General features: G+C 39.1%; 1 protein-coding gene across 1 annotated transcript; it reads right to left on the bottom strand.

The window, feature by feature from the left end:
• Window positions 1–36,927: 36,927 nt before the first annotated feature.
• LOC121396009 lies at window positions 36,928–41,663 on the bottom strand. Its single transcript, XM_041570606.1, has 3 exons — window positions 40,432–41,663; window positions 37,571–40,060; window positions 36,928–37,014 (listed from the first exon to the last, which is right to left on the bottom strand). The coding sequence occupies exons 1-3, from the start codon at window positions 41,661–41,663 to the stop codon at window positions 37,002–37,004; spliced, it is 3,735 nt and encodes a 1,244-aa protein (XP_041426540.1). The 3' UTR covers window positions 36,928–37,001.
• Window positions 41,664–72,089: the final 30,426 nt, after the last annotated feature.

The raw sequence follows: 72,089 nt of genomic DNA, 5'->3' as shown, positions 1-72,089 counted from the left end.
ATTTTTTGGACAGACATAATATCAAAGGCTATTGTGATACTAAGCTTTATAGTTAGTATAGGTATGGGTATATAGAATTTAATTAAAAGTAGGGATGGGTGTATGTATGGATGCTGGGTTTTCATTTGGAGGGGTTGAACTTGATGGACTTTGTCTTTTTTCAACCCAATTTAACTATGTAACTATGTAACTATGCCAATCGCTGATTTATATGTCATAGTAATACTACAACGTAGAAAAGTGAAGTCATAAGGGAGTCTATGTAGTTTGAGAAGTATGATATGCTGATTTTGGCCAAACTCAAATGTTGGGGGTTTGGATAAAGAGCCAATAAAGATTTATGCTCAAGTAACACACTCCATAGTCAGAATCAATGGTAATGATGAGTGTAGATGTAAAGGTTACAGTATAGGCTTTTTGACATGGACTTAATCTACTCTCAGCTAATTATCAGGATGTAGAAACCTCTATTTGGTAATAATGTTGCTTATCCCCTGCTTCCCCCTTTCTTTTTTCTGTATCCCATTTTCTCTTTATCAAAATGAAAAATAAAGAATTAAAAAAAAAAAAAGATGTAGCTGCCAACAGATGGCTCTGTTTAAAATAGTATAAAATGTGCAAATGCACGTATACTCAGTAGCTTGAGGTAAGGCTAATGTAAGCCTGAAACGTTGCTGTATTTTGTCTGAACAAAGCCCTTCAAATAAAGGCTTTTTAAGAAAATTCTTATCGGGTGCTGTCTATTTTGCAAATTGTTACTGGTAGAAGGCTGCTCAAAGATTGACAGAGAGGTAGCTGGTGAAGGGGTATGCCAGCTGAAAAAAGCAATTGCTAGAAGTCAGGTTCTTCACAACTCATCCCAGTAGGCAACAGAAGATCAAGCAGGGTACGGGTCAATGCAGCTGGAAATCAGCATAGTCAGGATTCAGACAGGGATCAAACCTGAAAATTAATTTGGATCAAATTATTTTCCTAAAACAACTCGAATGTCTGGAAGGCTATTAACAGCTTCAAATGGGTCAACAGACCTCTGCCATTGACTTCTACAGGAACACATGTAACAAAAACTCACCATGGTGGTCTAGAGGGGGGACAGCAGGGACAATTGCCGCTCCCTCGGCGGGGACACCCGCTGCATGTTCCGTGAGTCCCGTCCTCTTTCCTGGCGTCTGTTCCTTAGGTTCCCTGGTGCCAGTTCCTCTCCGTGTCTTAAAGGCGCAGGCACGCTGGCGTCATGACGCCAGCGCACATTGGCGCGAAACCCAGCAGTATTTAAAGGGATTTCTGTGTACTGTTCATTGCCAGTTATAGGTTTATTCCTGGTGCTTGTAAGCTTTGAGCTGAATCTGTATTCTGATCTGATTCCTGTTGTTGACCCCTGCCTGGCTTTTCGATGATTCTGAACTCCTGCATCCTGACCCTTGCCTGAAAACCGACTACCTCTTCTGCTCTAACCCTCTGATTGATATCCTGGTTTTGACCCGTGACTGCCTGACTCCGTTTATTCTCTGCCTGCCTCAACCCGGCCTGATCTGACTACTCTATTGCCTTGTACCATGACCTTCTGCCCAAAGACTTTGCCTTACAGTTGTGCCCCTCTGCCTGTCCAGAACCCCTCGCCTTGCACCTCTCGTTATAAGACCTGGTGGCATCTGAGTAGCTGAGGGCTCCTCCCAAGGCCAAAGGCAGCTGCTACAGGCAGACGCACGAGCCGAGACCAGGACATTACAGCAGGTTTTAGATGTCAACGTATCATATTCAAGTTACTTTGAGTCAAGGTATGATAAATCCTGAATTTGAATTTGAGTTTGGATTTTTCCCAACTTGAATTTGAGTTCTTACAAAAATTCAACTCAAAAATTTGAATTTATCATTCAAACCTTAATAAATCTGCCCCCATGTGTCAATCCAGCAGATTAAAGTCTGTGGGAAAAAAAATGGAATTGAATACGGAGAAAAGTTTTATTTCCCTTGAATTGAATATTGTCTATGACTTTTCAGGTGATATACCATGAGAAAACTCACTCAATTGAATTTGGCCCTTTGTGTCAAATTTTCATCATCACTCACTATGAGCCATAGCACAAAGTGCTATGTGACAACGTGCGCTAATTCACAAAGAGATGTGTGACAGTTAACTTGCTGCCTATGAACTCCTTGACATAGCATGAAATGGCTACACTATCCTTATAAGTTATAATGATTATATTAAAGCCTTAAAGGAACAGTTCAGTCTGAAAATAAAAACTGGGTAAATAGATAGGCTGTGCAAAATAAAAAAAAGTTTCTAATATAGTTAGTTAGCCAAATATGTAATATATAAAGGCTGGAGTGAATAGATGTCTAATAAAACAGCCAGAATCCAACTTCCTGCTTTTCAGCTCTCTAACTCTGAGCTAGTCAGTGACTTGAAGGGGGCCACATGGTACATTTCTGTTTAGTGAGTTTGCAATTGATCCTCAGCATTCAGCTCAGATTCAAAAGCAACAGATATGACCCAGGGAGTCAGTTCAAGAGGATCAGGTGTCACAGGATTGAGAAAATGTTTGCTGAACCCCGAGACTGATCAAAAGGATAGAACCCTGGACTGTAAAAAAAGAAGTGTCTTTCAGTAGGTGTTGTTAAGTGCACTACAACTGCATTCTACCATTAGATAGGTATTACAGGAATGGGTCCCTTATCCAAAAGCCTCTTATCCAAAAGCCCATTATCAGGAATTATGAAAAGGCCATCTCCCATAGAGTTCATGTTAAGCAAATCATTTCACTTCTTTTGAAAAAATATTTATTTTCTATGTAATAATAAATCTTTACCTTGCACTTGATTGTAACTAAGCTGCATACATGTCAAAATAAACCTAATGGGTTTATTAAATGTTTAAATTTATTTTTTAGTAGACCCCTTATCCCAGGTCTGCAGCATTCCACATAATAGGTATATCCTGGTCGAAGGTTAAACCATACACATCGGGGAAATGTTAGAGTGACATTATCATTGCACACTGTTCATCTGATATGCTATAAGGGCTGTGAATTTTTTTTTCTCCACCCTGTGTTTTTCTTCCTTGTGTGCCATTAACTAATACAGGTATGGGACCTGATATCCAGAATGCTTGGGACCTGGGGTTTTCTGGATAAGGGTTCTTTCCTATCATTTGGATTTCCATACCTTAAGTTTACTAACTTTGATTAAACTCAACAGGAGTGTTTTGCCTTCAATAATAATTTATTATATCTTAATTGGGATTAAGTACAATTACAGAGAAAAATAATGATTTTTCAAAAATTTATGAGAATTATTTTTTAAGAATTATTTGCTTAAAATGGGTCTATGGGAGATGGCCTGTGCTAACACACTGTGCTAATAATCTTGATTTTTTCTCAGATTGGTTACCTCAGACTTAGCCAGACAAGTCAGAATTCCCAGCAACTCTGGTAGAGCATGTTTTATATTGGACTCTTTCTCTCAGTGGGCCCTGACTGTACTAATGGTGTAAAGGTTAACTAATAACTACAATGAATTCATTCACACATAACTTGATCTAACAATAACTTGGGCACCAATGGCCTCGTAACAATTGCCACCTCTATATTTGCAACCTACCTCTCACGCGACTACACTTACCAAGGCCTACCTCCATTTGATTCCATATTTACGGTCCATACAGTCCATGTTTACAGACCAAGGGAAACCTGACACTCTTGGCCAACTAAGGAACTACCAGTGTACTCTTTTGACAGAAACAGATCCCTTTCCCAACGGTGAAGGGAAATTTCCATCAGGGATATAGCTGCTGCAGGATATCTAAACTTAAAAAAACAGTAGAAAAATAAGCCATATCAACTAGTGAAAAAATAATAAATTTCTATCATTTGGATTACTTTGGATTTGAGTCTTCTTAAATTACAATCTATAAGTATATGAGAATGCACATTTTTAATACATCTGTGTTGAAATTTGATGTTTTTCAGAGAAAACCTTGGATGGTGAGGATATTACCTGAATACTGCAAATTTAGGTTGCCTCAAAGAATGCTGAAAGATGAAAACATGCTTCATTACAAATGATAGGATTTAGGCCACTATCAGATGTGGCAATGTTGTGGCAAAACATTTTTGTATTTGTTTAATTACAAATTAGAAATAAATAATAAATTAGCCATACCAGCAGATATTTTATGATTTAAAAAATATTTGGTAATGCAAACATGTTTATTTGACATCTATTGCATCAACAACAAAAATGGTTCTGCTTAGTGTAAGAGCTATTTAACTAAAGCAATTTTTGTCTTTATTTAAAAAAAAAAACTGCAATTATTAGATAACAGAAAGTATAAGCAGTTGAATCTATAATAATAAAGGCACATCAGATGAAAACAGTACAGTCTCTACTGCTCAATGATAAGCTAAATGTATAAATGTCATGTTAATTGCTAAAGGTATTAATTTAAAATAATATAGTGATATCCACCATGCCAACGCACTGGAGCAAAGCTGTGGAATATTAACTTCCACATCCCTGAACAGGAATAAACTAGACAATAACTTCAAAAGTGTCACTGCATCCTGTTTTAATAAGATAAAACTAATTAAATACCACTTAGTATATTTTAGAGCCTGTTAGGCTATTATACTTGGTGGTATCATATGGATCAAACTGCTTACCTTAATTATATTTTAGTTGTGGTTTCTCATTAATCCCATATTGTTAAAGACTGTTAATGAATTAGCTTCCATTATAGCCATATATCTTTTGTTTACTGTCTTATTAAAGGAAACTTGATGCAGTAACGCAATTAGAAGAAAAAGGGGACAGAAGACTGAATAAAAGTCATAGAAGAGGAGGACTCATTTATGATGTCAACTCTACTGCAAATGACTAACATTGGCACTAAAGTGCTTGATGCTATGCCAACAGGTGTTTGTGTCCATATGCACACGTATCTTTAGCACACATCATTTAAATTATTTTAATATATGTTTAGATGGAGTGTTGTGTTGAACTTTAACTGGTTGTGTTAAAAATTTATGGGGAATTCAGTTCCCCATATGCTAGAGGAAGGTTGAAATCTAAAGGAGGATCTGAATATAAAGCCTTGGACACAAAGGAGCACAGTAGTAGAAGGAATAATTGCCACCAACTCCCTGGTCAGGATCGATAAGGAGGGAGTGTCTGCAGAGGAGAAATCCCCTAATTAACCAAGTTTTGTTCATAAGAGGGGAATGGGGATGAATCAGTAAACAAAGGGGAAGAGAAGAAATCACACAAAATGAACACACAAAAAGAAAGAATAAGATTGAGTAATATCTTTGATGAAGGTATTAAACAAGGGTCATTATTTTTCACCATTACACCAACCATATGCCTCTGAAGTAATTAAGGATATTAGCCTTTGTTAGGAAGAAGTTTGTTTTCAAGAAATGTTTTGGGCAAATAGACAATAAAGATTCCTATACTTAGTTACCAGGGTTAGCAAAACCGCCACTCCTGGTAACTTTAAGAGTCAAACTTCCGATCTTCAAACCTGCTTTTTTGCATGTTTATGCAATTTCTTTGATATTGTAAATATTTGACATTCAATTGCAAATTATTTTTTAAAACCCAAAAGATGGCTATGGAACAGCATGTGCTTCATCCTATCTCTTCCTTGTTTTTGGGAAGACATGATGATTTTGTGGAGAACATTTGAATGGATATCAGGATAAAATAATAAATTATATCAGGTATATTATTATATATTGGTTAGAGACAATCAAATGTTTTCACCATGTATGGTATTGCATTGAATTTTGTGCTTTGCTACTTGGTGAAAAGTTTCACGAAACAGCTCCAAAAAATTGCCGCATGATGTGCGGTAGTAAACTAAACACCTGTGCATCATATTATCCTCCCCTTTACATCCACATTATGAGAGTTATTTATTATGTGAATTTTTTTTAACTCTAATAAATTTGAATGTACAATTCGAATGGGAAGTTATTTATGAAAAAACTTGAATGTCTAACATTTGATCGAATCAAATTGATCGAATTCAAATTGAATTAGAATCGAGTTTTCCCCTGAAACAAAACTCGAATGTCAGGAAGGCAATCAACATCTGCAAATGGTTCAACTGACCTCTGCCACTGACTTCTACATGAACTCGGCAGGTTTTAGGAGGCAAAGTATCGAATTCGAACTGTTTCCAGGGTCGAGGTAAATCTCCCATTCAAATTCAAATTTGTGTCAGTGGTATTAAATTCGAAATTGTGAGTTTTGACAAAAGAATTGCAAAAGTCTAATTCAAATTTACCATTTGAACCTTAGTAGATCTATCCCTAACTAATGGGATTTGAGCACCCAGATATTATCTGTTGGAAGTCAGATTTATTAGTTTTGCTAGTGTTTGTGAATACAAACTACAGATGGTTCTTTTTGATTAAACAGCAACATAACTAAGGGGGCCTATTTACAAAAATATATTGTGGTTTTCCTATATTTTTACAAGCTCTTAAAATTTTTTAGACTTTTTAAGTTATAAAAAAGCCACTAAAGCTTTCAAGACAAAACTTTGGCAAGTAAAAGTTGTCTAGGGTCTGTAGAAGCGGAACTGATCCTATTGGACAAATTAAAATCAATCTGGACTTTTAGAGGTTTTTGGATTTTTTCTTCACTAGAAATTGTCCAAAAACTCACATTTTAATTAATTGTATTGTATTGTTCAGCACTTTTTTCATTCACACATTTTATATTCAGAATGTTTCCTAAATTCAGTGACAATAGTTTAACATTTGTGAGTTTAGTCGTGGTTTCAAAAACCTCTAATACAACTAAAATTCGACTTTTAATAAATAAGCCTTTTAGTGTCTTAATAGATAATATTACCAGTAGACCACACGTAATGTAAAGAATCACAGAATTTTTTTTAAAAAATTGGCAACATAGGAGTCTTTTTTTTCTCTTGAAAAAGCAGTTGTAGCCTAGTGGATAGCAGATTATCTAACAAAGTAGGACATGTGTGTCCTAATATACTGAAAATGTATGTGATTTGCTTGCATTGACTCCAACACATTTCTGCAAATATTGACACAAAGCGAAACAGATTTGCTCAACGCAGTCAGAAAGACTTGAAAGTGAGGAAAAAATTTTTATTGGAAGCCCAAAAGTGGAAAAAAGGTATGGTGAAAAAATGCCCATAGACAAAGTTAAGACAATAGACTTAATAGTATTTGTCAAACAGTCATGTCAATTTTATTTATTTATTTTATTGCAAACTCAATAAAAATAATTTGAAAAGAAAAGACAATAGTATTTAGTATATGCTAAAGGTGTAGTTATAAGGCAAAGTTTTTCAGTCGGAAAGATAGAAAGTATTTTAACAGGTACAATTAAATTACCGTATATACCCGAGTATAAGCCGAGTTTTTCAGCATCCAAAATGTGCTGAAAAAGTCTACCTCGGCTTATACTCGGGTCAACGGTACCCGACCCGAGATTGCAGTCACTTTTAATCATTCCTATACCAACAGTACACTTGGGGAGAGACTGCAATATCCCACAATGCCCTCTGTTGGTTATATGAAAGAATAACAGTGCGCCCTCTGTTGGTTATCTGAAAGAATAACAGTGACTGCAATATCACACAGCGCCATCTGTTGGTTATATGAAAGAATAACAGTGACTGCAATATTACACAGCGCCATCTGTTGGTTGCATGAAAGTATAACAGTGCGCCCTCTGTTGGTTATATGAAAGATTAACAGTGACTGCAATATCACACAGCGCCATCTGTTGGTTATATGAAAGATTAACAGTGACTGCAATATCACACAGCGCCATCTGTTGGTTATATGAAAGAATAACAGTGACTGCAATATCACACAGCACCCTCTGTTGGTTATATGAAAGAATAACAGTGCGCACTCTGTTGGTTATATGAAAGATTAACAGTGACTGCAATATCACACAGCGCCATCTGTTGGTTATATGAAAGAATAACAGTGACTGCAATATCACACAGCACCCTCTGTTGGTTATATGAAAGAATAACAGTGCGCACTCTGTTGGTTATATGAAAGATTAACAGTGACTGCAATATCACACAGCGCCATCTGTTGGTTATATGAAAGATTAATAGTGACTGCAATATCACACAGCACCCTCTGTTGGTTATATGAAAGAATAACAGTGACTGCAATATCACACAGCGCCATCTGTTGGTTATATGAAAGAATAACAGTGACTGCAATATCACACAGCACCCTCTGTTGGTTATATGAAAGATTAACAGTGAGTGCAATATCACACAGCGCCCTCTGTTGGTTATACAAAGATTAACAGTGATGGCAATATCAAACAGCACCCTCTGCACATGGTAGTGGGACAGTGGGACAATGCACACATTAATCCGTTTGGCAATTCTCTGTCACCATCAACTTTGCAAAGAAGTCCGGTTGATCGCTGGGGGGGTCGCTTTGGCAGAATGTGCGCTGCTGGGAGACAGGGCTGTAGTTGTGTCTAGGCTTATACTAGAGTCAATCGGGCTCATTTATCAACACTAGGCAAATTTGCCCATGGGCAGTTACTTATAGCAACCAATCAGTGATTAGCTTTTTGAAGCCAGCTGCAAGTAGAACAATGTATGCAGCAATTTGATTGGTTGCCATGGGTTACTGGCCATGGGCAAATTTGCCCTGTGTTGATAAATGAGCCGCAATAAGTTTTCCCAGTTTTCGTAGGTAAAATTAGGTACCTCGGCTTATACTCGGGTCGGCTTATACTCGAGTATATACGGTATAAGAAAAGACTCAAAGTTAGGGTTGTTTTCTCTGGCGAAAAGTTGCTTGTGAGGTGACGCAATTACAATACATTAGAGGATATTATAGACAGATTGCAGGGTATATATTTTACATAGAAAAGATCAAGAGGCCATCCCTTTACAATTTAAGAACTGAATTTTCATTTAAAGCAGCAAAAATGTTTCTCCACAGTGAGGGCATTGAGATTGTGGAATACACTGATCGATGATGTAATCATGGCAAATTGTAATAATGTCTTAAAGCTGTATTATCTATTTTTTAAAATACAAAAAAAAAAAATACCCTCCAAATGATATCCACTACTCCCACTGTACATATATGCACATAACATCAACACACTAACATTAAATTTACATAAACATAAAATTTACATACACAAACCTTTACTAAACTCACTGTAGATTTTGAGTCCACTATAGCCTTAAGTATTATGCTTTTCCAAGAAGTAATTTAAGACACTCTTTTCACAACTTCACCCGGCAGGGTATTTCACTGCCCTCACTGTGAAGAATATTTTTTCTGCTTCATGTTTATTTCCTCAAGTCTAAAGGTATGGCCACTTGTTCTGCGATGTTTTCTTTGGAAAAATGATCTTCTTATAATGTTCTCTAATATACTTGAGTAATCATGTCCCATTGCAAGTGCCTGGAACTAGATGAACTTAGTACAGCTGAAATAGACATAGAGCTCAAAAAGACTGAATTCGTCAGGCTTACTGATGGGATCCAGAGGCAAGGAGCAGCAGTCTTTGAAGAGGAGGACCAACAAGCACTTTACACAACACAAAACCCACCTGGAGTGTGGACAGGGGGAGTGGAGAGTAGCCGGTGGGGCTAAACAAAGCAAGGTGGCAAGGGTCAAGCTGAATCATGGTTGGCAGGTTAGAGGTAGGACGCGGTTAGCACAGATTCGACGTCAAGGGTCTCGGCAGGAAGAAGGGAGCGAACTCCATTAAACAGGCAAGGTTACAACAGGAAGTAAATAAAAAAATATAGCTTCAGGGATTAACCAAGATAACCAGACAATTCATCTAGTCCTCAGTGTCCAGGAAAAATTGGCACCAAACTGGAGGAGAGCAAAAGGACGCATCGCTCCATGGGATGAGTAACACGCATATCTAAACATTTTAAAAACCATAAGTCAATAGAAACATTCAAGACACATTTTAAGACGGAGAAAGGCCGCAGCTGTAAAACTTTAATTCATTTTCGGCAATAACATTCCTAAAAAACATATTTCAAACAACGCTGAACAGTTCATACCACGAGAACAGATTAGATATGGAGTTGTCCTTATAGTGGTCATCTGTGTATTTGGTGCGTCTCAACGAACCGCATACCCCATGCCGGAGTGCAAAGATTCGAAGCAAAGGAGAGAATAGCCAGAGAGCACAATTTCTTGTTTTAAAAGGTTTTCATTTTATTTTGCACAAAGTCCTGCACAACATGTTTCGGCTACAACGGCCTTTATCAGGTGCATACCATAGGAACAAATAAAATGTGTTAGCCCCAGCCAGCCTCTGCTCAAGCACCAGCAGGCCAACTCCATTTGTATGCACTTCACCACATCAGCATACCTCCACGCCAACTAAAACCTTAGATTGGTCTTAGCCAACCTCATACTTTGATTGCTTTTTCTATGGCATTCTGAATGCCCATATTGAAGATGTCATTCCCAATGTCTGACAGATGAACTCTGGCATACCAATAAAGGCCTTCTCCACCTGACCCCAACTCAAAATGACGATGAACCAAAATGTTCACGCTCTTATCAAATTTAGCTATGCAAAAATTAAATTTGTTCCTGCAAAGCTCCAATGGCCGTACTGCGGCATACTGAAGCTAAAGTAATCTAGGGATTACTTCTGACCAAATAATAGAACTGTCAGGGAACATGAAACAGAGCTGCGTTGAGTCTCTTTTGATATTCCTGATGAGGTCAATGTACCTAAATGAGGCACTTATCCTAAGTGGATAACAATTATAGCTGGAATGCCCCACCTGGTAGCCATTTGCAAAGCAAATGGTAACATATCATCCCATTTAAGACCCTCAGGCCCATCCATACTATATTTACATTTTTAAGGCCCAGGTTGACACCATAAATGCGTTCTTCAGCTCGATTCTTTGCCCGAAAAAACAAAGTAATGGCCAATAGTCCACACCATGAGCGGTTGCCCTGTGAAAATAAATTTAGTGGATTTTTAAAGTAGTCATCAACCAAACTTGTACGAACATATGAGCGGTATCGCTTAGAAGACCCCCACCTAACTTCATAACGGATTGTTCACTCAAGCCAAAAAGTGCAGAATGTGTATTATAGTCTTTTGGTGCAAGACTCACCACACCAAGTGCGGACTTAATGACTTGTCTGAATTGAAAGGTAGATAAAAAAGAACCATCTGCATGAACAAAGAGTGGGCCCAGTATATTTGGCTGTAAAGCCATACATTTCTAAAAGGTTGCCAAAGGGCACAAACTTTCTACCCTAAAGGAACCCACCCAAATAAGACTGTTTTTTCCCCTTGGATCTGTCTTGGATTTCTTAAAGGGGACCGGTCACCCAAAAAAATTATTCAAAATCCTATTTTATCACATTAGTCAAGCAAAATGAACTTTAATTACACTATATAAATTATTTGAATCTTGTTTCCTTCAGGCTGGGAATTAATAATTAAAGCAAGCAGGCAGGAGCCATTTTGTGGACACTGCTATTAAGGCAAGCCTTGAATCATCTCAGAATCTTGTTTGTGCACAAGAATCGTGTACCCGATGTCCATTTCCATGCCCAGGCTACACAATTAAATGGTAAAGAGAACAGGGGAATGTGTGGAGAGCTGTGACATCTAGAAAGTGCTGAATGGAAAGTGCAAGTATTTGTCTGCCCCACCTCTATGCCATTGGCATAGAGGAGGGGCAGACAACATTTGATTGACAGCTAAGATTTTTAAATGAGCTCACAACAGCTGGAATGACAGGTCCACTTTAAGTACAATCCTTAGTTTATCTTGCACCACCACAACATCAGCAACATGCCACCTGGTCTTTGCTTACTACTAGAAATTGACTCACTAAACCTTAAAGCTGAAAAGAATGAAAACACAAACAATAATCTGAATCGTATTATCTCATATTGTAAAAAACAAACCTCTGGCAGCTTCTGGACTAACTTTGCCAATATCAACAAGGTTATTGGTTTTCTGCTATCAAATGCTTGGCCAACTCCGGCTAAACCTCTTAAAACTTGTTTAACCAAAAAGGCTTTGTAAAACCTTGCAAGTCTTGTAATGTCAAGAAATATGAAATACCCGCCAAATTCTTGCTGATTTTTACATAAGAAAACTGAGCCTCAGAAAGCTTCAGTATGTAGGGCAGGCAGAGTAAGGCACATACAGGGAGCATAGGGCAGGCAGAATACAGCAGGAGAAACAAAAACCTATCAGGACCACTTTAAAATGAATAGTTCATACTTGATACATACAGTGATACAATGCTGGTGACCCTCCAGCAGTTTGTCATGAACAGGTGAAGAGCTTAACAGGTGTGAACAGGGTTTTAGGGGTGTGTGAACAATATTTAAGTTACAGGTGTGAACAATGCAGGAGTTTACTGTCTGAATTTGAGGTTTACATAATCTCAGTGCTGATACCTTTTAAAGCTTACACAAGAGAAGCAGTCAAAGCAGGTAGACTTTTATGTGGGGGGCACTCAAGGTTGGTTGCAGGCTGCTAGTTGGACAGCAGTGTGCTACAGGATGGTTGAATTTTTTGGGGGGGAATAAAGTCTGATTTTGCCCACTCTTCTGAAATTGTTTGTGCGAAAGATTTACTGGGTACTAAGAAGTTTCTGATGATGATTCCCCTGAATTTGTGTGCATCTGTGTCTGCTTGAGTTTCTTAAGCTCCCCATAGACGCGACAATTCTTCTTGCCGAACGACCGATTTTAGTGAAGTCCAACCAATCCTTCGAAATTATTGAGCGGTTAGTGGGATTCGAACAATCGTACATCTTACGATTTTTCGGCCGACATCTGTAAGGAAATTGATCGGCCAGGTTAAAAAATCTTTGTCGGCCCCAGTGCAATATATCTATGTTTGCAGGCAGCTCCCCTTTGTTTTCCTGGCAAATTGGCCTTTTTAATTGATGGTCAATTCGTAAGATCGTTCCGAGAAAATCGTGGTCTCACGATGAGGATCGGATCTTTTAAAAATCTCAACATCTATGGCCAGCTTTACTGTAAAGTGGAAGATAGAGAGAGGCAAATTTGTATTTTCTCTTGGAGCTACCCTTGATTTGGACTTGATCTTCTTATGTGACTGATGAATTAATTTATGTATATAGGGACCCATAGGTTTAATATGTTCTTATGGCTTTAAATCCCTACCCTTCCTTATCTCTTCCTTATCTCCATAGTTGCTGGGGAAATGCCCATTTATCCATCTTAATTACATGCTTCAATCGTTGGCCTACAGGCATTATGACCACTTCCTTCTCTTTGACTTCTGGTTGCTGACCCAGCTGGATCTGTTCCAGGGAGCCTGGGGAAACAAAGGCTTTGCCCTAGAGGATACAGTACCTCTAGAGATAGGTCTGGGAACAGGCACCTGGTGAATAAGGCCAGCCAGAGACAGGTCAGCTTATTTTATAGTACTCTCTATGAGAATGATATAGAAAAATTAAATAGCATGAGCAGTTCTGTTGTCCTGCAAGGATTGTAGTGGGGAGTAGTTCTCCCCTAGGGACTGCAGTTTGATAGTGAATCCTAGAGATGTACCTTCAATTACCATATTACTTTCACATAGTGCCACATCTTGCTGTCTCTGCCTAACTGTCCTGGAATACAGGGGTGCTTCGCCAATGAGGCAAGTTGAGGCTGCCGCCTCAGGCGGCAGCGCCCCACTAGGTACAAGGGGCAGCAAAAATGCTGCTCCTGGAACTTTAAGAGCGAATTTATGGGGGAGGGGGGGGCAGCAGCAAGTGCTGCGGAGGCAGCGGAGGGGCCAGGATCGTCCCTGCTGGCATATTCACATCTGAAATACTTTTCCTCTGTGGATGTTTTTATTAACCCTGTGAATCTATAGTTTTGGACAATAAAAGTTATTTTGTTTGTTTGCTGCAAGAATCTCCTGGCATCCTTATTTTACTTTTAAGCACAGTAGTCTATGGAAGTCCTTCATTTCTTCCATTTAGTGAAAGCCCAGCCTGAGTGTTAGAATCAAATGTAACCCATTCAGATATTCATTCTGTTATGGTTACATAAGAAATTGTTGTTTTTTTAAATATAGTACCGTATATACTCGAGTATAAGCCGAGTTTTTCATCATCCAAAATGTGCTGAAAAAGTTTACCTCGGCTTATACTCGGGTCAGCGGGCAGTAGCCGAGATTGCAGTCACTTTTAATCATTCCTATACCAACAGTACACTTGGGGAGAGACTGCAATATCCCACAATGCCCTCTGTTGGTTTTATGAAAGAATAACAGTGCGCCCTCTGTTGGTTATATCAAAGAATAACAGTGACTGCAATATCACACAGCGCCATCTGTTGGTTGTATCAAAGAATAACAGTGACTGCAATATCACACAGCGCCATCTGTTGGTTATATCAAAGAATAACAGTAACTGCAATATCACACAGCGCCATCTGTTGGTTGTATCAAAGAATAACAGTGACTGCAATATCACACAGTGCCATCTGTTGGTTATATCAAAGAATAACAGTGACTGCAATATCACACAGCGCCATCTGTTGGTTGTATCAAAGAATAACAGTGACTGCAATATCACACAGCGCCATCTGTTGGTTGTATCAAAGAATAACAGTGACTGCAATATCACACAGCGCCATCTGTTGGTTATATCAAAGAATAACAGTGACTGCAATATCACACAGTGCCATCTGTTGGTTATATCAAAGAATAACAGTAACTGCAATATCACACAGCACCATCTGTTGGTTGTATCAAAGAATAACAGTGACTGCAATATCACACAGCGCCATCTGTTGGTTATATCAAAGAAGAACAGTAACTGCAATATCACACAGCGCCATCTGTTGGTTGTATAAAGGATTAACAGTGATGGCAATATCACACAGCGCCATCTGTTGGTTATACGAAAGATCAGGTTTTATGACACACAGCACTCTCTGCACAATTCTCTGTCACCATCAACTTTGCAAAGAAGTCCGGTCGATCGCTGGGGGAGTCTCTTTGGCGGAAGGTGCGCTGCTGGGAGACAGGGCTGTAGTTGTGTCTAGGCTTATACTAGAGTCAATAAGTTTTCCCAGTTTTCGTAGGTAAAATTAGGTACCTCGGCTTATACTCGGATCGGCTTATACTCGAGTATATACGGTAATATAAATTCTCTTATCAATCAATATAATATTTAAGTAATAGTTCCATGAAACAGAATGCTAACCGTGATATTATGGATGTAGAGCTTAATGGGACAACATCACTAAAAGTAGACTCCTGATCTAGAGACTTCCTCTTTGGGCTAGGAGCAACAAGCAGGCAGACAGAACAGGTGGGAGTTTTTTGTAAAATTAACATGGTAATTAGGGGGTATGCATTGCCACACTGGAAGTGACACCATCCTCACACCTAACTTTCACAAAATGATTTTAAAAATGTACACAAGCATATTTGTGTAATGTGCATATTTGCAATGATCACATAGTTGCATTTTTGCTGGAATTCTGGGGAGGAACAATGTGGGTAAAAAAATGGTGATTTCCTTTTTTACAAAAATTGTACTTTGTACCATGCATCAGTGGGCAGAAACTTGGCAGAGATTGGAACAGCTTTAAAAACAACTTTCAGAGGAAAATCAACTTAATCTCTTATACTGCGAATTTTTTTTCTTGCATGGTGAAGAAAGACTGGCATCAAGCTACTTAGTTGTCCTGCTATTCAAAAAGGGATCCTGTTCTCGGCCTCAAAACTATAGGTAGGTTAGTCTGACATCAGTGGAAAGCTTTTTGAAGGGGTATTAAGGGATGAGATGCTGGCAGTGGCGGAACTACCAGGGGAGCAGGGGGTGCCCCCTCAGGGCCCCCCGGCAGTGCCGCACGCCACTGAAATCCCTACTAAAATTTGGGCGTACGGAGGGGGTGGGGCCTGGCTGCGAGTCACGCACCAGTGCCCGCCCCCCTCTAGGAACGCTACTGGATGCTGGACTTCATTGCAAATCATAATACTATGAGATTATGCCAGCATGGTTTTATCGTAATAGATCTTGCCACACTAATTTATTTCCTTTGATGAGAAGGTGATTAGGGACCTCAATTCTGGGAAGGCAGTGGATGTTATCTACTTAGACTTTGATAAAGCATTTGATACAGTGCCAGGGCCGGAACTAGGGGTAGGCAGAAGAGGCACCTGCCTAGGGTGCAATGAAAAGGGTGCGCGCTGGGCAGGTACCTGTCTTCTGTCTATGCCTAGTCCATGTTCATTGCTCTCCCCTCCCTTCCACTGCTCTCTTCCCTTCCCTCGTTCTCTGTCTTCCCTTCCCCTCCTGCTCTCTTTTCCCTCGCTTCCGATGCACTCTCCCCGCCCCTCCTGCTCTCTCTCCCCTCCCTTCCAAAGCTCCCTCCGGCACTCCCTCATGTGCTCTGTGCATTTGTGGGCACCTCTCCACAGCCTCAGTAAATACCCGGCAGACGTGGACCTGCTGGCTGCTGCTCTACAGTAGTGTGCTGCAGAGTGTACTGCAGCTGTCTGTGCTAACTGAGCTGATGCGGGCGGCAGAGACAGGAGACTGAGAGGCTCTGTTGATCCAGCTTCCACTGTGAACGGCAGCGACAGCAGCAGCAGAGAAGGGAGAGGAGTGAGAGGGGCGGAGCCACAATGGGAGCTAGGATGGAGGAGTGGTCCTAGAGCTCCCCAGATGCATTGAAAGGTACAGTAGTTTCTAATTAGTATTATCTCTCAGGAGTGGCCCACTTAAGCAAAATATAGAGCGGCCCTTCGTGCAATTGACAGACCAGACAGATTGCCAGTACAGGCCTGACTCCATGTCATATTTACCGGTATAGCCTGCCCCAGTGCTCCCATCAGAAGGACCCTCCCGAAAGCTTTAAAAGCCCAAACCCATCCTTCAATCCTCTGTCTAGTAATAAGTTACTACAACCTACCGAAAAAGGGATGGGACATTACGACATGGAGTTTTCCAGGAAAGGAAAATCACAGTTAGTATGGTACAATTTTCCTTTTTCCCTGGCCAACTCCATGTCATACTTACCACAACCTAGCAAGCTAATATCCCCAATGGGAGGGTAATTTTTCCACATAAGGAAACCTGGATGTTATCTATTCAAGATGAAACTCAAAAGAATGAAACCTCGGATTGCCAGTGAAAGAAAAATAAATAGGACTCTTTAGAGGCATAGCCCACACCAAAGTAATGACACTGAGTGGGAAGCTAGCATGACACTTCCACCTGAATGGAGAGAACTAGCTCCTCTTAAAGAGAAGTGGATAGTAACCGAGAGTAACACTTCTCCAGAGCCTTACTCCCACTTCTTACCAACACAGCTGTGCCAACTGTGTACCAATCACAAGAGCACTCTTGGAAATAGCTAAAAAACAAGGCACCTGCAAAAGATGACTTAGTAGGGGAAAGAAACATCCCATCACTAGTATACTACATGCCCCAGATATGTACAGTATTACTCTACAGATACATAGAATCACCTAGTGTACCTCCAAGTCTCTTCAATACTAAAATCTACAGAGCACATAAGAAATCTGTATTTGTCCTTGACCATAACCCATGCACCCTATCAATGAAAGACCCATAGAGTGACTCATAGAGACTGACTGCCGCCACTGCAGGCATACCTTACCTGCCCTGTGAGGTATCTAAAAGCATACAGCAGCCTAGGTGAATCTTCCTGTGCAGGATGAAGTTGTTCTTATTATCATATACACCCCATTGCCATCGGACGCTTTTCAGATATGCCTGGTTAGGAACACAGATGGGGGTGGCATAGCACTTGCCATGGGACAGGTTACAAGCAGGCACATGGATCAAGAACAAGCCAGTGATATTAGCCACAGTACTGCTGTGTCTACCTGATCCAGATGTTGAAACACTGAAGACTCCATAAATTAGATAATGTGTTTAGGCTGGAAAAAGATCTCAAGGACCCTAATGCTTTCCAATGCTAAAAAGAAATAATTGTTTTCAACAGGAAATAAAAAAAATAAACTGAAGCAGAAGAACAAAAATACACCAGATCGGGGGGTGGGCTTTTAAAGCTTTGGGAAGGGTCCTTCTGATGGGAGTACTTTTTTTCTGCAAGAGAGTGCTGTATTTGCTTTAGTATCCACAGAATGACACTGCCTGTAATAAGACAACCTGTTATCTACAAAAATCCCTAAGATCCCTCTCAGTTAAGGAAACTCCCAACACACTGCCATTTAGTGTATAACTTGCATTTAAATAATTTTTGCCAAAGTACATAACCTTGCATTTATCAACATTGAACCTCATTTTCCAGTTGCTGTCCAGTTTTCCAATTTTGTCAAATCACTCTGCAAAGTGGCAACATCCTGCATGGAACCTATAGTTCTGTGCAAGTTTGTATCATCAGCAAAAATAGAAACAGTACTTTCTATGGCCACCACCAGGTCATTAATAAACAAGTTGAAACACAAATGACCAAGTACAGAGCCCTGTGGTACTCTACTAACAATATTGGTCCAATTAGAAATGTCCCACCACTCTTTTAGCCAGTTTTCTATCCAGGTACAAATACTATGTTGCAGGCCATCATTCCTTCATTTAGCCAGTAACAACCTTCTGTGTGGCACTGTATCAAATGCTTTAGCAAAGTCTAAGTAGATCATATCCACTGCCATCGCAGAATCCAGGTCCCTGCTCGCCTTCTCATAAAAAGTAATAAAATTAGTCTGGCAAGATCTATTAGGCACAGAACCATGCTGGCGCAAACTTATAGTATTATGATTGGTTACAATCCATGAACTGATGGATAGCCATGTTTCAGCAGCGGCAGAGTAGGATAGACTTTCTGCTCTTATCCCGTGTAGTTTTTCCAAATGAAAATGGCAGGGATAGAACAATATAAATTCATTTTGTGTGGAATAGTAATATATGATGAGTTCAGACTTTTTGGTTCCTGAATTTTCAACAGCCTACAATTAATTGATTTACTTAGGGGGTTATTACTCATATTAAACATTTTCAGATTTTTTAAATAAAAAAAGTCAGAAAAAGCATAAATTCCTTATTTATCAATAAAAAAACACAAAAAAATGCGGAAAAAAAAACAGGAAAAACTTTTAATAAAAAACACCACTAGTTTTACCACTACTACCACTAATTTTCAGGTTTTTCAGCGTCAAAACGGACGCTGAAAAAAAATCTCATGTTCATTAATAACCCCCGTGTGCACATGCCCTAAAACAAACATTTTGTGTGCTTAGGAGTGTGTGGTTTTTTTGGATTCTAAGCTTTATTGAGGCAGTGACTGATGTGAATGATGTATATCCTCTGTAAAGTGCTGCAGAATATTTTGGCACTGTATAAATAAAGAATAATAGCAGTATGCTAATGGAAAAAACACAATTTTGTGTAAAACAATTCTCTAATTGGGGTACAATTCTAGTACCAGAGTCTTTATGAAAGCTTTTTAGCTTGAGTCCAAATTCCCAAATACTGTTGTTCCCAGTAACATTCAAATGACAGGAGTATTAAAGACCAGTACAGGTTTTTACTTATCCTTGAGCTAAAGCATGGTCCTATTAGCCTCGCCGAGCCACATTTAACAGCTTTTTATTCTATGTAGAAAAAAAGACAGTAATAAGCTATAGACTGAATAAAACAGTATCCACATAATTAAGTCTGGAGAAAACCAAAAAGCATTCACATATTTGTAGGAGAGTGATTCACCTTGGACCTGTGTACTTTAAAAGATTATTCACACATTTCTTTTCATTAAATCTGCATGTGTATATTCCATGGAATTACAACAGGGTAAAACCTGTGGTAGATGAAAAACAATTAGGGGGTTGCTAAAATCTGAATATTCTCATTTTTTTATTAAAACAACTTCAATCAAACTCCTATACAGAATTATAACTTATTTATCAATAAAATAATTGGAAAAATTTGGTGCGGGAAAAGACTCTATAAACTCTCAATAATATTATGAAAACATTTGAAACATACAATTTTTGCAGATTTGAAGCCCAAAAACTAAAAATTTTTCACATTAATGCCTGAAAACCACAAATTATTTGAATCATACGAAACCGAGACCAGGTCACATTATCTTCAGATTGTAAAAGGGACATCTGCCATTGACTTCTACATGACCTCTGTAGGTTTGAGATGCAGATTTTTTTTTATTTGGACTTTAATCAGCCTTGGCAGGGCTGGAACTAGGGGAAGGCAGGATAGGCACGTGCCAAGAGCGCAAAGATGGAGGGGGCACCAGGCACTCACCTTTTCTGCTTGCTACTCCTAGTCCAGTCCCCTCTAGGTGCTGTGGCCAGCACTCGTGTCCTTTTTGTGCAGGTTTTTTTTAGTGTGAGTGTGTTTTTCGCACAAACATGCCTATTGGCTGCTGCCATCAGCCTGGCCTGGCGCTGTGCCTTGGGGTACAATAAATCTTGTAAAGTTAGAGGTTTTTTTCCCACAAAAAAACTGTTTTCCCCATAAAAACTGCAACTTGAAAAATTTGGACTTTAGCTAATAACCCCCTCAGTGTGTCTCTTAAGTTTTGTTTATCTACATGTATTTCAGACCTAAATTAGAGTAAGAAAAAGTATCTTTGTAGTCAAGGTTTATAATACAAGTATGTTATCTATTGTCCAGCAATCCATTATCCAGACAGCCCCCAATTTCTGGAAGATCATCCTGCAGGCAAAATAATCCTATTGGATTTAAATAATGTTTACATGGTTTTTAGTAGTGGTTATAACATGGTTGGTAATTCAAATTATGGAAAGATCCTTTATTCAGAATACCACAGGTCCCTAGAATTCTCAATTAGGTCCCATACCTGTACTCTAATAATTAAACATATTCATTATATCATAATACAAATGGGTACAAACCCTATGTTATTTTCACAAAAATAATGAACAGTAGAGCTAAAATGATTTCTTCTAATCGTCTTAACCACTACCAAAGTACAATCTATCCTCAAACCCAAACCACCAATACCACTCGTGGTGGAGCAGTTCATGTGTAATGAAAATTATCAGGGAATCAGAGACAACTGTGTGTAAGTGTGTTTTTTAATTGAATCCGGTGATCCGGTGAAGGAGGGGGAACAACCTTGCAGGAGATGTGAGACATCATTGTGAAGGTGATTTGGGCCAGCCCAGATTGCAATGCAGAAAGGCATATGGAATATTAGGATGGGAAGAACACTGAACAAGACTGAGATGGTGTAAGGAATTTGACACATCTTTTGACAGAGAAGATATCAGACAGAAGAAATTCAGTTTTCAGAAGGACTTACAAAGCCTGGACATGATTTCAATGAATATAAATTAAAATTTGCCATAGGATATAGTGGGCCAGATTCAATTCAGTAAGAAAAAGTTATCTCATGGTTTATCATGTGAAAACCCATGGACAAGATTCAATTTGAGGAGAAAACCCTTTTCTCCTAATTCAGTTCCAGATTTTTTTCCCATAGACTTCAAAAGAGTTTTCATGTGGTAACCTGTGAGATTTTTTTTTTCATTTAATTGCAGCTCAAATTGAATCTTATTCGTGAGTTTTCACATGATAAACTTTTTCTTTCGGAACTGAATCTGGGCTAATTTCAGGGGTTAATTATTAAATAATACCAATACCATTTTTTTGGAGGAAAATAAAAATCGAATGTTTCGTGATTTATTAAACTCCGATTCTGCCAAAAGTCTGAATAAAAAAGTACTCAATCTCAAACCTGCTGAGATCATGAGAAGTCTGCCGTTTACAATTGAAAGGTTTCATGATCTTCATTTGGTTTTGTACAATAATCGGAAGAATTTGTGGTTTTCGGGTTATAATCTGAAAAAAATCTTACAAAAAATAATTTGATTCGGATTTTTTCATGATTTTATCGAGTATTTTCCAGCACCAGATTTGATGTGAGTTATTGATAAATATGTGTCACGGTCAGCACCCAACACCAGAACAAATGCCAAGCACCCTGGTCTCGGCTCGTGCTTCACCTGTAGTGTGACCGCCTTTGGCCTAGGGAGGAGCGCTCAGCTACTTGGATGCCACCAGGACTTAAATGAGAGGTGGATAAGCAGAGGGGCACGACTGTTAGCGAGAGTCTTTGAGCTGAAGGTCATAGTACAAGGCGTTAGGCAATAGAGTAGTCAGATCAGGCCAGGTCGGGGCAGGCAGAGAGTAAACGTAGTCAGGCAGGCAATTGCCTCCTGAGACAATCAGCCCTAATATCACCAACAGGGACCCAAAAGTTTTCCTCAGGACTGTAGCCCTTCCATTTCACAAGGTATTGCAACTTACCCTGCACTAAGTGAGAATCAAGGAGTTCCTGGACAATGAATTCAGGCTGACCCTCAACCAATACTGGGTGTGGGAAGGATAGTTGGCGTACCTGTGTGGCAGGATCAGGAGGGAAACATGGAAAAATTAGAAATTTTGAAATTATCATGGAGTTTGATGAGAACAGATGAGGGGTTAATTATTTAAGTGATGGGCCCCAACTTGAGAGAAGGAACCTTTAACTTAATATTTTTCGTAGACAACCATACAGAGTCTCCTACCTGATATTTGGGTGCCTCTCTACGAGACCTATCGGCTGCTTTTTTCTGAGCTGCAGAAGCTGCAGAAAGAGAGTCGTGCACCCCAGACCAAATCTTTGCAAACTGTTTAATCGAAGAATTAACAGAAGGTACAGGAGACAATGAAACAGAAAATAAAAATGCTTTGGGATGTAAACCATTAACAATAAAGAATGGGGATTCACCAGTTGAAGAATGAGTAGCATTATTGTAAGCAAATTCGGCCCAGGGTAATAGTTCGGCCCATGAGGATTGGTTGTCAGACACGTAACACCTCAAAAAGAAAACTGTACCCCTCTATCGGAAACAATATTGACCGGTAAAACCATATAACTTAAAAATATTAGAAATTAATAACTCAGCTAAAGTTTTGGCAGAAGGGAGGTGTGGGAGGTAAAATGAAGTGGCTCATTTTGCTGAACCTATCCACCACCACCCAAATCACAGTTTTCCCTTGAGAAGGGGGAAGATCGACAATGAAATCCATCAAAAGATGGGACCAGGGTTTATCAGGGATAGGCAGTGGCCTCAACAAACCTCACAAATTCCTAGAGGATTTAGACCTTTGACAGACAGGGCATGAATTGACAAAATTTTTAACATCCTGCTTAAAGGAAGGCCACCAAACATTGCGAGACAAAAGAGACACTGTTTTAAAAATGCCTGGATGTCCTGTCATTTTGGAATTGTTGGCTTCACCCAAAACCTGTTCCCTGAGATCCTCAGGTACAAATAACCTCACAGAGGGAGTTTCTTCAGGGGCAGAAGCATGAGCTGAGGATAATAATGTGGCAAGGTCTGATCCCAGAGCTGCCACAATTAATTCATTAGGGATGATGGGAATGCACTCACTAGAGTCAGACGAGTTGGATTCAAAACTCCGGGAGAGTGCGTCTGCCTTAGTGTTCTTGGAACCTGGCCTATAAATAAGGAAAAAGTTAAAGTGTGTAAAAAAAAAAATTAGGCTCTTGATAAATTCTTAGTGAAATATGCATATGCCATAAGATGAAATGGGAGAGAAAGGGGCGACTAAGTATAAACCTTGATTGATGGGAGGAATGAAAAAATTAAAAAACAAATCTAATGAAATCTATAAGAAAAAAACTTATTACTAATCTTATACTGTTCAAGATAATCAGATGTACAGTATACAAAACAAAAATCCATCTGGTCTAAGAAATCAAGGAAAAAGATTGTATTCATATTATGCTAAATACAGTTTTCAAGTAACAGGACATTGCTTGGAAAAGCAAGTAGTGAGTACAACTAATGTAAAGAAAGGTAAAATGGCCTCAAGTCTAGTCAAATTGTGTTTGCTTAAAACACTTATAACTTGCTTCAAAGCCAGGAATTAATAAACAAGCTCCTGCTTTGAGGACACTGAGAGCAACATCCAAGGGGTTGGAGAGCAACAAGTTGCTCACAAGCTACTGGTTGGGGATCACTGCTTTTTATACATACTGTATATTATATCCTGTATACAGGTATGGGACCTGTAACCCGGGCTTATCCAGATAAGGATATTTCCATAATTTGGATCTTCGTACCTTAAGCCTACTATAAAATCATGTAAACATTAAATAAACCCAATAGGCTGATTTTGCTTCCAATATGGGTTAATTATATCTTAATTAGGATCAAGTACAAGGTAATGTTTTATTATTACAGAGAAAAAGGAAATATTTTTTTAAAAATTTGGATTTGGATAAAATGGAGTATATGGATACAGGCTATCTGTAATTCAGAGCTTTCTGGATAACGGGTTTCAGATAACGGGTTTTCGGATAACAGATTTTATACATATATATATATATATATATATATATATATATATATATATATATATATATATATATATATATATATATATATATACAAAATACAAAATACATTTTGCATAAGCAGCTGGCATGTACCTTATTACATACAGCATCCAAGTTAACCCCTACCTCTATAGAGCCAATAAAATATATTTGACCATATATATACACACCCACTGCCTACCTTCACTGCTGGAAGTGCTGGATTTATGCCCCTGAGGAAGCCATTGTTACAGCGAAACGCATCGGGTTGGCATAGGTGGACTGTGGGATACCTAGCTCCCACCAAGTCCCAACGTAGACAGGCAGAATTGTTCCGAGGGAACATTTGGAAGGGTGGGAGCGGGGATGGTGTACCGTATGACTTAAACAAATCCTTTACTACTAAGAGCTATGGGCGGATGAATGGAATCTGCTTTCTGACACCACGCGTCCACCATGTGTAGTTTTTGATTTTTGATTTTTTATGGACACAGTCCAGCACTGCCAGCAGTGAAGGTAGGCAGTGGGTGTGTATGTTTATGAGCATTTTATTGGTTGATCCAAATAAAAGTTATATTTTAAAATAATTACTTTCACATTTGCTATGCTGCTGACCAAACTGGTTTGCTTTTAAGAGACTAAAGGATATATTTCTTTCCTGTCTCCTGCTCTCAGTCTCGTTACCTTATCTTTCTTATGAAAAAAACAGACATTGAGTTAAAAAAAACTGAAAATTGCATGTGTGCATATCTGTGTGTGTGTGCATACTTGGCAAACTGTGTTTTGTGTGTATGTACACATGTGCAAGTATGTGTGAGTGATGTGAATGTGTGAAAGACCCCTGATCACCCCAAAATATATGTGTATGTGTCTAAAGATAAGAGTGTGTTAGTGTAAAAAGTGTGTCTGTGTTGTTGTGAGTGTGTAGTGTCACTTACTTGTGCAATCAGGCAGGCAGATGGATGCAGGAGGGTCCCTGGTGCTGGGAAGTGCACCATCCCTGATGATCCAGTGGAGGGCGCAGTCCTGGAGAGCACAGTTAGGGTAGGCCGCAGCAGACATATATTTTTCATGTGTCTGCTTCTCTTTAGGGGCCCCTGGGTAATTGTACCTCAGGGGCCACTGGATGTCCACTTCCACTCATAGCCTAGGGGCTTCTGAACATGTGGGATGGATAGGGTGGCTTTAAAAGGTGCTCCTCCACTCCCTAATCTGAAAGTGCTGAAGATCATAGAGTCTACTTTCTGTTTAATTATATGCATTTTTATTCACTAGTCAATAAAATGTCCCCATAGTAAAGGAAAACTTAAAAGGAAACAATAACAAAATGAATTTATATTGTGGGGAAAAATTACCCGTCCTACATTACCTAGTATGAAACTTTAAAATGCTTATACACTACATCACGTTCACACTAATGATAAGAGATTAAATACCTGCAGATGAGAAGGAAATAAAATAACAACATTTGCTAATACTTAGTCAAACATATTTCAAAAGAGAATTTTCAGGATGATTCTTGAGAGTGAATTCTGTGGAAAGCATGAAACAGTATTGGATCCAAAGACACTAAGCAAATGTGTTGCCAGCTGTTAAAGCTGCTTATATCCCTTGATAACTGCTTGTTTTTATTAAATTGTTTAAATTTCTCAAGCTTTCCTTATAGGTAAGAAATGATTAATTGACTGGTAATCCATTTCAAGTATGTTTATGTTTCAATAGAAGAAGGTCCCAAAACTGTTTCAACAGAAATAAATCCCTGTTGCAGCATTTTATTTACAGCTCTAGGCAGGAATATAATAGCAAACCACTTTCATATTGGTGTCACATTGATATTTAACTTTTGTATTTTGAAATAGACATGTTTAATGGACCCTTTTCAATTGAATAAAAGTACTGAAAAGGTTTTATTACATTAAAATCTAACTATAGAAACGTTTTTGTGCATATTTTCTGCTGCACATTGGTTTATATTCCATCATTAAAAGAGGAGTCAGTGGTCTCAACTACAGCAACTCCCCAACCATTGTTCCCTTCTGAGAATCTGTGACCATGGGGTCTGCTTACTCTATTGTTATGCCACTGCAGGGGACAATAAGGGAACATTTACCATACCATATGAATTTTTCAAAGTTGACCAAAAGGCTGCAATTGGCCACTTTTGATATTTTGAGTACTGTGTGGGACATTGGTCAAATATGTTTCAATGCTTTGGGGTGCAGAAACACACAGACTGTGCCATAAAACCACTTATGGCTGTGGCAATGAGCAATTAGGTTTGAAGTATTGCACTTGCAGCCCCTTGGGGTCAAAAATGGCCCATTGGCACCAGGGACAATAACATCTGGGAAGAACTTTTAACATCTAAGTGCATTTGCTCTAACATATTTATAGTGTGTTTGAACACTTTCAAATGTGGCACCACAATAACATCTCATGGCACCCTCCCCAATAATATTTGGGAAGTACATTTAACATCTAAGTGCATTTGTTCTAACATCTTTATTGTGCATTTGCCTAATTACAAATGTGGCCATGCCTGTGTGTTGGCCTACTTAAACAAACACACTGGAGAAGCAAATGTTACATTCATATTTAAAACATACAAACTTCTCTTTCTTCGTGGAAAAGTGAAATATCTTTCTGTATATGCTGTGAATGTTATATGCCTGCAGTGGTGACACTAATATTGTGCTGTGCTGAAACACAATTTCTAAACTGCAATTTGCTTATCAAATATATCCCTATTGTATAAAGTACACTTAATTTGTTAAATGACACATTGTGTTTTACTGACATACCAAAGAAACATGACTCCTTGTCACTCATTGTTCTATAGACTTTAACTCCTTATCCTCTGCTTTACAATGTAAAGTGCAGACAAAATAAATATCTGCTTTGAAATGCCATATGTTTATCGTTGCTATTAGTGATGAGCGAATTTATTCGTCAGCCATGGATTAGTGGCAAAATGCCAAATTTTGCCGTGTGAATTTTTTGCAAAAATGCTGCAAAAATTTGCTGCAGGTAATTTCCCTGAGAAAAAACGCCCATAAGAAAAAAGCTAATTGACTATAATGCATTAGGACAAAAAAGTCACCATAAGAAAAAATGGCCATTGACTAATGCATTAGGACAAAAAATGTTGCCATAAGAAGAAATGCAGAATGACTTTAATGCGTTAAGACAAAAAAAATTGCCATTAGAAAAAACACCCATTGACTTTATCGTGCTTTGTGAAATTTTGCAGTTTCCACAGTTTCAAAAATTTTCAGCTAAGTGAAATGGGAGAGATTCGCTCATCACTAATTACTATGCACTTTAGTCAAAGTATGCTTGGCAAAGTATGGCATATGGTACCAATGGCCAGCCTTCATAACATCACCTTCTCCTGTGATTTCCAAATGCAAGTTCAAGCCTTAAAGGGCAACTGAATGTTGTATTAATATGCACTAACAAATAATGCTACTCTAAGTCTGCAGCCCAGCAATAAGCATAAGGCCAGCTGTGTAACATCACCTATTCCTCTTCCTGGTGATGTTATATTTTTCATTGGGCAGCTCCATAACCACCTCCTTCTCCTTTGTTTTCCAAAATCCAAGTCCAAGGCCTTAATAACTAAATGTTGTACTACAAGTAAGCAGCCTCACACTGAGTTCATGTATTAGTGGCTGTTTAGAAAAATGGCAACAAATATCCTTACAAATTGTATCCTTAATTGTATTGATTGTTTTATTATTTTTACATAATATCTATATTCAGACTGAGCTGAGCTTGTTATCCTCATCTGGCTGTAGGGGCACATCAAGTCTCATGAAATAAGTGCTTGGCAGCAACTGATTAACTCTTTCTAGCTGTGTCTTCAAGCAGTTAAGGGGGGCTGTTAAACAATGTAAAGAATGCTTACACTGGGCTTATGATGTGCCCTAGGCCTAGGGTAGCCATTTCTATTACTTGTGGAAATGCATGTTTTATCAAAATATTATACATTTGTCATCAATACATCTTGGATGTTTAAAGTATTGTTTAGTATGTACTAATACACGTATTTCATAAAAAAAAATTACACTTTTTTTTTAAATATAAGGGTTGAAGATGATCAGTTTTTAAATCAAGTACCTTGTGAAAGGTGAGAAGGTGTAAAAGATATTGGTAAATGATATTGCTCCAGTCAGTAAGTGGCCATTGATTTGAGGGAATACAGGCAATGGGATTTCACATGTGCTGAGCAAGAGTCAGAGTTTGAGCAATAAACACCAGTCTCAGTAGTGTGCAGTCCTCTTCCACTATGGGCAAGGCTGATAAGGGAAATCTCCTAAAACTTTAAAAATAAATTCAGTTTATATTTTGCTTAAAACCCCACAAAACCTGTCCAAAGCTAAATACAGCCACTACCCAGAAATTCCTGCCCAAGTTATCCCAAATATTGGGATTATCGTACGAATCCTAGCATAGACAATAATATCTTTAATTTGCAAATAGGACCTCTACCATTGATTTCTACAGGACCTAGGCAGGTTAAAGAGTATTTTTGCAGCCTCCGGGTATAATAAACCTAGAAAAAGAATTTTTCCCCACTAAAAATTCAGATTTTATAGTGAAAAAACTAAAATTTTTCAAGTGTTTAGCATTTGGACTTTAATAAATAACCCCCTAAATGTATGCAGCATTACAGTATGTCAATGTCTGTCAGGAGCGCCCGATGGCACTCCCGTCTCCATCGGCACTGCTCCCAAAATGGCGGCGCCCATGGCCACCAGTGGGTAGTGGCGCCGGCGTTTTGGTGCCGGCGCCATGACGTCACCCGTCCAGTGCGAATATTTGAAAAGACGCTGACGTCTCTGGTTCAATGCCCGATAATTGGATTTCCTGTTTGGTTCCTGGGTGCATTTATATTTCATGCTGATTAATTCCTGAACCTTTTTGACCCTACCTGAACTTGGATTTTGCTACACTTCTGCCTGCCTATTGAACCTTTGCCTGGAATTGATGACAATTACTTCTGATCCCTTTTGATACTGCAAACTTGGATTTTAACCCTAAGCTTCCTCCTTGGCCCAGACTACTCCCACTGGGATCCGATAGGCCCCCTGACATTATTATCGGGCAATGGACCCCACTGAGGAAGCTGCACCAGATGTCAGAAGTGACCTCCAGGGGCTTGCGCCCCACATGGAATCTTATGAGGCACAGCAAGTCCGCATTAGGCAAGTACTTGACACACTTCTTTCTCGTATGCCTCCCACTTCTCCGGTCGCTGGCAATCCTCCCGCTCCTGTTGCTCCTTCGATTGTGGTTTCTTCGTCTGGTGAGCCACCTCCACCTCGCTATAATTGGGACCCGCAAGCCTGCAGATAGTTCATTACCCAGTGTCTTATTATATGCCTGTCCACTCAACTGAAAGACAATCTCATCTCCAGAGAACTTCCCGAGTTGCTGGAAGATTTAATTGCTCTCGCCATCAAGAGAGCATCAACTTGCCAAGGAGTGCAGTAAGAAGTTCCACCCAATACTGGCTCCACGCTTCCAATGACCCCTTTTGCCTGCTCCATCCCAGCAACCCCCAGTCAGTCCTCCAGAGGAACCTATGCAGATCGGAAGGGCACATCTCTCCGAGTTCGGCTGGCCTGTGTCTTTACTGTGGTGGCCAGGCTCACTTTGCCAATTCATGCCCATTGAAGAAAGGAGCTTCCTCTCACCAAGGTAAAACTGGGGTGTCTTGTGTGGGCAGTATTGCACCTGTTCCCCAAGGAAATTCTCACAGGTTTCTCCTACCTCTGCAGATTCATCTGACCATGAAGACTAATGACTGTGCTGCTTTCCTTGATTCCAGGGCTGGAGGGAATTTCATGGACACATCCTTTGCCCAATACACATGTACCCTTCTACCCCTTGTCTATTCCCTTGTGGGTTACTGGCTCTGCGATTATCGACGGGAGAATTACCTGTGCAGGTTGGGACTTTGCATGAGGAAAGACTTTCATTCCTGATTATCACCTGCCCATCCACTCCTGTGGTGTTGGGGTCACCCTGGCTACGTCTGCACAATCCCTCCATTGACTGGTCTGCTAACCAGATTTCCCATTGGAGTCCTTTTTGTCAGAACTGTTTGCCGGCTAAGCCCATCCACTGAAAGAAATCGTCAGCGCTCGGTCTAACTCACGCTGTGGCATTGACCAGCTGCCGTAGACAACATTGTCCCCGCGCTCGGACTAACCCACATTCTGAAGTTGACCAGCTGCCAAAAACTATAAAAAGCCAATATTTGTACACAAAGAGAAAGAGAAAATTTGCCAGCGCTCGATTTGCCTTTAAAAAATAATTACAAAAAATTAGGTGTTAGTACCACACTTTGGCCAAAATATGTAAGCTCACGTGCCACGTCAAGGCCCCTCATTGTACGTGAGTCCTACACTATTTGTGAGCATTATAAGTTTGTAGTGCATTTAAAATCAAGTCCCCCAGTAAGACCATTGTGCACTTACCCTTAGCTCTGGAGCTCTAGTGAGAAAGCTTGGAGCATTTAAGCCCCAGCCATCCACTTTTTGCCAAGTTGGAGAAGTGTATCTTCAAGGTGCCCAAAATTCCATTCCTGGGCTACATTATCTCTTGTGAGGGGTTCAAGATGGACCCTTCCAAGGTTTTGGCAATTCAAGACTGGCCTCTCCCCACTAGTACCAAGGCCATTCAAAGATTTGTCGGTTTTGCTAACTACAACCGACAATTTATCAAGGGGTTCTCCTCCCGTATTGCTCCTGTCTTGGCCCTCATCCGGAAGGGAGGAAAACCTAATGCCTGGCCCCCTCATGCTCTGCAAGCCTTCCAGTCCTTGAAAGATTAGTTTGCTTCGGCTCCAGTCTTTCGACATCCTGACCTTTTGCAACCCTTCTTCATTGAAGTAGATGCTTCCGATGTCAGGGCTGGTGCCATCCTCTCTCAGAGGCAAGTTGCCAATGGGAAACTTCAACCTTTTGCTTATTTCTCTAAAAGGTTCTCTCCTGCAGAGCAAAATTACGATGTGGGGAATCGTGAGCATCTGGCAGTGAAACTTGCACTCGAGGAGTGGCAACATTTCCCGGAGGGAGCCCCTCACCCTGTGACCATTTACACCGATCACAAAAACTCACAAAAAGTCATCCATACTCTCAAAAGCCTGTATACCCGTCAGGCTCGATGGGCACTCTTCTTCACTTGATTTAATTTTATCCCTGAGGGGCGCATCAGTGAAGTCATCTGCTCCAGCTGATTCCCCCATTGGTATGGTTTACATGCCACCTGAATTCCGCATATCCATTCCTCAGCAAAGCTATTGTTCCAAGCAAGCTGAACATCCAGGTAATCAAAAGACTTTGGAGCTTGTCAGTCAACTCTTCTGGTGGCCTTCCCTACGGAAGGATGTGAAAGACTTTTGTGGTGGCCTGTGTCATCTGTGCCTCATCTAAGTCTAGCCACTCTCACCCTAGTGGGCTATTACAACCTCTGGCCATTCCTTCTCATCTTTGGACTCATTTGGCTATTGACGAAATTACCACCTTCCAAAAGGGAATACCGTGGTTATTGACCACTTCAGCAAGATGGCGCACTTTATCCCTCTTCGCAAGCTTCCCTCTGCCATTGAACTCTCAAAGAGCTTTCCAGTGGAGATAGTATCGGACAGACGTTCCCAGTTCATGTCCAAGTTCTGGAGCTCTTTGTGTAAAAACTTGGGTATTGCTCTTCAATTCTCCTCTGCCTATCACCCTCAATCCAATGGGGCAGCTGAGAGAGTAAACCAAGCGCTGGAACAATTCCTGAGAAGTCATATATCCCTCTGTCAGGATGATTGGGCTGATGTACTTACCTGGGCGGAATTCACTCACACAACGCTTGCCATGCCTCCACTGGAAGATCGGCCTTCTTTACCGTGTATGGACAACATACTCAAGCTTTCCCCCAGGACTTCCTCTTGTCTAATGTTCCAGCAGCTGATTATCATGCAACTCACATATTGGCCATTTGGTCGGCTACCAAAACCAACTTAGAGAAAAGTTCCTTATCTCACAAAAAGTATGCTGATCAAGGACGGAATTCTTCTCCCTTATATAGTGTTGTGGACATAGTGTGGCTCTCTACAAGGAACATTCGTCTAAAGATTCCTTCTCCAAAATTTGTTTGGCCATATTCCATTGTAGAGATTGTTAATCCCGTGGCTGTCAGATTTCAGCTTCCCCCTGAGATGCGAATCACTAATGTGTTCCATATGTCTCTGGTGAAACCAGCCATCGCTAATCACTTCTCTTTGGAGCAGACACCTCCTTATGGTTTTAAATATTTTATTTGGTTTTCACAATAAACCATAAAAATCAATATGATAACAAATAGTATGCAGAATAAAAAGATTAATACAATGACATACTGTATTATACAGAATGTATAATTTACAATGAAGTAATATGTAAAATAAAATAGAAACTAACAAGAACTAACTATCACTAACTAAGCCAGTGGACGCATGGACATTCTTAAAAGAAAAAGAAGAAATAAAAAGCCCATTGTCTTGGGAATGTCAGATAACCCCCCCCATGAACATTTTGAAGAAACTGAGATATTTGACTTCTGGTATTGGAGTCACAGAAGTCAAAGTAAGGAGACCATATAAGTCTAAATGATTCTTTGGAATTATTTCCTTTAGTTTTTACTAATAAAGCTTCCTGCCAAATAAGCTGGTTCATATAAGCAATTGTGTCTGTCAATGAGGGAGACTCATTTTGTAGCCAACAGTTAAATAAAGCCTTTCTGAAGGCAGCCAAAAATAAAATTGTCAAGACACCTCCTTCTTCTGTCACAGTGGATGGCCAACAGGAATACGAGGTAGAGAAGATCTTGGACTCAAGAATCTACAGAGGGTCCCTTCAGTTCTTGATCCAGTAGAAAGGTTTTGCAAACTGATGTCCACAATACCGGTTTGGTAGGGGATTTCTTCAAGCATTTTCTGAAGAAACCAATATGTGGTGGTCCAGTGCCCCCCCCCTAGGGGAGGGGGTACTGTCAGGAGCGCCCTTTGTCACTCTCGTCTCCGTCGGCACTGCTCCCAAAATGGCAGCGCCCATGGCCACCACGTTGGGAGTGGCGCCGTTGTTTCGGCGCTGGTGCAATGATATTACAAGTCCGGCGCAAAGAATTTAAATAAAAAGACGCTGAGGTCAGGGGTTCAATGCCCGATAATAGGATTTCCTATTTGGTTCCTGGGTGCATCCTGGGTGCATCTATATTTATTGCTGATTAATTCCTGAACCTTTTTGAACCTGCCTGAACCCTAAGCTTCCTTCTTGGTCCAGACTACTCCCACTGGGAGCCAGTAGGCCCCCTAACAATTGCTGCAAATGCATATGGTATGAATGTCTCCTGCTGTTGCAAGATCAGCCGTGGGCTGCTGAATCTGCCACAGCTTAACTCACCAAGTTTTCCATATCACTTTAGGCCACACTTGAGACACCCGCCAATCCATAAAGCTGTGACAACAAAATAAACATTTCAATACAATTATAATAATGCATTAGCTTTATACAGCTCACAGAAGTAGCTATAACTTGCTATTCTTACAGTATATCACATCCTTGAAGCCCAAAATGTATATACTGTTGTTATATTTGTACCTCTATGACCTCGTACGTAAAGCAAAATCACGAAATAGTGCAAGTTCAAATACAATGAGGTAGTTTATTGTGTCCAAAATATAAGACAATAGATTTTGCCTGGGGAAGCGGTCGTGTGTCACCTGGGTGGTACCCGAATGCTTTCCAAAGATACTCCCACATAACATAAGTTTATATACCCATCTTGATGTCATAGATGGGGGTGATAACAAATGGGGGTATGCCAATACCATACATGGTCTGACTCCTCCTTGTACGATTAATGTCTAGATAATTTGCTTAGTCTTACAAGTATTTCAGACAATATTGCAACATATTGTTCTTAGCTCCAACGGTCCACAGTCTCGCAATCAGCTATTGGCTAAACATAGCCATTGTGGTTATTCCAGTAAGTTTGAGCAACACTTATGCAAAAGGCAAGCTGGCATTGTGCTGACACTCTGGAATTTAAGTAACAGAGTGGTGATCTTTTATTTGTCTGGCCTAGTATAAGCTATATTAGTGACCATTGTCCACAGTAGACCATTTAGCCCTTTTTAGTCCATCCTGCCTTAGGCCATATAGCATTATGGCGTCATAGAGGGCGGGGGTGACAACTATCAACCCTCTGACACTAGCCATTCGTCCGTCTTAGGATTTGGACCGTTCCAGACATCAAATTTCACTGTCATTCCTCTCTTGAAACATTGAATATGTTTCACATTAGTAATTACAGGCACAGTAAGAGTGCTGAGAGGACCCCCAGGAACAAGGGAGGTCTATTATAAATGGGACAGTGGTGTATGCTGTTGTGAGTTACAGTTCAACTATTGTGGCAGCACCAATACAGAAGTGTAGCTGAAAAGCTGAAGTGAGTGAAAGCAACGAAAACAGGAAGCTAGGGAGCTAGAGATATTTCCTGTTTTTTAGGAACTAGCTTGACTAGTGACCGCTGGAACCGCACAATGAAGCAAGAGCTGTCTGAATATAACATGTAGCCTAGGATTTAAGCAAAGATATGATTATAGTGAACTTAGGTTTCAAAATAAAGCAAAATAAAGCATTACATAGAGATAATAAAACATCATTACATCGAGATAACAAGACATAGTAATAATCATCCTGAGTAAGATAATACTGATATTGTAACATAATACTGATTTCATTAAGGTAAAAATTCAAGTAAGATTCAAAAAAAAATACCCTGAGGTTATTCAAAAATACCCTGAGATTAAGATAAAAATGGAAATGAAAATCAAAATGAAAACTTTAAAATATTCAAAAGTTTTAAGATAAAAGTTAAAATTTTAAAAATGTAAGATAAAAGATAAAATCAAAAATGAAGATTAGTAAAAAATGTTTAAAAAATGTAAAAATGAAGATTAGTCAAAATGAAAAATACTAAAATGAAGTACTAAAAATGCTAAATTCAAACTTTTTTTTTTTTTTTTTTTTTTTGTTTGATCCAATCAATCCTCCCCTATAAGGCTGATAAAAGTTATATCATATAAATGTAAATCAAAGTAGAGCAGAAGCTGGGGAGGAGGTACAGCGGCTTATGGCACATATCATTACTTTAACAATAAGGTACAGACCAAGGGCCAAAGCTAAAATAACTAGGATGGGTTTAAAGAAACTTCCAAGGAAATCATTTAACCATCCACCAATATTACCTAACCATGTAAAGGGATTAAAACCATTTTTAGAAATATCCCTGGCTTGTTTTTGCAATTCGAAAACCTTGGCCATATGAGATTCAACAAGCGATTCAGAATCATTAATGTAAGTGCAACATTCTTCTCCTATTAAAACACAGACTCCACCTTGTTCTGCTAACAAGTAATCTAGGGCCATTCTATTCTGAAGGGCTACTTTACGAATCTGAGCTAGTTCTACATTAATTGCAAGGACCGATATTACAGTGTTGTTAATCATGCGGTCAAGAAGGGAAGCATATTCATTAAGGCGAGCCATCATTTCTATTCCCCAACCTGTCCAGGCAGGGAAGAATGCCCAAGCCTTATCTTTATCATTAAAGAGTTCCCTTTTCTGTATCTTAAGATTTAAAACAGCAGATGAGTGTGTATCAATAAGTGAGGTAGCAGATAATTCTGTTCTAGTTCTAACAGCTGGGACTACATTTCCTATAGTACATCTACCTTCGGCTCCCATGGGCAACCAAGCATAGGCTTTCTTACCACAGATGTAATAAGTCCCTGAAGGAAGCACCATGGGGCGGTGAAAACCCTGATTTCTAATCTGAAGTATTAAAAATTTTATGTTATAGTGAGCAGGACCATCTATATAATCTAAATCCCATTCTAAACTCTTATTGGCCCAAGAAAGGCAGGGCTCAATAGTAGAAGATACTTTTGTTTCATCAACACAATGTGCATATGTGGTGGCTGCTTCATAATGTGTGGGGACCTGAGTAATATTTAAATCAGTTGAATTACATGTAGTTTCTCCTATAAGGATTTTAGGAATCCTTATTTGTTTACCATTAATGGTCACCCGTGTTTTTCTACTAAAAACAGTGAAACATACTGAAGGATGGCGAACTATTCCTGCCAAAATAAGAGCTGGGGGTGCTTTCATTATTTCATCACCTTTACCAGAAATTTCCCTATATTTAGACAATTCTGGATCAAGAGTTGAAAAGTCCATCACATATCTGTCTTCAAAATCAGTCCATGTAAAGGGGACCCCAAGGATAGGGGTACCGAGGCTGTGAGTAGGAATATGTGAGCAAACCCAACAATCAGTCTTATTTTCAATAGCGGCAGCAGTACTGTGCAGTTTTAAAAGTTCATTGTCAGTCCATAATGCTGTTATGGGGGTGGAGAGGAAGTAGGAAACACAGAAGGACAAGGCAAGCAGTCTCGAAGATGAATCCATGTCCCGTGGTTTTCAAGTAATACGGCAGTGGGGGAGAGCTGTTGTATTTTAAAAGGACCGGAATAGATAGGTTGGTCCCAACGGCTACGAGTAAAGTTTCTCTTGTAGACTAGATCTCCGACCTGGAAAAGAAAAGAAGGAGTGACAACAACAGGTGCCTTGGAAATATTCACTTCAGACATTTGGTGTGCTAACTGGAGACACCGTATCAGATTGTATGGGCTGTCAGCATTAGGAAGTGGACGTGTACTGATGGTGTGGATAAGAGACATACGTCTACCGGTAGTGATTTCAAATGGGGTAAGTCCACAACGCCTAATAGGATGGTTGCAGAGTATGAACAATGCAGCTGGGAGACATTCCAGCCACGAGCCATTTGTGGCGGCTGTCAATTTTCTGAGTTGTGTCTTTAAGAGACCATTAGCTCTTTCCACAATGCCATTGGAGGTTGGTTTGTACACAGACACGTACCTCCACTTGATATCAGTACAATTTGCAAATGTCTCACAAAGTTGATTTTTTGAAATGGCTTCCATTGTCAGAAACAATGGACTTGGGAATTCCATGTCTGGGAAAGATTCATTGTATAGATTATCAAATACAGCCAGAGCTGTTTCCTTCCTACATGGAAAAACTTCTAACCATTGAGAGTACGGGTCAATCATGACCAAAAGATACCTGTATCCTTTGCAAGGAGTTACCATGTCCGTGAAATCGATATGCCATTCTCTGAAGGGGCCAGCAGGCCTTGGAATCGCTCCAGGAGGAATCCTTGGAGTTTGATGACTGGTGTTGGTAAAACAAACATTACAAGTATTGACCACAGCTTTACAAATATCTTTTAAATCTGGGCACCAGTACATTCCCCTTATAGTATTGATCAAGTCATTTGTTGGCATATGTGACCCGTAGTGTAACTGGTGGGCCAATAGGTGGCACTCACCTATGGGCAATGCTGGTACACCTGAAGGGTGCATCCAAATATATGGAGGCTCATTATTGTGATAGTAATGAGAGCACTCATTAGCCACCCATTTGTCTGTTTCTGCACTAGTGGCGCTTTCTTGCATTACTCTGATGGGTGCAAAAGGGTTAGAAGTGGAAAGATATTTCTTAGCTCGTGTTTGTACAAAAATGGTTAGTGGGTTTGTGGTTTGTTTTGCTAGTTCGTCAACTATCTGATTGCCGTATGCGACAATATCTGTGACATTATGTTGGTGTGCTTTTACCCATTCACAGGATGTTTTTAAATCTTTCTTGTGTCTTTCCTGTAGTACTTCCATTATAGCAAGAATCGTGTCATGATGTTGTAGTGGGGTCCCTTTTCCTGTAACGAAACCTCTCTTGTGCCATTTAGATGCATTTGTATGTATGGTGGTAGTGACGTAAGCTGAGTCTGTATACAGAACTCCGTTGTTGTCATTCATGAGCCGGAAACCTTCTAAGGCGGCGGCTATCTCTGCTAATTGGGCTGATGTATCTGGTGGTAATGCATATTGTTTTTTCTGTATAATTTCTTTGGTGTCCGGATCTATCTGACACACGGCAAAGCCCGTATGTGTTTCTGTCTGTGAACCGTCAGAGAAAATTACAACATGTGACGGTGGTAAATCTGTTACTGGGACAATACCCATAAAGGGACGTTCCTCTGGAATTTCCTCAGAAGTACAATCATGGTTCTCAGCCGAGAACAACAATAAGTCTTTAAGATTATTGAAAGGATTAGTTGGAGGCATTCCTTTGAAAGAAATGTGACTTCGTAGGAGCACAGCCGTGCATTGTCCTACGCGTGCAGGCACAAAGTGTAATGTATTACTTTTGAGTAGTGCTGGCACGTCATGTGAGGTGTATATGATGACACTGGGAACAATTACATGTGAATAGAGTTTTTCTACAGATGCTGCGCAAGCGCATATGTTACGTTCACAGGAAGTGAAAGCTTGTTCTATGGGTGTAAAAATTCCTGAAAAGTGTCCTATAATACATCCCTCTTGTTGGGTGGCTACAGCCGCCCAACAGATTGCATTCGCAAAAACGTACATGTAGATGGGCTCACAGCTGTTCGGCAAATGGAGTTGTGGGGCCTGCAAAATATCAGACATTAGACATTCAAGAGCAGTAGAGTCAGATTGAGACAGAGAGACAGAAGCATAGCCAGGAGGGTTGCCTTTGAGGTATTTTCTGAAAGGAAGTATGCGAGAACTGTAAGCAGGAATCCATAAGCGACAAAAGTTAAACAAACCCAAAACACTGCGTAATTCTTTGACTGAGGTAGGTAGATGCATACGTTGGACATCAGTGAGCACCTGGGGGCCCATGAGTTTGGCTCCCTTGCTGAGTGTCATGCCTAGAAAAGTAACTGAGGTTTGACAAAATTGCAGCTTTGAACGATTGACCTTGTAACCACATGTATGCAAATGCAGAAGTAAGGCACAAGTGTAGTGTTGGCACAGTTCAGCAGTGTCTGCAGAAAGCAAAAGGTCGTCAACATACTGGAGTAGGAAAGCAGAAGTAGGTAAAAGGTCAGTGAAAATTTGCAGATCAGTCGCGAGTACGCGGCTGAAGATTGAGGGACTGTCAACTCCGCCCATTACGAGGCGGGTCCATTGGTAACGGTTATTGTTGTATGTGAATGCAAAAAGTGGTCTGGATTGCTGAGATAAAGGAATGCAATAAAATGCTTGGGATAAATCCAAAACTGAATTATATTCCTTTAAGGGGTTGTCTTGTAAGAGAGTGGCAGGGTTGGCAACAACGGGGAACTCTGCTGCGACTACTTCATTTAGCTTCCGTAAGTCATGGACTATACGGTAGGAGCCATTTGGCTTCTGTACTGGGTACAAAGGAGTGTTATAAGGAGAGTCGCTTGGTTCAATTATGCCGTGTTGCAAAAGTAGATTAATTTCATCTGCCACACCCTGAATGGATTGGGCTTTGAGTGGGTACTGTGGTACCTTGGGGCCATCACACCCTGGACGTAAATTAATTTGCACCTCTTCAACTGAAACGGCCTTACCAAAAGGTGCCTCGGGTGTGGCCCAGACTGCTTTAGGTATATCGACAAATGGATCAACTGAATCTGCAGAAGAAGTGACAGTAGTTGCAAACAGTATAGTTGGACGTGAGACAGCAAAATCAAGAATGATGCTTTGGTTAACAAGTCTCTGCCTAGCAAATTGACAGGACATGCAGGTGCATAGACAAAAGCATGTAGACAGGTGATTGTCCCAATTGTCACTGAAACTTCAGAGGTTAATTGGTTTAGCTGAGGCTTACCATCAAATCCTGTAGTGGAGACTGTTTGGGAAGAAAGGGTTAAACCAGCAGGAAGTGCAGAGAGAACAGATACTGTAGCGCCTGAGTCAAGCAAAAAACATGTAGGCATTTCTGCTATAGAAACAGTGAGAAAAGGTTCTTCAGTGGACATGGGAACCCGTAAAAGCATAGACAGTCATTGCGATTGGTTCCTGGGTGGAGACCAATTAGGAAAAGATTGAACATTGGAATTGTTGCGAGATTGAAAGTTAGGAGAGTTGTACTGATTGCCGAAACGTTTTGGACTACGGCATGCACGGGCATAATGTCCTGGCTTGTGACAGTTGAAACAGACACCTTTGATTATCCCTTCCACATCGGCAAAGTTCCAAGGGACATATTTAAGTCCTTTGGTAGTATGCATAAGAGGATACATCTGTTTGGGTGAGGGTGAGACTATGTTAGCAAGTGCGCTCAGATTTTCATATTTCTCCCAAATGCTAAGACCATTAATCATGTATTGTCTGTCCCAATTTGGATCTCCCATGCCACCTCTGATACAGAGGCGTGCTGTATTCAAGTTACGGGTGTCCAGAGCTCCCTCTCTAGGGAATGGGGTAACATTAGGTTTTAAAGATTCTGACCAGCCGGCCAGATTGTCAACCCAAGGATCTACAAAAGTGCTATCCCCCCCTTCTCCTCGGATTACTATATCCTTTGGGGAGAAAGAATTTTGTTTTGGAGTGTTGTTTTTTGGTCTTGTAACAATAGTTGCCAAGACTCTAGATGTTGGGATTTCTGCATCTTCTAATATGGGCATTTCATCCTCTTCCTCATCAAAAGATATGTTAGAGAGAGGTGTATTTGCCCTGACTTCAGGGTGATTTCCCATAGGGGTCTGAAAACCTTGACTAGGAGGTGCTCTGTTAACAGGGGTTTGGTGTGCAGCATCCTCATTAGGACGAAAAGGGTTGGTTTTGCTAAGTTTAAGACGCCCTGAGACGTCTGCCCAGTATGAGTCCTCATTACTGGCATGTGGCACTGTCTGCAAGTTTGTTGGTGGGGGAAATGCCGGGGCAGTATAGCCCTGTGCTACCCTAGGATTGCCAATAGGCGTGTTTAGGGCAGTCTGTAATTGCTCCTGTGCGTCCATGTTAAGGACGGGATATAATTTGGCTGAACTCGGAGCAGTGTCTATGTGGGCTGGTTCAGCTGGGGCATATGCAGGTGGTTTTTCTGGGTATTGCTGAGCATATGCTTGCCAGATGTCATGGCATGCGGTATGTGCTTTTAGTTCTTTGCCCTTACATTTATCATTGATCTGTTCTAACAGGCTAGCTAGATCTGTAGGGAGAATGCTGCAGTTTTCTGGCCAGGAAAACGTGGCATCCTTACTTGTACCCCACTTAACCCATGCTTTGTGACATGTTACAAGAGCCTTACGACATAAGGGGTTTTGGTCACACACCTTAACCAGAAGTTCTGGGGGAGGTTTAGGTTTAAGCATTTTGAACATATCGCCTCAAATAGTAAATAAGAAGAACAAAATTTAACAAGGCGAAAAAAAAATAAGATTGCTTCCAACGCTAAGTTGTACTTGGAAGAATTACTATCTTCTTCTGTTGAAGGCATAAGAAATCTCCCTAACAAAGAAAGTGGGAGTGTGTCTGTAGTGTTTTTACAATGTGGTACTTACAAACTGAGTGTAAGGGGAGAAAATAGATTTGAAGCTGCAGATGTTTGACACCTAGATGCTTCTAGGGCTCTCTTTTGACATATGCAGATTCAAACAGACAGGAAAGTGATTCACACACCATACGCTAAAGAATTCCCTTCAGAAAACCTAGTTTTCCGTTCTCTGGTCCGTTAGGTCGCCCTATAAACAGAAACCGCAGAGAAAACACCTAAACCGCAAGCAGACTCTGAAATAGAGTCACGGATTCCCTTATGGACACTATCACACAGTTTACAATTAAGCTAAAATTATTCACGCACTCGGTTGATTCTGGAGGGTGTGGGTTCCAGTTTCAACCACAATCATTCAATCACAACAGTCAGGGATCCTTTGTCATTCATACATCAACATGCATGTGTAATTGCTATGACAGAATTTTTTCTACTTAGTGTAACTGCTCATGATGAGGAACTAGGTACGTACAAATTACAAAAACAGTAAGGAAAAGGCGTATTCCTATCATGAACGGCAGAATATCAGAACTGGTTAGTACAACACTTAACACAATAATAAGCAGTAGATATAGACTAGAAAAGTACATTTATACTCACCTTATCAGAGCCTTCCACGTGGGTATTACTCATCCATAAAAGTAAAGCTTTTACGGGAAATCCGTCCTGGAGCAAAAGAAAAATCTCCACGGGTAGTCTCCTGTCACCTGTAGAAGCAGGAGCTCTCTTCTCAACTTGCCTGAAGATCCGACTGAAAAACTTGGGCGTCCAGCGTCCGATATCACAGTCGGCGGGTCACCAAATGTTGTTATATTTGTACCTCTATGACCTCGTACGTAAAGCAAAATCACGAAATAGTGCAAGTTCAAATACAATGAGGTAGTTTATTGTGTCCAAAATATAAGACAATAGATTTTGCCTGGGGAAGCGGTCGTGTGTCACCTGGGTGGTACCCGAATGCTTTCCAAAGATACTCCCACATAACATAAGTTTATATACCCATCTTGATGTCATAGATGGGGGTGATAACAAATGGGGGTATGCCAATACCATACATGGTCTGACTCCTCCTTGTACGATTAATGTCTAGATAATTTGCTTAGTCTTACAAGTATTTCAGACAATATTGCAACATATTGTTCTTAGCTCCAACGGTCCACAGTCTCGCAATCAGCTATTGGCTAAACATAGCCATTGTGGTTATTCCAGTAAGTTTGAGCAACACTTATGCAAAAGGCAAGCTGGCATTGTGCTGACACTCTGGAATTTAAGTAACAGAGTGGTGATCTTTTATTTGTCTGGCCTAGTATAAGCTATATTAGTGACCATTGTCCACAGTAGACCATTTAGCCCTTTTTAGTCCATCCTGCCTTAGGCCATATAGCATTATGGCGTCATAGAGGGCGGGGGTGACAACTATCAACCCTCTGACACTAGCCATTCGTCCGTCTTAGGATTTGGACCGTTCCAGACATCAAATTTCACTGTCAATACATGAGTAAAGTAAAGTATATTAGAAAACAAAAATAGAAAATATTTGGTTTTACAATCTCTCTGTATCTTTTCATATCCTCCTATCCCTTAACTAATTAGGGCATTAGAAGAGGGCTACTTTATACGGCGTTATATGGCACACAGCACATATCCTCAGCTGTCATTTCCAAGGAGTAGAGAAGAGCTCTAATCCTGCCAAGGAGCCTGACATTAGTTTTAATGGAAATCAACAGTGACAGGCACATTTAGGCCAGAAACTGTTCAAGTATGTGTTTTATGGCCACAGGCAGTTTCCATTAATACTAATCACAGGGTCCTCTACCTGGATACATTTAGTGTGCCATTAACTTAGAAGTCAATTTTATTATTTTTAACTGTTTTCCTGTTTAGTCTCACTGAAATGGCAAAGCATTGGCACAAAAATCAAAAAACACGCACCTAAAAGGATTATTTAACCCTTCCAAAACAAGACAGTTGTGATCATTTGTAAATGCTGGTTGCTGAGCACATTTTGCCACATCAGAGGCATCTGTTTGTGCCAATAATTATTTTGTCATGGGTGATGAACAAACTTGAAACATTTAACTTTTCTGAACATTTTGCTTCTCCGTTAAGGTTCTCCATCCATCTCTTCATACCTTATTATTATTTTTTTTGGTGTCTGTTAATTCAGAAGTCCTAAAGTTATCACATTAAACCTTAGGCATATTGAGAATAGCCTCAGACTGGTACTGAACTTGTTATAGCTAGTTCAGCTCTGTATGTACAGGCTTTTTTGGTCCCATAAGCCCCAAAATAAGGAAAAATCCTGTTCCAGTATTAATTTATGCATAGGGAATTTTACCACCCCCACCTCTTGACAGATAGTACTTTAGGGCTTTTCAATCATAACCATTGCAGTGGGATATTCCCTAACATCCCCATGTATATAAAATAGCCTAATGTAGCATCCTTTTAGTTAAACACACCTTGTACATGGACAATCTTATTAACTCAGCCACATTCGAAACTCTGTTTTCAGTTTAACATAGTCTATGGCATCTTGTTCACTTATGTTATAATAAATCTTTTAAAGTTTTCCAATTATATTGGTGCAACTATTTACAATTGGTGGTTTCTTATCTGCAATTTGTTTAAACATATGTTTGATGCCTCCATATCATTTGCAGGTATCATCTTCTATAGAGAATTCAAACCGCTTTGTAAGCAGTTCTTGGTGCCAAGACCAGGGCAAAACGCTGTAGTTTTCTAGCCATGGCCTGGATTTCTTATTGTAAATGCGAGTTGCTTTTTCAAAGCAACTTTTGCTAGTTTGTTGTCCTCCATGACTGCTGAGATGCCTCTAAAACTGGCATCTGGCAAGATTTTACACAAATGGCATGTGTTAATACCTTCTCCAAAATGAAAGATAGCAACTCCCAGGATAACTGTATCACATATTGGACCAGATTCAATTTGATGTGAAAAAAACTCATGTGATTCAATTCTAGATTTTCCATAAACTTTCATGGAGTTTTCAGGTGATAAAACATTAGATAAACCGGGCTGTCCGGGCAGGTCGCAAAACTAGGTATAAAAATAGTTAGCAGACATAAGCAAAGCCAGCATTTCAGTCCTGTTTTTGGAATCAAAACATTAGTAAGATGATCTATTCTATCAATATATATTGAAGCAGCTTATTAATTAGGGCCTCACTGGGCCCTTTATACTCTCCGCCTCCCATAAGCAGGATCTACTTCATCTGTAGCTACACTCCTGAAGCTACCACCTGGGAAAAGGGGAGAAGCTAAGGGGTGAGCTTGTTTGTGCAGTTTTGGAGAAAGCTGAGGATACAGTTCTGTTGGATAACCGTGGGTTTTGTGGAATAATTTGCCATGATTATGGGTGAAGGAGCATGTTTAAGATGAATGCAGATTGCCAGTGGGCCAATCTTTTCTGGTTTGAGAGGAATTCATTTTTGTTTTATTGCATATTTTGGGCCAGATTAATCAGCAATCACCTTGTCATAACCATGTTCACAACATCACAGACACACACACCCCACACTACCACCCACATCCACCCGCATCACCAGGAACATCCGATACCCAGCCCACCTCGGTAGAATATGGCAAACCTATTTATACTGTATATGAGTATGTGACTACTTATACTATGTAGCATAAAGAAAATATATATATACTGCATATGTATATTCATCACTAAACATACAGGCCCTGCAAATAAAACTCACTGGGGTCATTAAATCCATGCCAGACAATTTTTGTTTTCTTCTTTCATTTGTCTACCTGCACCTACCTGAAATATTTAATAACTGATTGGCTACTTTGGGTTACTGCCCAGGTGCACATTTGCTCCGTGTTGTTAATGAGTTGTTTTTGCCAAAGCCCCTAAAAGTAAGGTAACCCCATAAAACCATGTATTTTTAGAAAGCACAGTTTCCAATGGATATAGAGTAAGTATCTATGTATTATTTAAAGAATCTCAAAATATAAATAGTTTCATGACTGAAACTTAGCTCATAACAGTAAGATAATCTATGAAATGGTTCATATTTTGAAAGTAAATATTAAAAAATGGATAAGTATGTTTTTCTAATAACTACTAGCAAGTCTTAAATTTCTGCTTAATTAAATGGTTTTTCACAGTACCTGACAAGCAAATCAGCCATTGCGCTGGTGAATCTTGCCTTTTCATCTGCTTTCTCTGGTGTGTGGGTGTATTAAGTCTCGTGGCTATTTATGTTAAACCAGTCATGGCTGAATCATTCTTTTATAAGGTCTGCCTAAGCAGTGTAGCTTGGGCACTATAGCTTGTGCCTTGTTCATGTTATTTCTGGCTCCTGCTACTCATAGGTTTTGTTTTCATGCTCCATTGTCTATTTTCCTGCCCTGCCTAGATTCCTTCTTTTTTGCCTAATCTGTTTTTAGTGCTTGATTTACCTAGTGTAATATGTAGTTTAGTTCAGCATTGTGCAGTTTACTTTCTAGATTTACACCTACTACATCTTGTTCCTTTTTCCAGTGCTTACAGCTACAAAGAGATAAAACATGAGTAGTTAATGGTAAAATGCTTATCATAATAAATTATTCTCCTAAGCATAGTTTGGGTAAAAACATTTATGAAAACATTTTGTAGGGGATAAAAAAATATTATTCCTATCCCTACCTAAACCAAAAGGTAACCCAGGAACAAGAAAAAGGTAAATACGTCTTTATAAAACTTCTTGCCAAGTTCACAAATTCCTCATTTTGCACACAGTATGTGTCATACATTGTGGTTGTTCCAGTAAAACAGCTCGGAAGAAAAGATTATAACTAAAAATGTGTATATGTCTATAAAGGCCAGTTGTAAAGCATAGTGCAGTTCTGACACATAAAGAGTTCATTTTATCCACTATCTAAATGTTATATTCCATAATGGGTTAAAAGTGAAATCCCCCTTTACTTTTGAAGTAATGTCATGAGGGAAGGCACATTATGCTGTTAATAGAATTGTGCATCTTATATGTTAAAGATATTGTGCCTGCAGTGTATAGCATCCATTTTAATTCCCTTTTTAATTAGGTAAATTGTTCAAATTTTAAACCATATAAGTGATAAGCAGCTTAATAAGGAAATGTATATGAAATACAGTGTTCTTTCTGTTATCTACAAGAACCATGGGAACCCACGCTTTTGCAACCAGCTATTTCAATTAGTACAAATGAACCAGCTGCCATTTATCTATTCTATAGCAGATCTTCATAAGACCTTGGATTAATAGAAAAGATTTTTTTAAAGAATTTTTACCAGGGTTAAATGACTGTTCTGCAATTTAGCTGCAATCTCATCTTCAGCCAAAACCAGTAGTAAATTGAGTTCATTGTAGTTTTTATTCCGAACAGCTGATGTACTGAATTTTAAAAACCTGTACTGTGATACGTTTAAAAGCATCAAAACACAAAATACATATTGTATGTGAGAAGTCTGTGCTTGAAAAGGAAACAGAATAGATGATATAGGTCTCTGTATCAAATGTGACATAAACTGACATGGGTTGTTTTATTTTAGTCACTGCAAAAACAACATATCTTGTATCTTACATTTCTCCTTTTATGTAAAAATTCAATAGCTTACTGCTGTTACTAAGTCAAAATCAACCCCTACTCAACTGGAGTTACTTTTTAACAAGAACATTACATATGGTGTAAAAGAGTATTTAGGCAAAACATAGGAGTAAGCACCCACCCAACACGAGTGCCAAAAAGGCGATATACGATAATTCTTTCCCAGTGAAATAATTATATCAGTTAATCATGGAAGTATAGAAGAATCTATGATAAACTAAATGTAAGAAATACTATAGCTTCTATAATATGCCAGAAAAGGAAAGATACATTTAACCAAACCAAACCAAGGAATGCAACTCACAAATTATCTATATCTTGCACAAACAGTGAGAAGTTTATACCTTCATGAGGAAATTTAGACCTTCAATTTCAACAGTCTGCACAACTATTGTATCCTAAACTCAGAACAGACTGCAAGGACCCGGTCAAGGCTCACCCTTCCACCTATAACAGCCACCTTTGGCTTTGGGACAAGCCCTCCGCTACTTGGATGCTGGCAGGTCTTGATGTGAGAGGCCCAAGGAAAGAGTTCTGAGGGAGCAAGTGAACCAAGAGTGAAGTGGTAGAATGGGAAACAAGAAGCGTAGTTGAAAGCCAGGCCAGGTCAGTAACAGTCAGACAATGCAGTACAAATCCAAGAGACAGAGAGAAATAGTTGGGTCACAGGCCAGGTCAATCATCCAAGACAATAGTCAAAACAAGGCAAGGGGACAGGCAGCCAACTTAAAGAGGTCAAGGACAGGAAGGGTCAACCACAGATCAGGAACACATACACACCGAGGAACTATGAAATAGACCTTACACTGGGCAGAGAATATGTAACATACTCGTCAATCAGGAACCTTGAAGGCAATAGGTACACTCAGATGAGAAGGGAAACCCTGCGGTGGAACCAATAAGGAATTGGTGCGTTTGATAGTAATAAGTTGTAAAGAGGTACTGGCAAGAACTAGGCAAGGCGTAATCACAAAACAGGCAAAAGGGACAAGGCAGGCGGCAAGAATCAAAGTCAAAACAGGCAGAAGTCAAAAAACAGGAAATTCCAACAGTAAATAATGCTTCAGCAGGGTCTGTAAACAGAAGCCAGCTTGGGCCCTGTTGGGAGCAGACCTTTTTAAAGGAGAATTGGGGGCAAAAATTTGTATCTCGCACCAAAAAAATGTCGTAATGACTTTCGGCGTCAAACCCAGAAGCCATGGAGTGACACACCGGGGGTAAGAGAATGGAGAAATCTCTCTGCGTGTTTTACAGAATATTTGCCCGGGGGCCCCTTTAAATATGCAAACTTCGCTCTGATCGTGATGATGTCAGACGCAAACACGTGTCCAAAACCCAGAATGGCGGCGATTGTGCGACAGCACACAAAGAATCGGAATGCACCTGGCGTCCTCGCATCGCTCCTAGAGGTAATCTCTTAACAACTATAAATGGAAAACGATACTGTAGCTACACAGCAATCACATGTCAACTATGGGTAAGTATCAGCAAATGAAGTTCAAAATATTACATAGATCACACTTAACCTCAGTTAGGTATCACATGAAGACCTTAGTGGAAATATATAAATGAGGTGTAGGGCTGGAGGTTTTTGCTGTTCTGTGGGCTTGTCCTATAAAATATTTGAGGAGAAATTAGGTGATACTTGAAATGGACAATGGACTTGAAATGGTCAGCACTATTTAGGGATCCTAGAAGAAAGACTACCAGTAGCAGCATATAAGGTGTTCTTGTTAACTACATTAAATTCCTTTCAGAAATAGTAAGAAGAAAACTTCTTACTTCACTACTGTATTTTATATGGATTGGTTGGAGGCAGCATTAAATGAAAGAGGGGGAAAATAATCCTTCCTGACTCCAAAATGGCAATCGGACTAGTCCCTGGACCAGCTTGTACTATGAGCTATCTTCCATAACCCTGTATTCCTTCACTTGCTAAAAAGTCATTCAACCCCTTTTTAAAGCTATCCTATGTATCAGCCTGTACGACTGATTCAGGGAGAGAATTCCACATCTTCACAGTCGGTATGGGTAACCTTGCATCAGCTGGAAAGACCTACAGGTAAATAAAGCATTAGAGAGATTATTATATGATCCCCTTATATATTTATACATAGTTATCATATCCCCCCCTAACTGCCCAGATTGCAAGATCCTGTTAAAAGGATGCCGCATCTTGGATGGAATTAATTGTGCTGGATAGTTTTGTGTCATCTGAAAACAATGATACATAACTAACAATACCCTACCCTAAGCCATTTATGAACAAGTTAAATAAAATTGGACCCAATACCGAACCCTGAGGGACCCCACTAAGAACCTTACTCCACGTAGAAAATGTACAATTAACAACCACCCTCTGTAACTGATCCTGTAGCCAGTTTCCTATCCATGTGCAAATTACGCCAGTAAGCCCAACAGATTTTAGTTTAGAAAGAAGTCGTTTGTGGGGCACGGTATCAAATGTTTCGGCAAAATCTAAATACTGAATCTAAATGCAATATCACATCTACTGCTCCCCCATTGTCTAGCATGTTACTTACCTCATCATAAAAAACAATCAGCTTTGTCTGAAATGACCTATCCTTTATAAAGCCATGCTGATTGCTGCTCATAATGTCATTCACTAGGACAAAATTTTTAATGTGATCCCTTAACAAGCCGTCAAATAATTTGCCCACCACAGATGCCAAATTTACAGGCCTATAATTTCCAGGCTGAGATCGTAGTCCCTTTTTAAATATAGGAATGACATCAGCTTTTCTTCAATCCACTGGTACCATACCAGATGAAAGCAAATCTAAGAAAATCAGAAATAGGGGCCAGTCTAAGACTGAACTAAACTCTCTTAGAACCGGAGGGTGTATGTCATCTGGCCCTGGACCCTTGTTTACAAACATTTTTGTAAAGCTTTATGAAACAACCACTTTATGAGTCAACCACTGACTAGATTGAGCTAAGCAAATAAAAAATAAATAACAGTAAACCATCTACAACAAAAGAAACACTAGACGGTAAACAACTTCAAATGCACCTCAAGGCAGAACATTGAATGTCTGCTGTGTATTGAATAGTTATTTATTTATTAAATATTTATTTGTAATTTTTTTAACACATATAAGAAGCATGTTTTTTAACAGACATTACCTTTTCCACTGTGTTTTAACAGTTACAGTTTTAATTAGATACTCAACTATAGTTTATATAAACAAGCTGCTGTGTAGTCATGATGGCATTATGGTTTTCCTATGAGCGGCCTGATAGGATGCTGTCACTATGAGCTGCCTGGTAGGATGTTTTTTCTATGAGCTGCCTAGTAATATGGTGTTCCTATGAGCTGCCTTGTGGGATGGCACCATTTCTATGTGCTGCCTTGTAGTATTATGTTCCTATGATCTGCCTGGTCATCTTTATATGCTGCCTGGTAGGATGGTGTTTCTATGCGCTACCTGGTAGGATGGTATTCCAATAAACTGCATGGTGGGATAGTGTTCCTATTAGCTGCCTGGTAGGGTGGTATTGTAATAAGATGCCTGGTGGGATGAGCTGCCTGGAAGGATGGCATTCCTATGAATGCTTGGTGGGATAGTGTTATCCCTACGAGCTGCCTTATGAGATGTGTCATCCCTATGTGCTGCCTTGGGGGATGATGTTATCTATTTGTGCTTCATATTAGGATGGCATCCCCATGAGCTGCCTAGTATGGTGGTGTTCTTCTGAGCTACCTGTTTGGATAGCATTCAAATTAGCTACCTGGTGGGATGTTATCATTCCTATGTGCTGTCTAGTAGGATGGTATTCCTATGACTTGTCAGATGGTGTAATCTCTATGTGCTGCCTGATGGGATGGTGGCATCCCCATCTGCTGCCTGGTAGGATGGTGTTCCAATGAACTGTCTGGTAGAATGTTGTAGTCCCTAGTAGGTCCATTAGAATGATATGGTTGTTTATGTGCTGCCTGGTAGAAAGGTGTATTTTTATGTCAGTAAGCTATTCTGACATACTTTTTGGACATAAATGACACATGAGATGAATGGCAGATAAATGGTGTATTGTCAGATGAGGAACTGATATTATAAAGGAACTTAAACCCTGTATTATTAACTGATAGTCCTCAGTGCACTGTCCATGCTGCAATCATATCAGTAATCACTGAACACTGCACCAGGACAATAAGTAGGCCTTCATTGTTTATGCTCCGACTTTATTATTAATAAATAAATTATTACATAGACCTTGGGGCCAAAGTAATGCAGCTAAATGTGGCAGTTTCCAAATCCATATGTAGATAAACAAAAGTTGGAGCAAGGCACTCTAGAAGGTCACACATAGATCAGACTAATAATAAGTAAAAGTTATAAAAAAAATTTTTAAATAAACATCTCATGCCTAACCCGCTTCGTGTCACTAGGACACTTAGTCATACACCTCTGTAGTGTGGCACCAGGTACAGGGAAAACATTGACTTTTTTAAAAAGTGGTTGATTGTCTTCTTGTATGTAATCTGTATATTCAATGTGTACACATATTGTTTATTATACAGTGCTGTGTAATATGTTGGTGCTTTATAAATTCAGTACTAATAAATCACTTTTAACTTTTTATAACTACTGCCATATATGAATGAGGTCTTATTTGTGAAGCTACATCTTTACATTGGCTTGTTTATCAGCTTAGTGCTATAGTGCTCCAGCACAGCGTGACTGACAGAATCAAACAGGATCCTAAATGCTGTTAGAGTTTCATTTGTAAAAAGAAAAAAGTTTTTATATTGTTTGAAAAACTTCCTAGCATTTCAGGGTCAATAAAATACAAAATTATCCTCCAGTGGGAATCCTGACTGAACTGTAGAAATCTAGCTATATGTTCTTTGTTTCTGTGACTGGAGCTAGAAGCTTTAGGGCTATGACACACTCTGAGACTAGTTGCCTGCAATGAATCTCTACTTTTCGACTCGCCCTACCCTGTGCTAACCCAACATCTTATTACCAGTATGAAATATCATTGCTATTTATAGTCTCATGCACATCTGCCCCTTCTGATGAGATCAGAGATAGTCAGGTTGGCACAGGCATATAAATAAGCATGATGGGCCATGCTTGGGATGGGTTAGGGTGAGTTAGGTTTAGCAGGACATTAGGGCTTACTTAGGAGAGAGTAAACTCCTACTTTTTCCCATTAGTAAATATGCTCCCCAACCCCCATACAAATAAATAGCAGCAGACTTTCACTCTGGGTAACTGTGGCAAGCTCCAGATCCACTCTATGATACATATTACCCAAAATTAGAATCTATATGTAATACTTTCTGAAAAAGTGATTAATGCTTATATCTACAGTACTCAACTAACAACACTGGTCCAATTGGAAAATGTTCCATTTACCACTACAAAGAGTGGTGGTAAATGGAACATTTTCTAATTGGACCAGTGTTGTTAGTGGAGTACCACAGGGCTCTGTACTAGGTCCCTTGCTTTTCAACTTGTTTATTAATGACCTGGAGGTGGGCATTGAAAGTACTGTTTCTATTTTTGCAGATGATACTAAATTGTGCAGAACTATAGGTTCCGTCCAGGATGCTGCCACTTTGCAGAGTGATTTGTCTAAACTGGAAAACTGGGCAGCAAACTGGAAAATGAGGTTCAATGTTGATAAATGCAAGGTTATGCACTTTGGCAAAAATAATATAAATGCAAGTTATACACTAAATGGCAGTGTGTTGGGAGTTTCCTTAAATGAGAAGGATCTAGGGGTCTTTGTAGATAACACGTTGTCTAATTATGGACAGTGTCATTCTGTGGCTACTAAAGCAGATAAAGTTCTGTTAAAAAAAAGGGCATTAACTCAAGGGATGAAAACATAATTATGCCTCTTTATAGGTCCCTGGTAAGGCCTCATTTGGAGTATGCAGTGTAATTTTGGACTCCAGTCCTTAAAAGGGAGATAAATGAGTTGGAGAGAGTGCAAAAACATGCAACTAAACTGGTTAGATGGATGGAAGACTTAAATTATGAGGGTAGACTGTCAAGGTTGGGGTTGTTTTCTCTGGAAAAATGGCGCTTGCGAGGGGACATGATTAAACTTTACAAGTACATTAGAGGACATTATAGACAAATAGCAGGGGACCTTTTTACCCATAAAGAGGATCACTGTACCAGAGGCCATCCCTTCAGACTAGAATAAAAGAACGTTCATTTGAAGCAACGTAGGGGGTTCTTCACAGTCAGGACAGTGAGGTTGTGGAATGCACTGCCAGGTGATATTGTGATGGCTGATTCAGTTAATGCCTTTAAGATTGGCTTGGATGATTTTTTGGACAGACAGAATATCAAAGGCTATTGTGATACTAAACTCTATAGTTAGTATAGGTATGAGTATATATTGAGTATATATAATTTGTGTGAAAGTAGGGAGGGGTGTGTGTATGGATGCTGGGTTTTCATTTGGAGGGGTTGGATTTAATGGACTTTGTCTTTTTTCAACCCGATTTAACTATGTAACTATGTACAGCCCTTAAAGTGATCTGCTTTTGTAGCTGGAGCTTTACACGTCAGCCTGCAGCCAACCCGGATGGGTTACACTAGTAACATTGTACTACATTCAGCACTTGGTAGACACTTTTTTTTAGCAAAACTGAATTAGAATCTTGACACAGAATTTTTAAGGGATAAGATAAAAGAAGGAATGAATATAAAAAAAGAAAAATTGCTACAAACCCCATTTTCTTTCCTGATCAGAATTTTATATTTTACTTTGTATAGAAATGCAGGTGGAGAAAAGGTCCATATAAGAAGTTTTATGCCTATCCTGACAGGAATCAGCATGTGTGCAGACACATGGAGTGGATTTGAGCATGGAACACAACAGTATACATGTGTGTACACACAAGCCAACTCCCTGCCTGACTGTGCACTTCACTTACAGTGATCAGTGACAGCTTGGATCAATTTTTTTCTCAGCCTTGCAGTTGGGAAACCAGCCTAGTATGATATTAGCTTAGAGGAGTTGCCATTAAAAAAAAAAAAACAAAAGAGAGTCAACTGATGCAAATTATAATTTTTATGAAAAAAGTTTTGACCATGTATTGCATAATAAAATATGAGGGGAGGCCAAACACACCATCTCCTATGATGGGGGTGTCCACTTTGCAGTACTTTTGGAGTTGTGACAAGATTCCTTATTTTATCATTTAAAAGGCACCGATTACATATAAAGTCTGCACTCTGGATTGAGGAAATTATTGTATTTCTTAAGAAAATCACATTTGTGAGTGCCGCAGGTTTCTCATTGTGCATATACAGTAAGTGCAGAAAAAAATACTGTTTATTAGGGACATAAGTATTGTTTACCTCATCCTCGCCTAGTCTGCACCTCTGGTGAGGGGAAATGTTATGTATTAGGTTCCATTTAACCTGTCTAATATTCATTTACAGCTCTAAAGTTACTGTAAAGCTACCCCTCAAGTCTGCAAAGATGTTTATGGGAAAAAATGTAAAATTTTACTTAAAATTTGTACACTGCACTTGAGCTCAATAAACCCTTTAGGGCAATAGCACATAGGACATTTTTGCCTGTGGTAAATATATGCTACTTGAGGTGACACAGTGTCCCTAGTTTCCTTTCCACCCTCAGTAATGCGAACCACAATTGGGAAAACATGTACATTACTTCCAATTTCCAAACTAGTCCGAAATTTCCTCATGAGGCTTCTTTCCAATGAGTGTTTTCTGGCCAGTGATTCAAAGTACTACCAGTCAGACGTCAACCAAGATTTGTTGCATTAAGAAAGCAAAGATTTACTTAAAGGGGTGGTTCTCCTTTTAGTTAACTTTTTATAAAATGGATAATTCCAAGCAAATTTTCAATTGGTCTTCATTATTTATTTTGTATAGTTTTTAAATGATTTGCCTTTTCCTTCTGACTCTTTACAGCTTTCAGATAGGTTTCACTGACCGATGTCTAAAAACGAATGCTCTGTAAGGTTATAGCTTTATTGTTATCGCTACTTTTAATTATTTATCTTTCTATTCAGGCCTCTCCTATTCATATTCCAGTCTCTTATTCAAATCAATGCATGGTTGGTAGGGTAACTTCGACCCTAGCAACCAGATTGCCGAACTAGCAGACTGGCGAACTGCACTAAATAACTCAAACCACACATAATAAAAAATGTATACCAACTGCACATTGTCTCAGAATATCACACTTTACATCATACTAAAAATTAACTCAAAGGTGAAGGAAAGGGGAAGAACAAATATAGGGGAGTGGAGGGAAGATCAGAAGATAAGTGGTTGAGGGTAAGGGTAAGGGCAGACGAGGAGATTCGGGGAGATTTTGTCGCCTGGCGACTTATCGCCACGTCTTTTGCGCGACTATCTCCTTTAGAGGCAACTTTGGGCGACTATTGAAAATGCATCGCCGCGTGTGCATTAGCGCAGGCGATTTTGTGCTGTAGCTTATGGGGAAAAGACGCTGAGGCAGTTCGGGGGGATAGTCGCGCAAAAGACGTGGCGATAAGTCACCAGTCTCCCCGAATCTCCTCGTCTGGCCTTACCCTAAAAGTGGACAGCTTAACAGAAGTGGAATGGGAGGCAAAAGGGACTCAGAGAGGAGGATATACAGTAGAAGCAGAATGGGAAGTAGTACTAGAATGATAACAATGGAATTGGTTAAGAAAAAACAACTTATAGAGAACACCATGCATTAGGATGACACCCTCATGTCAGGCAGCGCATAGAGACAATGCCATCCTACAGGCAGAACATAGCTGGGATCATCCTGGGAGGCAGAGAGCACTTGGTTACAACAATACAATCACTTGTACATCACATTTATTGCACAAATATACAAAAAAGGGTTGTTGGGAAGCAATTATGTTTTGAACTAGAAATACAATTTGCAGCTCTCTACCCTCAGAGCCTCCATGTTACATTAAGATGTTGATGTAATTCACTAAAAAACACAGCCTATACACACACACAGATTCCCTACCTGTATGTGACTTTCTCTAGAGTTCTGTGCAGTCTCCTACATAAAAATTCTCTCTGAAATTCTGCTTCTCTGCTGGAATCCTCTCTCTTTTCAAATCACTTTCCCTCCAGACTTCAGCAGCCATGATACAGGAGGAGCAGATCACACAGCACATCATCAAAGGGAGGGCAGATGACATCACACATTCCATATCTGGCAACTTTACTGAAAGCAATGCTAGAGTGTACTGACCAATAAGATGGGGGAGGTGTGTTTAGCCAAGGAGGAGGGAGTGGCTGAATTGTTATCTGCCTGGTATATAAAGCTGCCTGGAAGGTATCATTCTTTCCCTATTTTACTCCACTGTGCTTTTTACAGTCAAGAGGGGAAGTATGTAATGGAAGTGTAGGAGGGCTGGTCCACAGCTAGTCCAAAGTAACAGATTCACCATCTTGGCTGAAGATGCTGGGGATGACAGGACTCTGAACTGGCACATATGGAGCAGGTTGACTCTCAGAGCACCCTGGGAGGCAGTATCTCTAATACAGGCAGTGGGCAAAGTGCATAGAAGTATTGGCAGGCTTTAGTATATTTAGATTTATATATTAGAAAGGTGTATAGAGTAATCAGCCATAAGGATCCTTCATGCCGAACAATGTGCTACTTGCCTGGTGATAGGGTTCGGCATTTGGTGGAATGAGTGGATAGGTTATTGGGAGGGACTGGGGAAGACCCTGTGGTCTTGGTACACATAGGTACCAATGACAAAGTTAGAGGAGGTGGTGAAGTCCTATATAGTTTAAAAAACTAGGTATAAAGTTAAGGGCAAGGACTTCCAAGGTCATTTTCTCTGTGCCACAGGTATCTCTTTCCATACTGCTTTATGCCATGCTATACTAAATAACAGTACACACTAGCAACCATTGTTTATCCAGGGCCTTCATTATATACATTTATGTCTATTTATATATTTCATTGAATTTCTAGATTATTATTTATTCTTATGAATACAGCATAATCACAATGTGTTAGGCCCTTGTATTATATATATGCATTAACATAATTGCTATAAGCGATAGTAGTGACTGTGTTTTTAAGTATCTTTTTATGTAGCTTTTAATTATATAACTCCTCCCTATGAGCATACTACTGGCCATTTAACATCAGTTCCTTAACTGAACAGTAGGGGGGAAGCTACATATATATGGGCTTTGGCAGAAGGCGCATTGGCTTCTTGAGGAAGTGACCAGTTTTGAGTCACGAAACGCGTCAAGCCATGCTCTCACCCTGCCTGCAATTTACATTTGTGTGCTATATGTTTTTATGCCACAATTTTTGAATAAAGTTTGACTTTTTATTATCCTGGCCTATGGATTCCCTGTCTACGGCAGTCGATGTGCCTTTTCGCTGTGTTCCCACAAGACAATGAGAGCTTAGGATAATACGTGGCTGAGATATTGGTGTAGGGAGGAGGATTTTTGGTTTTTCAAGAACTGGGCTGATTTCTCAATCAGCTGCAGATTCTTTGCCAGGGATGGGCTGCACCGCAATGATGATGGTGCATCTGCTTTAGGGGAGAGGATGGCTAGAGGGTTGGAGAAGATTTTAAACTAAGCGTGGAAGACAGGTTAAATAGAGGTAGTGGGCAAAGGAAGGGTAAATGGGAGAGGAGATTTAGTCGGGGGTGCTGTTAAGGACAGAGAGAACCACATGTTATATGTTCATTTTGGTACCAGTATTAAATATATGTTTGCAAATGCAAAGTCTGACTGGTAAAATGGGAGAGCTGGAGGTGCTGGAGCTGGAGGGAAAATATGATGTGATTGGTGTGGCCAAAATTGTGGCTGAATGAGTTGCGCGTTAATATCAGTTAATATCAGCGACTATACAGAGTCAATAGAAAAGGAGGAGGGGTATGTCTGTTTGTTAGGCATAATTTAAAAGCTAAAATAAAGGAGGAGGTGATGTTAGAAAATGAGGGAGCTGAAGTCTTATGGTTGGAGCTCTTCAATGATTATAAAGAGTCTAGGAGTATGCTAAACACCCCTTAATATAAGTGAAGAGTCTAAGATCCTGATGCAAATATCAAAGGTTGCTAGTTTGGGGAATGTAATGATAATGGGTGATTTTAATTGACCAGATACTGACTGAAGCAAGAGTACTGCCAGGAGGGTTAATGAGAACAAGTTTATAAACTTGTTAAATGACAATTTTATGGCACAAGTTGTTGAGGAGCCAACCAGAAACAATGCTATTCTGGATCTAGTGATCTCTAATTACCAAGAATGTATAGCCAATGGTCAAGTAATTGAACCACTTGGTAAATAGTAATTTACGGTAATGTGTGGTGCCCTTCAGAGCATAGATTGGGACATTTTGTTTTCAGCTACAAACACAGAACAGAAATGGTTGTCATTTAAAATGATATTAAATTGTTACTGTTCTCAATTTATTCCCTTAAGAAGTAAATGTAGAAAAACCAAGAAGCACTATATGTGGCTTAATATAGATATAAAGAAGTTAATAGGATAGAAGAGAATGGCTTTATGGATAGGTCATTTAGGATAGGTCATGTCAGATGATTGCTTTTTATGATGAGGTAAATAAGATGCTGGGCAGTGGGGGAGCATTCAATGTGATATTGTCAGGATGCAAACCCAATATGATAAGAGTCAGCAGGGCAATAATGAATTCTGCGGAAAGCTGAAGTGGAAGTGGAAGCTGTGCTTTAAGGAGAAGCTGTGAGGTGATAGTCAGAAACGGGCCAGAAGTCGGAGGCAGGCAGAGTTCATTTGTGGTAAAACAGGCAGAGGTTAAAGGCAGGCAGAGGTCAAAGGCAGGCAGCGGTCAAGCAGAGAAGGTCTAGGAACAAGCTGAGTCGTAATCAGAAGTCAATCAGAAAAATCGAGCACAGGATAAGGAGCAAGGAAATATAACCAAGCACAGTTAGTTTCTTTTGGCGTCTATTTAAGGGGAAGAGTTTGGCGCCAAACATACAATGTAATTGTGTCAGACACAGAACACAGGCACGCATGATCAGGATATCAACAGGAAATCTGCCATTGACTTCAATATGAACTCGGCAGGTCTGAGTTGGAGTACAATTTATTTTGGACTTTTAATACCATCAGGGATTAATAAAATCGGACTTTAATAAATAACCTCTTTACCTATAGGTCATATTAATTGTTTTTCTCTAATAGAGCTGCTTTTGTAAGTAACTGTTACGTGAAGTTCCTAAACCTGACTGTATTGGCCAAATACTTTTATGGCAAAATTATAAATAGTATGGAGACACAATGTTATAATAGATGTAAAATAAAACTTTGATTTATGGGGTCAGTATCTCTTTAACATGCAACTTGACCATGAGAGAAGCATGTCAGCATAAGGTTGATGAAGAATAAATGCTTTTGTTTCAGGTGTTTTATAATTTACTTTAGCTTCAATATTTCATAGAATCTATTACATCTCATACTTGTTTTGAAATAATTGATACCATTTACTTAGCACACTGAAGTGGGGTAAGTTCAGTTTTAAACATAGTCTGCATATTAGTTTGCTGCACTGCATCAATTTTTCCCATACTTCCAGTCTAATTGTGGTCAATAGGTCTGAGATGCAACTAATGCAATAGTGGGAAATGCATTAAATAGAAGCAACTGTTCTTACACTTCAATTTGACTTGGAAATTGCACTGTATTGCAGAGGTGGACTGGGACTTACTGATCGCCCAGTGGTTCTAACGAGACAGCGCAGCAATCGTCGCTAGTCAACCTGCACACCTTAAATTAATTTATGGCAATCTTCTCTTGGTAACAGCAATCATTTGTAAACAGATCCGCGCACACACGGGATTATGCAGTTGGGGAGTTGACCCGTTTTATTATGCCACCAGATACAAATTTATGAGATCACTTAAGTTAAAGATGTTGTTCACAGAAAAAAGTAAAACAGTAATCTCCAATATTGTGCACAATCGATGTGAAAGACTTGTTCACCTCCATTAAACATGATGAAGGTATTGAGTACTGCAGAGAATATCCGAAAAATTACCTGTGCATGAAATGAATTTCCTTTGTGAATGCTTGGATTTCATTTTGAAATGGAATTATATTCTGTTTGATTATAATTATTATTTGCAAATACAGGGCACAAGTATGGGGGTGAATATGGCACAGGCATGTGCCAATATGTTCATGCACCACTTTGAACACTCATACATATTAGAACATCCAACATTTAAACAACATATTGCCATGTGGCAGCGCTACATGGACGGTATGATTCTAATATGGACAGGGAGCAGGGAACAATTTATCTGACTTCTTCACATACTAAAATGGTATACATGACACCATAAAATTAACCTTGATAATAGGTCCACTTACAGTCAATTTTTTAGATGTACAGGTGTCTGAAGGGAAGTTTATTACTGACTTGTACAAGAAACCAACAGACAGAAACAATTTATTATGTAAGGACAGTTTTCATCCAATAGAGGTTACTAAAGGACTACCCAAAAGTCAGTTCATAAGGGCTAGGAGGATTACCTCATCTGATGAACTGTATGTAAACCAAGCTGATGAGTTGGTACAACAATTCCAGGAGAGGGGATATGAAAGAAGTGAATTACAAGGTATAAAAGGTGAGGTTGTGGGCATAAATAGAAAAGACCTCTTAGAAACAAAAAGGAGGGATACTAATAAAAAACAAAATACAGTCTGTGTAACTACGTATGACCCACACTCTGCTTTTATTAAAAAAAAACATTTTACAACATTGGCCTATTCTACAAATGGACTAATTGATAATAAACCCCTTTTTAGCTATAAAAGAGGAAAGAGTGTAGCAAATGTGATTATTAGAACTGATTTTGAAAAACTTATTCAGAAACCAATATTCAATAAGAAAGGCACTTATCCCTGCTATCATTGTGGACATTGCAATGGGGCCATTAAAGGGGAAGTTTGCCAACATCCTACTTTGGGTTTGATATTAAATTAAAACATTTTGTAACATGCTGAAGGTATTGTGTATTTGCTCAAATGCCCATGTTGCCTTTGTTAATGCCCATGTGGCTAAACCTCCATAGCCTTTAAAATCAGAATGAATGAACATAAGAGCATAATAATAAATTTTAAACCTGAAGCTAAAATTAGCACTACCCACTTATTTTTATCAACACTTTTTCGTTGGCATCTCGTCAGCTCTCAGCAAGCATTAACAGGCTTTGGCCGATGCTTAATATGGACTTGTCCCTTTCCCTACATCTAATCCGCAAACATATCATGGGCTAGAGGAGGGACAAGATTTACTTGTATGTACTGATCCTAAAAAAACTGTAACTAAGGGCACCAATTGGTTATCAGAACAGACAAAACTGGGCTGTTATAGATGCCCAGATTGTGTCACATGCAGATGCTTATTGTATGGTTCAGATTTTCCCCATCCACGCACAGGCAAAAGGTTTAAAATCCTGCACAGACTTGGCTGCATCTCATCTTATGTGGTCTACATCATTACATGCCTTTATTACATGGGCAGTACACATCAGTGTGTAAAAGAAAACGGAACCGATTAGTGCAGTCGGGGATCATCCCCTTTTATTCAGCCACCAGCTTGCAGGAGTGGTGAACTACAGGTATGCGGTAGGAGAATTACATTGTAATCAAGCAGTACACATCAGTGTCATTAAAAAAAAAAAAAAACATGTAGCCTGTATTAAATGGGGAAAACATGTACAACTTTGAAAGAAAAAATTGGCAATAATAGATCGGCCATCAATACGGCTCTCAAAGAGGGGAAAGCTCAACAACCAGTAGCTAAGCATTTCTTGCTTAAAGGACACACCTTTAGATGGCAATTGATTTCCAACCAACCCTTCGTAGGGGGGTGACAGAGACACTGCACTCCTCAGGAGAGAGTCCAGGTGGATCTTCAAACTGGATATGGTAGCCCTTCGGGGCCTAAATGAGACATTGCCATTGGTTTGTTTTGTTTAACTTTTATTTTCAATGCTTTATTATCAAAAAAAACCTCCTATAATGTATAACACAACACTATAATTATTCCTAACAGAATTTACAACATTTTGTACCACTTTTGTCTCACCTCAGTGTTACTTTTGATTAACTCTCCATTGTAACTTTAGCCTTTGCTATAATGTTTCTCTTTTTTATTGTAATGTTTCAAGTGGCTACATACTAGCCACGCTGCTTTCCAGGCACAGCCAGCCACAGTCCACTTTAATACACTTTATTCCTTACTTTCTGATTACCATTGTAACCCCTCTTTGGACACAGGGTAGCAGGTGTAACCATGTCCAGAAGCCAGTCGTGTACTATTGAAATATTGCCTATGTGTGACAGAACCACTCTGTGTAAACCAATGTCCTGCCATGGGGTAATAATGAGACAGCTATAGGGCTCTCCTATGTAAAAGTCCTGCACCGCTGATCACTTCATGGAGAATAGCTACAGTTGCGGCTGGTTCCGGTTCGCTCTAAGCTGCCTACTGGTAAACGCTTAAGCTGCTGGACTCCCCTGAGCGCATGTCCATTCAGGCACAGAGAGAAGTTTCAATTTATATAAAATGTAATAGTTCCACCTAACACCTGTAATTCACTTGGACTGCAGTGGTAGTGCTGGTCCTCCATTGACCCATCAGGGTAACTTAGCAACAGCAATCATTTGGAAACAGATCGGCACACACACGTGAATATGCAGTCGGGGAGTTGACCATACCACCAGAAAGATCAACGTTTCAGGGGGGAACACACTCCCTTCATCAGGATACAATTCCGTGTGCACAACCCTATTTAAAACTAAAATGTCCCGCCTCCATTTCCCATCATGCAATCCCAAAAATGTTTACCACAAAAAGAAAAAAGTCCAATATAACAATTCAATTGTCAAATTCACATATATCGGCATCACTGTGTGACTGAATGTCACAAAAAGAGTCCACATATGTTATAGCGCAACAATGCCAATGAAGAAAAAAAAGTCACATTATTCAATGCCACAACATTAGCAGTAATGTTGTCTGCAGATATTGGAGAAAGCAGATCCACTTGTGTCTGTTGTAGTGCTCTTTCAAGTTGGCTGTTCAGTAGATCCTCCGAATATCCTCGTTCGAGAAATCTATAAAACATATCACATAGTTGTAGCTCGGCAGTGTGTTATAAACAGTTGTTTCAAATGACTCCAAGATATTGTGAGTAGGGGATCCACCTGATGGTGGCTGGTGGGTGGTTAGTAGCTGCATGCAGGATGGAGTTGTGGTCAGTGGGTTTTCTGAACAGTCTGGTACCTAATATGTTCCCATGTTTGAAAATATTTAGATCCAAGTGTTTGTGGCATCAAAGTTCAAAGTCAGTTTGATCGGAGTATCCAACTCATGTTGGTGAAACAATTCCAAAGCCTCCACTTTGTCAGTCCAGGCATGCGGGTTGCCTAGTGATGCTTGCTGCATCTCGTTGTAACCACTGTGAGATCGGAAAGTCCCAGTCTACCTCTTGCGGTCGAAGGTCAGGGATCAGGACACATACACTTGAACCCCGTGGGCATGATCTTGTACCATGGCTTTTACTTTTTCCTACGGTGACCGATAATTTCAAGGGGCACTTAACGGCAATGATTTGAGGATTGTAAAGCAAACTTTGTTTGTATGTTTGTTTACCTGTCTCTTAGCAACGTACCTTTGGCACCATTTACTGCACTATAAAGCACTCACTTGTGTACTGCCCATAATATAAATAAATAATACATAATATATAAATAATATTCACTGTATTTAGTAACAGAAATGTAGTCTTAATAGTAATTTTGTAACGCTGCTGGGAAGTACACTTTTTATTTTAAAATGCAAATAAATGTATTTATTGTAATGCTTTTCTGTTTTAAACTATACTACATGATTTTTTAGAATAAATTGATTTGTTGTTTATGACTGTGTCTTTTAATTGACTCTGGCAGAATGGTATAATATCTCAATATCTTTATACTTTTCAGTCTACAAACCAGTGGTTTAATTAATGATATACTCTGCTTAACTATCCCGGGTAAAATAATAGGAGTGTCAATGGCAGTGGTAAATGTTATAAGCTTATAAATGTGATTTTAATTCACTAGTGGCCTGGATAAGCTTTTTTAAATTACCAAACCCTTATGCTTTATATCTGTTTAAGACAAAATGATAATGAAACAAGTGAGAAAAATAGACTTTATAGCTTCCTTTTTCTTTTAATGAGGATTATCACAAGACTACACGGGAGTGCTATGGAAATTAATTCAGAATCCCTTGAAGAACCTAATCCATCTAGCTATTATAATGCTGTAAACTCCCATTCCTTTTCAAAAAATTGCATTAAAAAAGGTATGTTTATATTGACTCATTTATATGTTAAATTCCTAATCAAAAAATATAAAAAGGATTAGAGACATGTAGATCTATTATCCAAAATATGAGTTTTCCAATTTAGAACATCATGACTTAAAATGTAAAGATTAGAAAAACAGCCCAATAGGAAATCTTGCCATGAACATGGGTTAATACTAACTTAGATATCAGGTGCAAGGTACTAGGAAAGGGCAATTATTGTGAAAAAAATGATATATATAAGCTGTGTCCCATGATATATATAAGCTGTGTCCCATGCAAATAAGACCTTGTTTACATATAACAAATAAAAATGTCGAACAATGTATGCAATAAACAAGTTACATGCAAAGTTCTTTAAATGAAGTTTTGTTTCAGAATCAGTTTTTTAAAAAAAAAATACATTCTATATACAAGAGTTACAACCAGATTTGATTGACAGGTAAGTCAATACATTGATGTGTACTCGCTTTGCCCAAAGAATATATCAGAGCTAACTGTTTCAAAACAACAAACTTTGAGACAAAGCTGCACGTGGAGAGATCAATTGTCGAGAGGGGAATAATGAAAAATAACTTGATTATTTTAGGAAACAATACAGAATGTTTACTAATTATATCTGAAAAGTTTCTTATATTCATATTAGATTTCCTTTATGTAATACTTCTTTCATAAAAACACTTTTGCTACTGTAGAGTGAAGTGGGACAATATTTTTTTAAATATATATGTATACTTAATCATTGTAGAATCAGGGGCATTGTGAGTCATTAAATACAGCGTAATATGGACTAACACTCCATATAACATGAATAGTTTTTATTCAATGTCCCTTTATAGGTGTATGGTGATGCACTTTAGGGGTAAAAAGGTCCCCTGCTATTTGTCTATAATGTCCTCTAATGTACTTGTAAAGTGTAATCATGTCTCCTCGCAAGCACCTTTTTTCCAGAGAAAACAACCCCAACCTTAACAATCTACCCTCATAATTTAAGTCTTTCACACCTCTAACCAATTTAGTTGCATATCTCTGCACTCTCTCTAGCTCATTTATATCCCTCTTAAGGACTGGAGTCCAAAACTGCACTACATACTCCAGATGAGGCCTTACCAGGGACCTATAAAGAGGTATAATTATGTTTTCATCCCTTGAGTTAATGCCCTTTTTTATGCAAGACAGAACTTTATTTGCTTTAGTAGCCACAGAATGACACTGACCAGAATTAGACAACTTGTTATCTACAAAAACCCCTAGATTTTCTCATTTAAGGAAACTCCCAACACACTGCCATTTAGTGTATAACTTGCATTTATATTATTTTTGCCAAAGTGCATAACCTTGCATTTATCAACATTGAACCTCATTTTCCAGTTTGCTGCCCAGTTTTCCAACTTAGACAAATCACTCTGCAAAGTGGCAGCATCCCACATGGAACCTGTAGTTCTGCACAATTTTGTATCAACTGCAAAAATAGAAATAGTACTTTCAATGCCCACCTCCAGGTCATTAATAAACAAGTTGAAAAGCAAGGGACCTAGTACAGAGCCCTGTGATACTCCACTAACAACACTGGTCCAATTAGAAAATGTTCCATTTACCACCACTCTTTGTAGTCTTACCTTTTGTGCAGCACTGTATCAAATGCTTTAGCAAAGTCTAAGTAAATCACATCCACTGCCATTCACGGTGACTAACGTTTGTCTGTATACTCTCTGAGCTTTAAGATTTATATATGATAGACATAGGCTTATTGATAAGGATAAAGACGAGGTTAAAAGTTTCTCCCACCACGTCTTTTGTGGGTTACCCTGTATATATTCTAAAATGTTGATGTAATGATGTAATTGGTTATAACACCAAGAGTTCCTTGGGTGGGTGCCCCATCTCTTTTTGATCTTAGCTAAGGTTAGAACTCTATTACTCTTTATGAAGTCCATTATCATAGTTGGTCTGTTTTTATATGTTCCCCAATGACAGAATGCTTGTTTATCCAGGCTTGGGGGTAAACTTAAATTTTGCACCAGTGTTTGTGAAGTATACGGGGAGTTTAGCAACTTGTATTTCTTATATGCATTGTTCCACAATTTCAAAGTTGCGCCTATGGTGGGATGTTGTCTGATACTAACTGAAATATTACTTTCTTTTGCCTCAATTATATTTAGCAAGGGTATGGTGGTTTCTGCTTGTTCTACTTCTAGCCATAATTTGTCTGTACTTGTTGGTTTCCATTGTAATATTCTAGATAGGTGGATTGATACATAATAGAGATATACATCCGGTACTGATAATCCTCCTTTTAACTTGTTTAGTGCAAAATTTGGTGATGTATAGTGATGGGTGAATTTGCGAAATTCGCGAAACGGCGTCTCGTTTTTGACGGCGTCGCCCGTTTTTGACGCCGGCGAATTTTTGCCGCGAATTTTCACGGGCGTTTCGCGAATTTATTCGCTGGCGGCGAAACGCGCAAATTCGCCGCAAATTCGCACCTGGCGAATAAATTCGCCCATCACTAGTGATGTATTCTTGGATTTTTTTTCTCCCCATATAAATTTGGATATTATTGATCTCATCCTTGTAAAAAATATTTTTGGGATATAAATTGGAGTGTTTTGTGAAAAGAATAATATCTTAGGCACTGCTATCATTTTAATTGCTTGGATTCTTCCCATCCAAGACAAGCATAGTTTGTTCCATTTGCTCATAAGTGACAGTATTGAATCTAATCTAGGGGTGCTATGTTATCTTTATATAGGGACGATAAATCGTTTGATACTTTAATCCCTAAATACGTTATTGTTCTTTTTGTTGGGATGCATTTATTATTTATATAATGTATTAGAGAAATGACTTTGGTGGTGTTGTCTTTTTCCTCTCTTTTCGGTACGAAATTGTTTGTTCTGGATGAATTATTTGTGGAAGAAATTTTTTTACTCTATTAGCTATAAGCTTAACGTATATTTTGTTATCAACTTTAATAACATTGGCCTGTAGTTACTGCATAAATGAGAATCTTTATTAGGTTTGGGAATAATACTTATATGAGCCTCTTATGCTTGTTTGGGTATTGTACAGTTGGTTCCTAAAGAATTATAATATTGGAGAAGGGGTTCTAGAATAGTATCTTTGAATGCCTTATAATATATTTCTCCAAATCCATCAGAGCCCGGACTTTTTTTGGCTGGCAATTCCTGTATAGTTTTTATTAATTCTTCTTTCGTAAATGGTAAATTTAACCAATCTGCATCTTGTTGTGGTATAGGTTTTATTTTGGAATTTTTAATGAACTTCTCTATATTCTATACTTCTTTAATAGTAGGGGAATCTTTCTTAATATTATATAATTCCTGATAATAGTCTTTGAAACATTCTGCTATTTTTTGGAGAGGCGAAGTGTGTTACATTTATCTTATCCTTAATAGCTTGTACATGGGTAAGGGGTTGTACTGCTCGTAATTTGGTTGCAAAATACCTACTGCATATACATCCTAGTTCATACATTTTTTGTTTACTTTCTAGGTAAGCCTTATGTGAATATTGATCCAGAGGAGCCTTAAATTGTAATCTCTTTCCTTCTTATTCTTCCCAGGTAAGTAGTGCTAATGATTCTTTGTGAGTACATTCTAATTTCAGTAGTGAGAGTTTTCACCTTTGCTTCTCTCATTTTTTTCTGATTTGAGCACATGGAGATGAGGAAGCCCCTTATTACGCATTTGTGTATTTCCCAAATAATCCCAGGATACTGGAGCATGATCCGATAGGGTTGTCAGTCCAATATCTATTTTTTTCACTAGATGCAACCAATTCTAATTCATAAATACATCAATTCTATTATAACAATTAAACTGATTAGCATAGTGTGTATAGTCTTTTGTATTGGGGTGATAACATCTCCATTAAATGTAACTTTGTTAATGCTTGCTTCACTCGTTTGAAGTGTTTGTATGACAAACTTGTTTTTCCCCTTGATGAGTCTAATATAGGATTTAAAACCATATTCATATCGCCTCCCAAAAGGACTATACCCCTGCGAATGATTCTAATTGTTGTAGATGTGAATAATGAAGGTAGATTGCCCTTTATTGGGGGAGTAAATATTAGCTATAGTGATTAACGTATTACCTAGCTTACCTTTAATTGCTATATATCTATCTTCTGAATCTTTCAAAGAATCGATATAAGAAAATGGTAAATTTTTGTGGACTCCTGTCGTTTTTTTCTTTGTTATTACTAGCATACATATATTTATATGTTGATATACTAGGCATTTTATTTTCCTTAAAGTGCATCTCTTGAAAGAGAACAATTTTAGCTCCATTTTTATTGCATTCGCCCAGGATTTGTGCCCTCTTCTTTGGTTCATTTAACCCATTAACATTCAGAGAATAAATCTTACATTTATCCAATGTCATTTATAACACACACGATATACTTGCTATTTTGTTTATTTACCTTATCGTGTCTCTTACATAATGCTACAGTACTTTGTTTGTGGGACCACATGCTCTCTGGTTTATTAGTAAACAGTGTGGGAAGGAACATAAGAAAAGTGGGAAAGGGAAACAAATTTAGTTTAACTTAATTTAGCAAAAGGGCCAAGCCAATAAAATCTCAAGAGTTTAGTCTTGAGGTTACTGGGCTAATATTGGCCAAAAAGGTATTTGGGAGGTTAGTGTTCACTTTTGATAAAATACAACATGGGTACTAACTCAGACATAACTTGTGATCTAATATCAACATTTTCAAAACTATTTTTTTAACATAGGGATAAAGTACTTAGTTAAGCTGTGTATTTCTGACAGCAGAATTTCAATATAGTTAGAATAATTGTAAGTTATTTATATTCCTTGCAGCCAAACTATGCTTACGTGTTCCTTTATGTCTTGTGGTGTGTGGGGAGCGACCTTGAAGTGCAAAGTAGGGATGTCGCGGACTGTTCTGCGGCGAACTTGTTCGCGCGAACATCGGCTGTTCGCGTCCGCCGCAAGTTCGCGAACGTCGCGCGACGTTCGCCAATAGGTGTTCGCGTCAAAATCGTTCGACCATTCGACCATTCGGTCGCTAAAATCGAACGATTAAAATCCTTCGATCGTTCGAATCGAACGATTTTCGGATGTTCGAAGTTCGCGAACTGTTCGCGAACTGTTCGCATTTTTTGCCGGTGTTCGCGAACGGCGTTCGCAAACACATTATCGGCGGTTCGCTACATCCCTAGTGCAAAGTCCATCTCCTGGTCATCAGCTCTTTTGTAGTCCCATCCTGGTAGAGGAATATCTTCCTTATGCAGATTTTGAAAAAAAGGCCTTTGTCTCATTTGGTGCATGAAGTATGTGTTGGACTCCATCTTTTCTTGCTATGAGACAAATGGGTATCCCCACTTGTATAAAATCCCTTTTTCTCGCAGTCTGCTTGTAAGTGGTTTTAATTGTTTTCTTCTGATCAGAGCCAATAGTGAAATGTCCTGAAAAAGGAACTCCTCTGACCCTTATATTATTGTGACGTCCTATATTCTAAGTCATCTAAGTCATCCATATGTCTCTGCATCTCATCTATACACCGCTGCTGTACTCTCAGTTTTGTATTTAGTGATTTTTGGTTTAGCATAAGTTTGCTTTGGTTGGTCTCTATGTAATCTGTTCTGGTTGCTATGGAGAGCATGTCTCTTTTAATATCTTGCAGCTCATCTTTTATGGAGGAGGGGACTTCCTGCAGCATTTCTCTGATATCAGACTTTGAAGGGAGTTTGCTTAGGTAAGTGTGTAAATCTGCTTGTTCCTCTCCTTCACTATCATTGTCTGATGTGTCTGGCTGCTGTGTGTCCCTCTCCTCCTCATGCTGTGCAGCTAGTGGCACCATTTTGTTTTGTACACGCTCATTTTTTCTCCTTAAAAGGGTAGCGGTGTTTTGCTTGCAGGGGTGCTCTCCCTATCGGGTCTCATTTTGTGTGTTTTCACCATGATTTGCTTACTATTGCTCACCCATTCAGGTCTTATCAGCGCGGAGCTCTGTATCAAGCAGCCATCTCGCAGTTAGGCAAGCCACGCCCCCAAGCACACAGTATTTTACCTATTTAAATAAATCGCAAGTTTAGTAATCTAAAGAGCACAACGCATATGATGATTTCTGAAGACTATCTGGACACATCTACACACAGTGATCTATTGCGCCCCTTTACGCTTCTGTGAGTACTTTTTTATATTGTGACCCATACCGTAACTAAATACTTAGAAATACGGGTTTAGAACATGAAGCTGTTAATACAAGATAATTAGCGCTTTTTGATACAGTTGTGATACAATTGATTTTGTTACACTCCTTTGCAACATAAGTATTGGCTATGTTTTTGTGAATGTACGGAATACTAGGATAATGGTTCCTTAACTGCTTTCACTTCATAATATGCTCTATATCACTGGCTGGCTTTATGCATAAACTTACCATTTGTTTGATATAACAATATGACCTTTATTCATGTAACAATATTAATTGTGAGATCGGAATTTAAAAAGGAGTTTATAAATTTACTGAGATTAATGTTTTTAATAATGTTTATTAATTTCACATGTTTGTGTACGTGTTCACATGTTTTTATTCTGGTTATTTATTCACTCACTAAACCGGTCCGTGGCAAAGATTATGTAACCCACCTAGTAATGTACTTCAAAGGATGATCAAATGGTGGGGGACAAGTGGAAATATCATTTCACGCCAATTCACACCATATACCACGTTTCATGGAGGTGTATTAATGCAATGTTAAAATAAAAATTCATGAGAAAATAATTTGAAATATTTACATATACAGCACCACATTAGATTTTTGTATACATTTATTAATCAGTGAATTAACTGGTTCCATTTCATATTTTATGGGAAAACACCTGTTGGGTAAATAAAAAAAAAAACTTTTTTCCTGTGGAGAAATATTCTCTTTATATAGAGGACTAAATGATTCGTATAAAATGTACTGTAAGGAAAAATAAAAATATTCAGTTCTCCTGGACATGTTACAACATGAAAAATGATTGAGTAGTGTCAGGGAAGACAATTCTGTGCATTCATAGCTTGAGTTGTTCTCCGGTCTGGTAACTTGTTTTATAAGGCCTAACACATGCTAGTTATGAAATGATAGTACACCCACTGCACAGTAACAAAATACTTGGCAGCTGGTGCATAATCAGCTATAGAACACAGAACAGAAATCAATCTCTTTTATATAAAATGTGTTGATCTTACCAGATCATGACTACAGTATGTACATTATATAGAATTCATACAATATTGTACACAGCTTTTTTCCCT

The sequence above is a fragment of the Xenopus laevis genome, chromosome 7S (genome assembly GCF_017654675.1).
Source record: "Xenopus laevis strain J_2021 chromosome 7S, Xenopus_laevis_v10.1, whole genome shotgun sequence".
In the NCBI taxonomy this organism is placed as follows: domain Eukaryota; kingdom Metazoa; phylum Chordata; class Amphibia; order Anura; family Pipidae; genus Xenopus; species Xenopus laevis.
The sequence above is the reverse complement of the archived record's forward strand: the minus strand, read 5'-3'. Positions and strand labels throughout refer to the sequence as shown.

Coding starts and splice junctions, on each gene's coding strand:
- LOC121396009 (XM_041570606.1), bottom strand. CDS start 41,663: ATGTTCAAAATGCTTAAACCTAAACCTCCCCCAGAACTTCTGGTTAAG. Junction 40,061..40,431: donor CCAAAACGTTTCGGCAATCA/GTACAACTCTCC, acceptor TCAATTTGCTAG/GCAGAGACTTGTTAACCAAA.